The following is a 72089-nucleotide window of genomic DNA, read 5'->3' on the forward strand; positions in this document are numbered from 1 at the left end:
CGGAAACTTTCAAACTTGGCCAAATGCAGTGCAGTTATAGAATGAAGTTCCCAGTCAGACTGCGACCATGAAGCATCGTCCAGCCAATCCCAACAAAAGGCTGAAATTTTTGAAGCAGTCATTAAATGAAGCCGAAACAGATCCTTCGAAATAAAATCCAACTGTCGACGAATGTAATGGATCTGTTACGAAAAAGAGCTAGGGCAACGGGTTGCTTGACGCGAATGGCGGCAGCAAAATTAATATGATGCACAACTTTGTCAACGGTGCATCAGTATTTACTTGCTGCAGTTATACCTTGAAAATAGCAGGGTGTACTTCTGTGGAAAAATCGGCGGTTGTCGACGACGTCACGCGGCTGCATTCCCGTAACTTATTTCAACAATGTGTGAAGCGTTTAGTAAACTGAAGTACTAGATATTCAACAGACGCCTGTAAATGCACTTTAGTTTGTTTCAGGATCAGGATAGATAGGTAAATTTATAACTATTTTGATATAAAGAGATGCAAGAAGAAAAGGACGAATTTCTCACAGTAGCCTGCGACAGAAAGTGATGAATTAACTTTGGAGGGAGGGTGCGAAACTATCTTGTACATGCTGTGGGTGTATGGCTACAGGCATCTTTGTTTTGCGTCATCCATTCCTCAACAGAAAGGTTGCTACTGTAAATAGTGGCCCACTTCAGCGCCCTAATCCCATATTTCATTTGTTGTCTAAGTGCGAACAGCTAACTGTGTGCGAAAGGGAATTTGGTTCCGAAGATCATAATGTTAGCAACGACACACTAGGCTACAGCGTTAAGGGAGGCTGTCATGAGTCGGTACACTGAGAGCAAAACGTTTGTGAAACGGAATTGGGTTGCAAACACGACAATATTATCTAGGGAACGCTAACCTACATTGTTGATGCTTACTATGTGTGTATTTATACAGTGTCTGTATCTCCTCAGTACAATATCCTTCAAACACGCATGCATGTGCGAAAGAACACACAGCATTCTGACGGATACAGCTGTTATAAATTAGATGAAATAGATTCGCATTTCCGCTAATCTGGACTGACGTCAGCTGTTTGTTACAAATATAATTTGTGCCACAGCAACTCGAACCTGGATTTTCCGCTTATCGGTTGGATCGGTCCTGGAGGCATGCTCGGATAGCCGAAGTTGTTAAGGCGACGGCTCGCGATAAGCGGGAAATGTAGGTTCGAGTCCCGGTCTGACACGAATTTTAATGTGTCGCAAACCAGATCGACAGAATTAAGAGTCCGTGTTAAACAGTAACCTACAATCTATCAAAGTGAATCTTGGTTTGAACATCAAAGTGGTTTACTAATCTGGTGCTACTGGGGTTTTACGATGGTCACTCCAAAAGAAATGCACACTTTTTTTTTAATCCATCTTTTATTCTACATGTTTGAAAGTTGTACAGTGTGTAGATACATCCTTTCGGAACAATATTTTCATTTCTCCACATAATTTCCATCCCTCTCAACTATCTTACGCCATCTTGGAACCAGCGCCTGTATACCCGCACGGTAAAATTCTGGACCAACCTGTGCACAAGGGAGTCATCATCTTCAAACCTTGTTCCACGAAGAGAGTCTTTCAGTTTCCCAAAGAGATGATAGTCACATGGAGCCAGGTCAGGACTGTAAGTCGGATGTTTTAGTGTTGTCCATCCGAGTTTTGTGATCGCTTCCATGGTTTTTTGACTGCTATGTGGCCGTGCATTGTCGTGCAACAGCAAAACATCCTGCTTTTGCCGATGTGGTCGAACACGACTCAGTCGAGCTCGAAGTTTCTTCAGTGCCGTCACATATGCATCAGAATTTATGGTGGTTCCACTTGGCACGATGTCCACAAGTAAGAGTCCTTCGGAATCGAAAAACACCGTATCCATAACTTTTCAGCAGAAGGTGAGATTTTGAATTTTTTTTTCCTTGGTTGAATTTGCATGATCCCACTCCATTGATTGCCTCTTCGTCTCTGGTGAAAAATGATGGAGCCATGTTTCATCACCTGTCACAATTCTTCCAAGAAATTCATCTCCACCATTCTTGTACTGTTCCAAAAGTTCGCTGCATACCGCTTTTCTTGTTTCTTTGTGAGCCACTGTCAACATCCTGGGAACCCACCTAACACAAACCTTTTTTAACGCCAACACTTTCAGTATTCTGAAAACACTTCCTTCCCCTATCCCAGCGTAGCGTGACAATTCGTTCACTGCGATGCGTCTTTCAGCAGTCACCAATTCGTTAACTCTCTGCACATTGTCTGGATTGTTTGCAGTACGAGGTCTGCCGCTGCGAGGACAATCCTCAATATTGCCGTGCCCGCTTTCATCACGTAACCTGCTTACCCACCGACTAACTGTACTGCGATCGACAGCAGCATCTCCATACACCTTTTTCAACCTCTTGTGGATGTTCCCCACTGTCTCGTTTTCACAGCACAGGAATTCTATGACAGCACGTTGCTTCTGACGAACGTCAAGTGTAGCAGCCATCTTGAAGACATGCTGTGATGGCGCCACTCACGTGAACAGGTTGAACTAAGTTTGAAAAACAAGCGGGAAGGATGTATCTACACACTGTAAAACTTTCATTTATGCAGAATGAAAACTGTATTTTTACAAAAATATTGTGCATTTCTTTTGGAGTGACCCTCGTATGTCATTGCCTTCTTCATATGTTTCAAATCATCCAATTATAAGGGACCCATGGATTCAGGACCATCGTGCAACTCGGCATTTTCCATACATTAATAGACGTTTCGAGAAGTGAAAGAAGTAATAAATGACGCATAAACGGCCAAAGACCAGGAACTGAACGCTCAGACCAGGTCTGCTTGGCCCTTGACCAATGAACCAAAGAGTCGACGGCCGTGAATGTTGTTTTGAGAAGGTATTTAGCATTTACTCACGTTCACCAAACGCTCAGACACTTCCCGTCGATCACTTACTGATAGTTGTTTGTTCAGCTTCGTGAGCAGAAAGTAACGACAGTGTTCTCGGCAGCCCATATCGAGGACACCGACCGGCAGAAGGCTGGAGTAACGAAGTGCTCTATTATAATGATGTGGAGCAGGGCCAGGGGTGCTGTTTACGTTGGGCACATTTGAATGCCAGGAGCGCGCCACGTTAATATTCAAGCACCTCCGGCGCAGCTGACACGAGCACGGGAGGCGACCTGCACATTAATTCATCGGGTCGAGCCGTGGGCGTGCGTCACCAGCTGTGACCGTCACCTCGGGCTCGGGAGCCTTTCAGATCAGGCTTTTTTTCACGTGAAACCTCTAAGACGGGAGGAATGTGACTGAGGAAATGGAATTGTGTAACCCTCCCGCGCGGTAAGAGGCGCCGTGTCGCGGATTGTGCGGTCCCTCCCACCGGAGGTTCCAGTCCTCGCTCGGGCATGGGTGTGTGTGTTGTTCTTAGCATAAGTTAGTTTACTTAGTGTGTAAGTCTAGGTTCAAATGGCTCTGAGCACTATGAGCGAGGTCGTCGCCTAGCACTTATAACTAATTAAACCTAACTAACCTAAGGACTTCACACACATCCATACCCGAGGCAGGATTCGAACCTGAGACCGCAGCGGTCGCTCGGCCCCAGACTGTAGCGCCTAGAACCGCACGGCCACTCTGGCCGGCTGTAAGTCTAGGGACCGATGAACTCAGCAGTTTGGTCCCTTAACAACACACACACACACACACACATACACACACACACCGGAAGTACATCTTTGCCCATCTGGATGAATTTTAAACTAGTCCACTCTTGGCACAATTGTGTAAATTTCTGCACATACCTGAATCATCAAAAGAGGGAATAGTTATATGAATGGCCGGCCGCGCGACCGCTACGGTAGCAGGTTCGAATCCTGCCTCGGGCATGGATGTGTGTGATGTCCTTAGGTTAGTTAGGTTTAATTAGTTGTAAGTTCTAGCGGACTGATGACCTCAGAAGTTAAGACCCATAGTGCTCAGAACCATTAGAACTATTAGTTATATGAAAGCATGGTGTCTGTTTCTTCGGATATGTCCGAAAGAACGGACATTACACATTCGTCTAACTGATCGCCTCGATGGGCAATGAGTCCAGAAACTTCAATTTGGATGCCCATTTACGTTCGACCTCCAACGGGAATCTCAAATTAGCGAGGATGGAGGACACGGACGGGAACTGCAGATTGGTGGCGCTGGGTGGGAATGTGAGTCGGCCGAGAAGCGTGCCGAGGTAGTCCGCACATTTCCGATGAACACTGTGTCCGGGTGGCGCAGTGGTTAAGGCAGCTGCGTAGTAAGCAGGAAATCCTGGGTTCGAATCCCTGTGCAACATGCATTTTTCACTCGTCGCCGCGTATTCCGCCTTAAGTCCCAAGGCAGCTGATGTTAGTTCCTTCCCTTTCCTTTCTTCCCCTTCCATTTTCAGTTTACGTGAAGCATGTTAATTACTTAGGTACAGGGTAGGTACACATATCTCGAAATATAAACAAATTGGAAGATTGGTTTTTTCTCTGGAAGTTCTTTACACTTCAACCATAAAAGTAGACATTGACGAGATTTTGCTGTCATAAATTATGGTTCTAAAATTTTTTAAGTAATGACTATCGAAAAATTTAGTAATAGTTTTTTTAAAGAAAAAGTCTTTAATTTTCAAATTTAAGAAATAAGAATAGTCTACTTTTTAGTTAAGTATGTTTGATAGTGATGATGATGAAGTCCCATACTCCTTGACAGAGGCGTAGGGGAACGATGCGGGAGACCCGCACCGCCGTACTAGGCAAGGTCCTAGAAGGTCGTTTGCCATTGCCTTCCTCCGACCGTAATGGGGATGAATGATGATGATGATGAAGACGACACAACAACACCCAGTCATCTCGAAGCAGGTGAAAATCCCTGACACTGCCGGGAATTGAACCAGGGACCCCGTGCTCGGGAAGCGAGAACGCTACCGCGAGACCACGAGCTGCGGACAAGTATGTTTGAAGACAGTATTCAAAATTTCAGCCATCCGTCTCTAATAGTTTTAACCATTCTGTACCAGAAAATAAAAAAAAATTAAATTCGGGGCAATTAAAGTTTTGTTTCTGTACCTACCATGCATAACAATAATGCAAATCAAATGGTTCAAATGGCTATGAGCACTATGGGACTTAACATCTGAGGTAACCAGCCCCCTAGAACTTAGAACTACTTAAACCTAACTAACTTAAGGACATCACACACATCATTGTCCGAGGCAGGATTCGAACCTGTGACCGTAGCGGTCGCGCGGTTCCAGACTGAAGCGCCTAGAATCGCTCGGCTACACCGGCCGGCTTAACAATAATGCATCACAGGTACATATTCATCTTGTTTCTGGTGTTGTTCTCACTCCCTTTTCTTTTTCAGACTTCTTATTCTTGCTTCTTTGATGGTCCCCAACACTCATTTCTCTGCTACATAGCGTGTCCTGCGGTCAGTAGCAACTAAAGCTCTCTGCATATTTAGTCCACCATGCACTCCCACTAATTCCGTAACCTGAAACCTTGACTGTACCATCATTGAAACATATCAGAGCATCCGGCACGCATATTTTAAAAATATTTAATCCTACCAGAACAGCTTTTAATATCCGTTCCCATGTACCGTCGTTAAAACTCTCATTTGGGCTTTAAGTTCTACCATGTAATTGCTTCTGTAATAATCTTGTGTCACTAAAATACTAGAGACTAAAAAGTCTTAAAAGAAACAAACAAGTAATAACAAAACTCTGTTTTTAACAGAGCTGTCTGCGTGAATGTGGGCGTCGTTATGTGTGCAGAAACTTTTAAATTCCTCTAATTTTGAGCTTCCCTTGGCACACATTTCGCGAAGTAAACTTTTTCTTATTCAGAAAACTACAGAAAATTCTTAAAACAAATTTTAAAAATCGATTTTTTGAGATGTGTTCACGAACTAGTCCCCTTAAACGTTTATTAGACTACCGATATCAATTTCGTTCCCTTATGCAACTTCATTTACGGCTTCTTCATTTTATTTGTGTGGTAGTGAAGATTCAGTAAAGAAGGACAATGACACATTACATACTGCCTATTGGCTGTCTATGTATTTGAGGAGATTATGATTGTATTCCTAATCCGAGCATCTGCTTCTTTATGACGTACTGTATACGCACGATGTAGATTTTTAAATGAATGTTGCGTCACTGTTGATCTGCCGCGTTCTATGTGGTAAAATCCGTGTCTCCACTGTAATGTCTTTCTGGCGAGCCAACAACGTCCATGTCAGCATTGTATAACGCCGCGTCCCAACCAAGCAGTGTGTTTACACAGAGATTACGTAAATTTAGGTGTGGGAATGCCTTCAGTTGATACGGTCCTAATCTTGTAGATCTCTTATCTCCACAGCCTTTTAAGAATGTGTGGCTTGTCACCTTGTGTTTTTAAATTCTTATTCGAAAACGTAACTTTGGAAAAATAGTATTTTAGAACATCGGGTTATGACACACCTAAGTCACAAAGGAATTTCAGACATCGGCTGCGAGTGGGCATTAATTTAAATCAATGGGGAAAGTTGACAATTTGTGCCCAACTGGGATTCAAACCCGGGTCTTCTGCTTACTAGGCAAATGCGCTGACCACTGCGCCATCCAGAAACAGTGGTCATCGCATCTGCACGGACTGCACTGGCACGCCTCCCATCAGACCAAAATTCTCAATTTATCCACACACTACTATTGTAGTTGCCCTTGCCCATCATCCTCATTACTGGCGGCATTTATCCGATTCGCGTCAGAGTCTGCACTGAAGAAATCATAGGCCGTCCTCGCCTTAATTATATGTATGTGGTGTCTGTTCTTTTGGACATGTCCGAAAGAACAGATACCGCTTTTACGTGATACACCTAATTGGAAAGCGAACAAGACTGCGCGGCAGCGGTTGGCCTAATGATGGTACTTTATACGAAACCGCTACCCAACAGGCAAATAAAAGTAATGAAGCAAATATTTCGTTTTAATTGTGTTGGTCGCTGTTCCAACCAACAGTGTGTCGGGTATACGTAATCTGGTTATTGGTTCAGAGCTCCTGAAAAACTTAACGTTTGTATATGTTGTCTCAAATCTTAGTGCCTAAACTTACTACTTAATTTTTATTGACGCATGCGTCTCACACCTGGTAGAAGCAAGCAGTGCTCAGTGCATGTATTACATGGCGCATTCTTTAGATATCCTTGCGTACAATGAGACAGCCAGGCAGCTAGGATCTCACACGCATTGTTCATTCGAGAACTCGTACGGCATGAAATATTCATTTCCGACCGTTGGTTACTTATCTGAAAATACTCAGTTTAACATTCTCTGCTGTGCATATAATTTCAATATTAAATGTTTTTGACAACCTGTATAGGAGAGAATACGTTGCCTTGAACGAAAGGTTTAAATATTTTTGTGATCTGACAGCGCAATATCATATCCAGTAGCAAAAGGTGTTCAGCGAGTGGTGAAATAAAGATACTAGACCTGACGTACTGTATGAGTGCAAAGCGAAAATATCACGGCCTTGCACAAAGATGAAATTTTATTTTTGTTGTGCATATACATGATACGCAGTAACGTTATGCTGACAGCTTGATCGGTGTTTTTCTTTTTTCCTTTTTTTTAAATCGTCGCAGTATGCTCATTTCAAATACGCTGCCTGACAAAAAATGAAGCACTCAGAAGGGGACGAGGCAAAGAAGTGAAAATTCACAAGTGGAGAGGATGTGTGGAGTTATTTCAGTGCCTACAAAAACATTGAAGAAATTGGTAGTATTAGCCCTTTTATCAGTATGACGTTGAAACCCCACTGGCCTTGAAGGATGAAGAGTGTCGTAAAGCTTCGTATCCTCTCCTGACGCCTACCATTTAGACTGAGTTAACATGCGAGCTCGCCGTGCACATGTTCCATCAGGGAAAGATGTGGGGATCGTGCTGGCTAGAGGAGTACTTCACCATCACGCATACATTTCATAGCCACGCGTGCCATGTGTGGACGAGCTTTGTCTTTTTGAAAAATGGCACCACAATACAATTTCATGGGAGCTAAAACACGTGGACACAGGATGTGAACGACGTACTGTTGTGCCGTCAGAGTTCTCTCAATTATTACCACCTGTGACGTGAAGAAATAACACACCATAATGCCAGTGGTAACACAGTTGCGCTTCTTTGCAAAAAGCTGGAGGAATGGGACCTCTCCGCAGGTCGTCGCCGTGCTCACCAACGATGGTCATCAAGAGTAGTGCAGAACCGCGACATCATTCACCAGCAGCCCATGCCTCCAGTTCACGGCAGCAGTCTACACTAATCAGACAGAACATTATGACCACCGATGTCCTAGTTTGATTGAGGGTGGATTGCGATGGCATTTCACCTACTGCACGACTTGTGTCGGGTGTTCGAGGAGAGCCGTGGAGAGCGTCTACAACATGCGAAACCAAGGTGAAACCACTTCCAGAAGTCGTGGGATTAGGCGGCCACTCCTCATTACGGATGTCGGGGGTCGTAGGCTGAGTAGACTGGTAAATCAGGAGAGGCGGCGAACTGTGGCGGAGCTAGGACGTCAATGCTGATCGGAGTACAAGTGTGTCTGAACGCGCAGTGCACCTGACACTCCTAACGTTGGAGCCTGCGCAGCCGACGACACATGCACTTTCAACACCACGACACCGGCTACTACGACTGAAATGGGCGCGTGACCATCGGCGCTGGATGTTGGCGCCATCGCAGAGCGTTGCATGATCTGATGAATCCCGATACCTTCTTCGTCATTTCGAAGGGAGGGCGCGAATCCATCGTCTTCCAGGGGAACAGCTCTTTGACATCTGTACTGTGGGACGGAGACAAGCTGGCGGACGCTCCATTATACTCTGAGGAACATTCACGTGGACATCCATGGGTCCAGTCGAGCTCCAGAAAGGCACCATGACGGCAAAGGAGTATCGTAAACCGGTTGCAGGCCACGTACATCCCTTCATGGCGACGTTTCCGACAGCAGTTGCATTTTGCAGTAAGACAATGCGCCATGTCGCAAAGCCAAGAGTGTGATGGAGTGGTTCAAAGAACACAGTGGCGAGTTTCAATTGATGTGCTGGCCCCCAAGCTCACCGGATCTGAGCCCGATCGGACGAACACATCTGGGATGTGATTGAACGTGGCGTCGGAGGTCTTCGCCCTCCTCCCGGGAATTTACAGAAATTTTGCGTGTTCAGATGTGGTGCCGACTCTTTCCAGCGAGCTATCAAGTCCTCATTGCTCCCATGCCACGATGCATCGCTGCTCCTACACGTCTCGGAGATGGAAGTACTGGCTATTAGTTAGGTGGTCATTATGTTCTGGCTGGTCAGTGTACATGCAGCTGCTGTGTTAAAAAGGAAGCCTACGCACCGAAGGGTAATCTTCTAGCGCGGCTGCTGCTACTCTTCGACCAGGGCTGCTGGGTTTCGCAGAATGTTGCAGGGATTCGCAGAATGTTGCAGGGATTGCATTGCTTGTTCTCGGATGGAAGGCGCACTTGTAAAGGGGTACGATGTGCGTGGTACACAGTATGGCGCTTCTCTCTGTGGTGGTCAAGCGTAGTCGACCGGAACATTGACGAGGGAGTATTGTGTTCTCAGTAGAGAAAAAGAGCAGGATGTGTTGGTCGTGAGTGCTTGGCGGCTTAGAACGTCTACTAGTGGATTATTCATTGGATGTCACTTGAGTAATAAATCCATCTGTAACATTTCAACACCTCAGAACTGCCGAAGCCGGCCGCTGTGGCCGAGCGGTTTTAGGCCCTTCAGTCCGGAACCGCGCTGCTGCTACGGTTGCTGTTTCGAATCCTGCTTCGGGCATGGAAGTGTGTGATGTCCTTAGGTTAGTTAGGTTTAAGTAGTTATAAGTCTAGGGGACTGATGACCTCAGATGTTAAGTCCCATAGTGCTTAGAGCCATTTGAACCATTTGAAACTGCTGAAGTGGACTGATCGTGATGTGATTGTGGAGTATAAACGCGAAGGGACAACCACAGATAAACCAGATCAGGGAGGGATCGTGAACTGACGAAGAGGGACCCTCGAGTGTTGCGGAGGGTGGCTAGCTAGCACAGTGTATGTAGGAAGTAAAAAGAATGGGGTACAGTGGTCAGTGGTCGCGCAGCTCATCATAGCCACACATTTCTGTCAGCAATGCTAAGCAACGCTTAATGTAGTGTAAAGCGACAGTCTGGAAACTCGCGGTTTGGAGTGATGAATCACACTATACCGTATAGCAAGCCAATGGAAGGTTTTGTGTTTGGCGAAAACCTGACTAATGTTACTTACCATCGCGTGTAGTGGCAAGTGCAGTATCGAGGCGCTAGCGTTATGGTGTAGTTCCCTTATTACGCATAAGATAACGTTCCATGCGGGAGTATATGAACACGTCTTACAGCCTTGTGTAGTGCGTACAGTAGAGGAACAGTACCGAGATGATGATTGTTCGTATCGTCATGACCATGCACCCAGTCTAAACCAGCATCTATGAGGCTATGTGTTGTGGACAATAACATTCCTGAAATGGACTGGCCTGCCCAGTTCAGTGAAATGCATTTGAGATCAGCTAGGACGTTGATTTCGCTCCAGACCTCAGCAAGCAACGTCACATCCTCTTCTGGTTTCGGCCCCTGAAGAAGAATAGAGTGTCATTTCTTCACAGACATTCACTGGAAGTGTCCTCAGCAAAGCTCAAGCCGTCGTAAAGTCGAAGGGTGGACACACCTCATATTAATGTCCACTAATTGCTTTCCGAATACCTATTGGTCAGAGTATAGCGCGCCTCGCTCATCCTGCGCTGATTGTCACAACAACGATCAGACCACTGTCTGGCGACATGCCAGTCACTTTACACTCCGAGGTATTCACTACGCTGCACCGATACCGATGACGAATGATACACTAGACACACATTCGACAAACAGGTTAGTCAAACCTCATTAGTATACAGGTTTTCAGTGCTTAAGGCAAATGCTGAAATGTCTTCTTCTACGGCTTCTTCTTTCAATATGACGACTGCAGCTCTCGATACCGTATAGAATTACACATGGAATTCTGTGCCCATGAACAGTTTAATTAATGTTGTACATGTCTTTTCTCTATTTTGTGCACACAGACGTAGAAGGCTGTACAAAAATTTCATGATCTTCTTTCTTTTTGTTTTCAGGTAAGAAACTAGTTGCTTTCTCGTAGCACCAGATGAACCAACGCACGAAATGGGTAAGGAAATACAAAACGCTACATCCTAATAAGTAAAATAAACCGTCCTAATTACAAGTAAGCATGGAAGGTACTGTTCTTCATAATGTGGGCACGTAGTGCATCGGGATGCTTTATGTATTCTAAGTTGATTTTGACAACTTTTAGACTTTGATAAAACTTTTGTCTTAATTTATTTATTTATTTACCACAGGTTTGTAAAGGATGTCCAGGGCCTCTAACGCATCCCGCAAATATCGCCCGTCAGTCGTGTCATAAGGGTTCTGTTTTGAAATCAATGAAATCACATTAAGTCTTTCTGTAGATTACATGTCTTTCTTTGTTAGTTATGAGTCTACATGTTAGCTTAGCGGAAGCGTCCTTCCCGAAGCAACCTCCTCTTCAGCAATCAAGTAATGCCGCTGTATTTTTCAGTCTTTTAAGTTATCTTGTCGTTCTTGGAAACTGGTTTGTATATTCCCGTTTGAGCTACCTGATTTACAGGAAAGCTGCTTGCATCTGTTCTCTGTAGCCAAAAATTTGAGCTGTATTTTAACAATTTGCCGTGATCTTAGCCTTTGTTAACCTCCTCCGCCCTTTGGTATCGTATACCTGTACGATGCAGCATGTTTTTCTCTTTTATTTCGTTGTGCGTTGACGCTGGGGAGTTGGTTCGCAGATATCGCATGCTGCAGGTTACGCACTTGCCTTCTGTCATTTGTTTCACATTCTCAACGATTCCAGCAAGTGGCAACCGAGTTCAGTAATAGTGGATTTTGTACTGCAACGACATGTGGAAAAACAAAATTAAATTAAACTGCTTTATCAATTGTTATTACTTTGGGTGTTTTTATATCTTGTTTTAAGTCTTCGAATTAACGTGTCGCAAAATCCAGTGCTTGAAAGTGATATTGTTATTACTAACGAACAGATTTCTGCATGGTATCACCCGTGATACCCGGGGACTCTGTTACTACAATTAATTTTGTTAGCCGTATATTTTATAGGCTCACACTGAACTACGTACGCCTAAATATGATGTATTTGACGTTAAATTGTTAAAAGTTTGTGTTATGTTGCCAGAGTGCATAATTGAGGTTATATTCATACTCTTAACTGCCTGCAGGCTTGTCTGAAAATGAAATTCTGGAGCTGTGAGGTGATAGATCCAAATATCTCGGATGCATAATGCTCTGAAGATGGAAAACGATGCTGATTTAACAGCAACACCTCTAGCGGACGAGATAAAATGGACAATAAGAATAACACATCGTTTTGTGGACTTTACCGTAGCTTTTGCGTGGCTAGAATAAGACAGAATACTACACAAAATAAACGAGGAAGAAAGGATCTAATGCAATATTACGCACATAAACTTGATATTTCTCAAAATGTGATGTACAAGAGGCGTGCTGAACAAAATGAGAGCAGCTCAGAAGAGAATGATGGGCAGTAAGAGTCCAAACTTACAAGAGTACTTCAGACGATGTCACCAGTTCAATCTGCGTCATCAAACGCTTTACACTTGCCAGAGATGAGAAATTCTCGCCAGAAGTTCAGATCCAAACGCAAGTTCACAGGATGTAAGGGCCTCACCTTCATTTGTTACACAGAATGCAAGGTATTTCTATGCACCACAAGTGAACGCAACTGTTTCTTGAAGTTTCACAGTATGTAATTAAAAAACTACTGTAGTTGAAGCTGGAGCTTAAATTTAAATTTTCAAAGTAAGAACATAATGTGTCTTTGTATTTTGATCTATAGTTTGAACTGCTGAGTCGCTAGATATCAAATAAACCATCTGTAAAATTACACTCCTGGAAATTGAAATAAGAACACCGTGAATTCATTGTCCCAGGAAGGGGAAACTTTATTGACACATTCCTGGGGTCAGATACATCACATGATCACACTGACAGAACCACAGGCACATAGACACAGGCAACAGAGCATGCACAATGTCGGCACTAGTACAGTGTATATCCACCTTTCGCAGCAATGCAGGCTGCTATTCTCCCATGGAGACGATCGTAGAGATGCTGGATGTAGTCCTGTGGAACGGCTTGCCATGCCATTTCCACCTGGCGCCTCAGTTGGACCAGCGTTCGTGCTGGACGTGCAGACCGCGTGAGACGACGCTTCATCCAGTCCCAAACATGCTCAATGGGGGACAGATCCGGAGATCTTGCTGGCCAGGGTAGTTGACTTACACCTTCTAGAGCACGTTGGGTGGCACGGGATACATGCGGACGTGCATTGTCCTGTTGGAACAGCAAGTTCCCTTGCCGGTCTAGGAATGGTAGAACGATGGGTTCGATGACGGTTTGGATGTACCGTGCACTATTCAGTGTCTCCTCGACGATCACCAGTGGTGTACGGCCAGTGTAGGAGATCGCTCCCCATACCATGATGCCGGGTGTTGGCCCTGTGTGCCTCGGTCGTATGCAGTCCTGATTGTGGCGCTCACCTGCACGGTGCCAAACACGCATACGACCATCATTGGCACCAAGGCAGAAGCGACTCTCATCGCTGAAGACGACACGTCTCCATTCGTCCCTCCATTCACGCCTGTCGCGACACCACTGGAGGCGGGCTGCACGATGTTGGGGCGTGAGCGGAAGACGGCCTAACGGTGTGCGGGACCGTAGCCCAGCTTCATGGAGACGGTTGCGAATGGTCCTCGCCGATACCCCAGGAGCAACAGTGTCCCTAATTTGCTGGGAAGTGGCGGTGCGGTCCCCTACGGCACTGCGTAGGATCTTACGGTCTTGGCGTGCATCCGTGCGTCGCTGCGGTCCGGTCCTAGGTCGACGGGCACGTGCACCTTCCGCCGACCACTGGCGACAACATCGATGTACTGTGGAGACCTCACGCCCCACGTGTTGAGCAATTCGGCGGTACGTCCACCCGGCCTCCCGCATGCCCACTATACGCCCTCGCTCAAAGTCCGTCAACTGCACATACGGTTCACGTCCACGCTGTCGCGGCATGCTACCAGTGTTAAAGACTGCGATGGAGCTCCGTATGCCACGGCAAACTGGCTGACACTGACGGCGGCGGTGCACAAATGCTGCGCAGCTAGCGCCATTCGACGGCCAACACCGCGGTTCCTGGTGTGTCCGCTGTGCCGTTCGTGTGATCATTGCTTGTACAGCCCTCTCGCAGTGTCCGGAGCAAGTATGGTGGGTCTGACACAGCGGTGTCAATGTGTTCTTTTTTCCATTTCCAGGAGTGTATATTAAAAATAAAAATCAATTATGTGCTAATTTATGTATGTAGTAGCCCAGAAATAGACTTTCATTGAAATAGGAGATTATATGTGCCTTCAGGACGCAGAAGGTTAAGTCATTTTAATAATTACAAGGTAATTCCGGTTACTCCACACAGTGTGTCGAGACGTTCGCTGCTTGTACGATCTGTTCTCACCAGATTATTATTTCTGTCTTTCACAGCTCATTTCCCTAGGCATCAATTCTTCTTCAATGTTGGGTAGTCTCGAAGACTCCTATATTAGCAAATATATCTCATAAAACTCCACATACTTTTCTTGATCTCTTCCCGTCCACATCTTTCAAATCTTCAGGTGTGATATATCCACTTCTAATGCCGGCTTGTTCCTATGCCTGTTAAAAATTTAACATTTTTGTATTTGGTTAGTAATAATTTTAGTGAATGTCTTATGGAGAATGGGCTGTTAGGGTTTCGTTTTTAAATGTCTTGTCTGTGCCTTTCTTATGTAGGAGAATACGTATACCGTTATTCCAGTTCTGGGTAACTGCCTTCTTTCACAAGCTTTCTCTATGGAATTTTGGAAGTGCCTCTTGCATTAATATGCATCCGGCTTCAATCATTTATATTGAAACGTCATGATCTCCCGTCGCATTTCCTGCCTTTGTCCCTTGAAAGGCTTATATACCTCATCTAGCGTTACTTCCAGCTTCTCATTAATTTCATTAGTCTCTAGTTGTGTATCTGATTCATATGTTGAACTGGACAAAAATTAAAAAAATTTTGGAATGTTTGACAATGTTTTTGTGGCATCGGCTGTCTTAACTGGTGAAGTATGATGTTCAGTAATCATAAGTTCCTCTTTCTTTCTTCATGCTCTTTTTTTCCTGTTGGTACTCTCACCAAATTGTCCAAAGTGTTATTATGTTATCTCGCATCGTCTGTACTACTTTTACGGATAGTTTTGCTTATTCCAGCAGATTCATACATGTCCACATTATCATTTGCTTGAAACACTCGCCTTCTCTATAGTAACTGGCCCGTTTAACTTGAAATTTTAGCTTTTTAACTTCTTCATAAATGCAAAAGCTGTTGCTGTTTGCATAGCTACCTTTCTTCAGTACTTGCATTATTCGTTTCTGTCTACATAATTTAAATTTTCCAAGATACGGAACTTGTTGCTTAATTTAATCGTATATACCTGCTGATCCGCAGATAAATGCTAATAATCTGCGTCACTGACAGCTTTTTTCTAGATTTTTGTTTATTTTTACTCTGCGTCTTGCGAGTCACGTGACTACTTGAACTCGAAAGTAGTTTAGAACGGCCCGCATCCTGCGCAGTTTATGTTTGTATACAATGTAGTCAGTTTCATTTTTAATCTCTTTCCCAATTCGTTATCTTGTGGAGATATCTTGTTAAGGACAACCAAGACCATCTTCATAGAAGATCGTACAAACTTCAATACTCCAGAATGTATTCTAAGTTTGCAGCGTATATGACACTTCCTGGCAGATGAAAGCTGTGGTGCCAGACTGTACTCGAACCTGACATTTGTGCCTTTCCTGGGCAGGTGCTCTTCAGACTGGCCTATTGAGTACTATTCGCGACAGCCAGCACTTACGCTCGTATCTTCAAAATTTCGTAGGAGTAAGCAGGTGAGCCTCTGTGAAGTTTGGAGGACAGCAGCACAAGAACTGGCGGAAGCCAGGATTTGAAAACAAATAAATCATGAGGTCCGGATGGAATCGCTGTTCGATTTTACAAAGACTTCTCTACGGCATGACCCCTTACCTGGCTTGCATTTATCGTGAATCTCTCGCCCAGCACAAAATCCCAAGCGACTAGAAAAAAAAGCACAGGTGACTCCAGTACATGAGAAAGGAAAAGAACGGACCCGCAAATTTACAGACCAATATCCCTAACTTCTGTTTGCAGCAAAATCCTTGAACATTTTCTCAGTTCGAATATAATAAATTTTTTTGAGACTGAGAAGCTTATGTGTACGAATCAACATGGTTTAGAAAGCATCGCTCGTGCGAAACTAAGCTTATCCTTTTCTCGCATGATATATTGCGAACTATGGATGAAGGGCAATAGACAGATTCCATATTTCTAAATTTTCAGAAAGCGTTTGACACGGTGCCCCATTGCCTGTTAACGAAGGTACGAGCATATGGAATAAATTCGCAGATATGTGAGTGCCTCGCAGACTTCTTAAGTAATAAAACTCAGCATGTTGTCCTCGTTGGTGAGTGTTAATCAAAGACAAGGGTATCGTCAGGCGTGCCTCAGGGAAGTTTGATAGCAACGCTGTTGTTCTCTATGTACATAAATGATTTGTCGGAGAAGGTGGGCAGCAATCTGCTGTTGTTTGCTGATGATGCCGTGGTGGGTCTTAGACAGTTGGTGTGATGAATGGCAGCTAGCCCTGAATGTGGAAAAATGTAAGTTAATGCGGATGAGTAGGGAGATCAAACCTGTTACGTTCGGATACGGTATTACTAGTGTCCTCCTTGACACAGTCAATTCATTTATATACCTGGGCATAACGCTGCAAAGCGATATGAGGGGAACGAGCATGTGAGAACTGTGGTAGCGAAGGTGAGTGGTCGACGTTGGTTACTTGGGAGAATTTTAGGAAAGAATGCCAACGGCCTTGCCGCAGTGGTAATACCGGTTCCCGTCAGATCACCGAAGTTAAGCGCTGTCGAGGGGCTAGCACTTGGATGGGCGACCATCCGGTCTGCCGAGCGTTGTTGGCAAGCGGGGTGCACGCAGCCCTTTTGAGGCTACTTGATTGAGAAGTAGCGGCTCCGGTCTCGTAAACTGACATACGGCCGGGAGAGCGGTGTGCTGATCACATGCCCGTCCGTATCCTCCACATTCATTGACGGTTGGGGGCTAAGGATAACACGGTGGCCGGTCGGTACCGTTGGGCCTTCCGAGGCCTGTTCCGACGGAGTTTTTTTCTTTTCTTTCCTTTTTTTAAGGAAAGAGTGGTTCTCCTGTAAAGGAGACTTCATATCCCATATAGGACGCTGGTGCGACCTATTCTTGAGTACTGCTCGAGTGTTTGGGATCCGTACCAGGTCGAATTGAAGGGAGAATTCGAAGCAATTCAGAGGCGGGCTGCTAGATTTGTTACCGGTAGTTTTCTAATTGAGAGTGGAACAGGAAAGGAAATGACAAGTAGTGGTACAGGTGACCCTCCGCCACATACCGTACGGTGGCTTGCGCAGTATCAATGTAGATTTAGAAGCAGATCTGTGAGGGCGGGCGGCACTTGAATTGTGCTTGGAGTGTAATTCAGGAGGGCATTTACTCGCGAAAGGTGAAGGCCCAGATTAGAGTCCCAGTCCAGGTAGTAGGTTTCGAGATTGTCAGTTTATTTTGTCTGTACTGTAATAATTGCAGGTGAATCAACAGCTTGTTGCAAATCTTGTACCTTTCGGTTTGCGCGCACGCGATTTACTACACCAGCCGACCCGATTGTCTGTACTGAAAAGTGTAGCATGTGAAGAAGAGGTGGAATTTCAGAGTATCCGCCGATCTCCGTTGATAAAAACAGTCTTCTCCATTAGTAACGTAGGCGTACGTTGTATATTTTTCAACCTGTCGACAACCGACATAATAGGTTATGAAGCGACGAGTCGGCATTGGTCTTTACACGTTTCCGAGTTACTTGATGGGTTAGGCAGCCTGCGAGTGCCACGCGCTGTGCGGAGCTGCCTATATGGCAGGCTCTCTGCCTATCGATGCAGTCTGCGTTACGGAAGACTCTTCAGCTGTTCCTACAGCGACCGGGACGAAATGGCGAATAGTGATTCCGCATTTTCTAGAAGTCTCCTGCGGTAGTTATTAAAAATAACTTATTTGTTTTCATGGACGGTGAGAAATTGCATTTCGTGCTGTTGCGTATATGCGGATGGGATTACTGGAAAATTTGATGTTCTCTATCGAGCTTTGTATTGGCGCTGGGAATTAGTGAGCACTTTGCCATTGTTTTTCTATGTCAGACGTAATGTTAGGGAGCTTCACTTGTGAACCTCCCCCAAAGAGCTGAGAGAATTCCATCACATAGCCTCGGTCTTTCCTGTCATATACCTTATACCTTTCGCCCCATATCTCGTGTTAGGAGTTAAAACACAATATGTAGACTATAAAAGTAGATTATTGAAAATAATTTTTCGCTTGTTTCGGCAAATCTGCTATATTGTAATTTGTTATTGGCTCTGTGATTTTCGTGTAAACTGATTCTTCCGCTGCTTTTCGGTTGAACTACATAACTATAAACAGTATTTTGTATGGTCTCAGGATCCTGTAGAACAATATTGTGTTTTTGCTTATTTTGTATCTGTGATTTTCCTTTATATGACTCTATAAGCCCTTTATGCGACTCCACAAGTTTGTGAAATTAATGGGGCTTAACAGACTGCATTGTTTAGTTGCACCATGGTTTGTTACCACGATAGCGAACCCTGCGAAGCGTGTCAGCCACAAATCGTGTAGATATAACTGTCAACAACAGCTGCGCGGCACTGACGCGTTCACAAGTAGAGGACTGATTGTGGTGTTCCACAGAGGCGCCACACTTTTTACTTTGAAGGGTACTAAAATACTGCCCGCGCCATGAGTCCCTGCAGGACACACAGGTGTGAGCGCATTGTGTCAGCCGTGTGCGTGCCTTGCAACCGGAGATTTTAAAGTGATCTGACCTTCAAACGTATGTTACATCCAAACGGTACCAGACATTGTTCCTTATCATAACCCTATCTGCGAAGTTCCTATACAGCTCCTGGAAGTGTGTAATAGAAATTGCGGTGCAACCTCTCTAAGAGAAATGATAAAAAGCTTACATAGTGCATCAGAGAGTGAGCTCTGCTTTCACTGCATGTGTTTCGCAAATACACAGAGCTTGAAAGTAGAGAATTGGCAGATTCGAATGTCTTTCAATGCATCAACCTGTATTTAGAGGATGTGTATTCTCTAGACACAGTTTTGCTAGTAGAAACACTAAAATATCGACATAAATAGCTACTACAGCGAAAATACCTTGGTAAACACATATTTCGCTCTTCACAGGACGCTAATCAAAACCAAACTAGAATGTGAAGAAATTTTTAAACGAGTATTGATATATGGCGTTTCTTAAGCAGCACAGGCAGTAATAAACAGGAGAAGATGGCCGAATTGTGGCGGCCGAAGCTGATGATGAGAAAAACCGATTTTTTTAATGATATTACCGACAGAGACAACTAACAGACAAGTAGCATCAGAATGGATACAGCGTTGCTGAGACAACTGTAACCGTTACCATGTAGTGTGGCCTATTAAGATGGTACTCATGTGCATGCAGTGTGCAAGACTTGCCTCATCTGGTCTATATTGTAGTGTCTCACTTTCGTCGTGGGACTTCCAGTTATATCACAGAATGACACCATTCGTACTCTGAAAGTTTTTTACGACGTGAAATATCAATGAAGCATCATGCTCCATTTGCTTTAAAAGATTCAAAACGGTTGGAGCCCCAACAAAATTGCGACATCTTATGACGGGAAAACTGAAAACTCAACAATTACTCGTAACTTTTAGTTTACGGTAGAAATAGAAAATAGCTGATCTGGTGTCTGTGTCTTCATGGTACGCCTTTATCTGCTTGTAGTTCTTGAATACGGACAAATTAACACGAAAAATAGAGTTCTTCAGCCTTCAGTTCCTTTATCACGGAGCATCGTAATGCCCAAATAGAGGTAGGCTCTTTGATTATAACACAATTTTTTCGGCACAGTTTCAAGAAATTAGAATCAATAGGTGAATACTGGTGATTTTTTGTAGTATTCAACCACATATCACTTTTCGAGAAGAGCAACGAACGGTGGACGGACTAATTTTTTTTTTATTTGCCTATTTAATTTAATATGTTGATTCTTTGTACCTTGAAACTGAGAGGGACAAAATTTTTCAATATTTGTTCGATTTCTACATTTATTACAGGAAATTATAGGACAAAAAACGAACAATCGGTTATTTCGGAAACTGTTTATTTTGAGTGGTTTTAACAGTCACGGTAAACTGGCGTTAAAAAAGCTGTTTCAGCGATAATCGCCATCCCTAGCGCCGGACTCCTTCGCAAGTATTTGAAGATACAAATTCCTGGGCTCCTATATGCGTCGCTGAGGTGACGCGGCGCGTAATCTCACTGAAATCTTATTCGGCAGGGGCAGAATCGATATCGTTTTATGTTGACCCCTATATCTGCTTTCCTGAATAATTTTACATCTTTATTAGATGGTTTCCGTAAAAATGCTGCTGCCGCTACTCGTCGCCATTAGTGTGTTCATCTTTAATGACTGCGATATCGACGAGGTTGAACTCTTAGCTGACTTATTTCCAACATGCGTCACTGGCTCTCATATCTCTGTTCTTAGCTATCCGAGTAAATTATTTTAATCTGCCATTAACGGTTGAATACGAGAGCATTCTTTAGGTGCCATAAAAATGGCTTAGGTATAATGATTTTTGTTTCTTTTTGACACTTACTGACCAATAACAAAAGCATGTGTAAACGTCTGTGGAATAACATTGTGTAAATGGATGTTTGGGGTTATTGTACTGTGAGTGTTTCGTTCAAATGAATGAACTGAAGACCCTCCCCTTGTATTTTCCTCTAAAATGTACGTGATCTTATGGGACCCTAATAATTATGGTTCCTAAATTTTTTTAGGTATATGATATATTTTTGAGCTCAGTTTTTATATATTTGTATATTTTTTATCTTCCCACGTCATAAGCTTTTTATTGGGTGCCCCATGTATTTAATCAGACATTATTTGTGTGAAATGAAAGATTATCGATGCTTTACCATATCTTAACATTAAAACACCGATTGAGATCATTGCACTGTAGGATGGTCTTCGGAACAGCTGTTTTCTTCATATAACTTATTGCAATCAGTTACATTTGAAGTCGTGAACTAGTTACGCGACGAGATGTATTTACTTTTTGTTTTTGTTCATGCTTTACTTTATTACCATCACGTCTGTTTCGCCTTTGCCCGTGTATATAGTATATTGACAAATATGGACCGTCCCCTTACGTAAGTAAGAGATGGAAATTACGTATACAACGTGTGTGCATAAGGTCAAGCCAACAGCTTTGTACTTTCAAATATGGGATCTGGAATATAAATAATGGCAACCGTTTGCGTTTACCAGTATCCGACTTTTAAATGATTGTGCTTGGGAGATGTTATCACCAAGCTAATGTATTCTCATAAATTTATTGTATCATGTTCGTACCTGTCATTGGTGTTTGTATTTAGTATACCTGTGTAAAAGCCTGTAAAGTGTTTATTTAGATAATAATCTTACTCTTGGACACGACCTCTATTAAAAGTGGGATTTTGGTCCGAAACATGTTTACAGCGAGAAATGTGTTTCCAGTACGGCCTCAGGAGTACGAAGATATATCATGTAAAGAATTCCGGCTGTCACGTAAGTACTTGAAAACGAATGTAGAGTTCAAAACTTTGAGAACTTGGACGATTGTGGCATTTCATACAAATATCAGATGCGTCACTCTTCTCCACCAAACATCAGAGCTATAATTTTCGTCTTACGAAATTGTAAGTACTGTTGTTGTTCGTGCACTTTTTGCATGAAATAACAACATGACGCGCAGTATTAAATCCGTCAGCAGCAAGGTGGGCTGCAGGTCACTCACCTACGACCGCGAGAATCGTACTAAAAATTATATAGCTTCCAATAAGTGCGTTTTTTAGTGACCAGCCCACCATATGTTAGTTATTTAAATTTTTTCTAATGCAGCTGTGGTGATGCAAAAACATTGATCGTAAGTGTACATGAATTTTCTGTGATTTAAGGTAAGCATTTTTGTGTTGCTTTAATTGCATGATAATGTGGGTTTTCACTTCGAAACATAGTGCATTAATGAATATCTACCCAAGAGACCATCATATTGTGGCTGTTCGTAGTTACTATGCAGCCTTTTTAAGAACGTTTTTAGGGTTCCGTACCTCGATTGGTGAAATCGGAGATCTTGTAGGGTCACTTTGCTCTTCATCTCTGTGCCCGTCTCTCTGTCCTACTTTTAAGACTCCTTTTTCTCAGGAACATGTACTAGTATCAAGTTGAAATTTACGTCAGGTAAGAAGATCTACGGTCCCTTTGCAGTGTAAAAACTTTATGTTTCTCGCCAGTTCTATCAAAAGATAGGGCCATTTGTGTCACCTATTTCGATATTCGCAAACCCACTCCTCAAAAGCTACAGGATACTTCCCGTTAACCTAGAATCACGGAATTCGACAAGAATCAAGTTCCGCATTATAAGTAGAGGAAAAAATAGGAAAATAAATTGTTAACTGTATCACATAATCCCTTTCCCCAGGAACGGATAGAGGTCTCAAGTTGAAATATACGTCAAATATTAAGGTCTACGGTCCCTTGGGGGGGGGGGGGGGGGGTGTAAACAATTTAAACTTCTAAGTCAGTGCGGGCAAAAGGTACGACTATGTATGACACATATTTCGATACTCTAAAACTCACTCATTAAAATCTACATGAAGATGTAGGAGCTGATGGTTTTAAAATATAGCCTTCTATGGACACTTTTATACTACCTTATTTATTGTATGTTACAGCATGTTTTAAGCAATTATTGTCGCTGTCAGCGACATATTTTCTGTGCGCTTTTTGTTTCTGTTGCCGTTTTTTACTTAGCGAATATCATGTCATCTGCAAACATGTGAGCAGCTGTTAGTAAACAAAATACTAAAAGGTGAATTTCGTATGTCAGCAATATCTACTTGGGGTTGTGGTAGTGTTGTGGAAAACCAGTTATTTGGTGTGTACTGAGCTGTTACTTGGCTATTCGTGTACTCACGTTCGTTGGATGGTATGTGGCTGCTGAAAAACAAAACTTTCGCACTCTGTTTCTGATCTGGAACATCACGCCATCTTGCTGTTAGCGTGTGTCGCGATAGGTGTATCGCATGTGGCGAGAAATGCTATGAAAAACTGTAGCGCGAATTACGATGGCTTTCGTTCATTGTTAGGCCCAATACACAGGACAAACAAGCAGAAATTTCCGAACGAGGTACACAGAGCACATGCGAGCTCTAAAGAGTGACAGCACACATCAACTTTTGCAGAACATCTAATGAACAAAAACCATAACCCCACTAATATCGAAAACGATCTACACATTCTGAGAAACAGCAACAGTCTATACCGACAACTAACAAAAAAGTGGTTCAAATGGCTCTGAGCACTATGCGACTTAACTTCTGAGGTCATCAGTCGCCTAGAACTTAGAACTAATTAAACCTAACTAACCTAAGGACATCACACATATCCATGCCCGAGGCAGGATTCGAACCTGCGACCGTAGCGGTCGCTCGGTTCCAGACTGTAGCGCCTAGAACCGCACGGCCACTACGGCCGGCCGACAACTAACAATAGAAGAAAATTACTACATACAGAAGGCTATAGTCGAAGGGAAAAATGTAATAAACGAAAACACAACACTTTGTAACAACACACTCTTTACCGCTCTGACCAACGACACAGAACAGAAAGTCACACACGCAAAAGAACCACTTCCCCATCACACACAGAGACATAAACAATGAACAGAAGTCGTCGTAATTCGCGCTACAGTTTTTCATAGCCTTTCTCGCCACATGCGATACACCTCTCAGCACAGCAAGATGGCGTGATGTTCTGGATCAGAAATAGAGTGCGAAAGTTTTGTTTTTCTGTGTAAAGCAGCAGCCACATACCATCCAACGAACGTGAGTACACGAATAGCCAAGTAACAGCTCAGTACACACCAAATAGCTGGTTTTCCACAACACTACCACAACCCCAAGTATATATTGCTGACATACGAAATTCACCTTTTAGTATTTTGTTTACTAACGGCCGCTCACATGTTTGCTCAAAAATGGCTCTGAGCACTATGCGACTTAACTTCTGAGGTCATCAGTCGCCTAGAACTTAGAACTAATTAAACCTAACTAACCTAAGGACATCACACACATCCATGCCCGAGGCAGGATTCGAACCTGCGACCGTAGAGGTCGCTCGGTTCCAGACTGTAGCGCCCAGAACCGCACGGCCACTCCGGCCGGCGTCACATGTTTGCAGATGACATGATGTTCGCTAAGTAAAAAACGGCAACAGAAACAAAAAGCGCACAGAAAATATGTCGCAGACAGCGACAATAATTGCTTAAAACATGCTGTACCATACAATAAATAATGTAGTATAAAGTGTCCATAGAAGACTATATTTAAAAAAAACGAATAGTAAAAATGTAATAACGTACTACTGTGTTTGTATAACCATGCTATTTTCTGCATGTTTTAGATAAAAAAAAAACCCACTGATGATGGTGATATTTGTCGCCGAAACTAGTTTGGGAGAATAAAGAAACAAACGAATAACAAGGTGTTTTGCGTCCAGGCGGACTCAATTTTCTGATATTACTGTATTCTACATTAATTATATTTTAGTGTTGCGATTTTTTCTGCCAGTGTATTATTATTATTATTATTATTATTATTATTATTCTACATTTTGAACAGAACCCGCATAGCGCGTATCCTTCTCCGCCTGTTCGGTTTTAATATCAGTCACGGTCGCAAAACAGCGATTATTATGTACCTTTAATTTGCATTGTAGAGTTGTTTGCGGAACGCAAGTAAGGAATGAATCACGGAATCGAAATCGAAAGACCCTGTGTCAGGCAGCTAAGAGCCGGTATCCGTTACTTTGCCGTGAAAATAGTAACCAAGCAACTATGTCGTAACTAAGTAAAACTACGTTTCATTGTCGAGGCAGACGTGACGCGTGGGCCGCCACTTCCCGCGGCGCGTACGCCACCGGAAGCTGACACGTCCGCAACTTTCCAGGCAGCTTTTTAGTCAGGCCGCTGCCGCTGCCGTCATCCTCTGCCTCTCACGTGGCCTTCAGACGACGGTCAGAGCGGAAGCGTGAAACACGTCTGATTCTGCAGAAGCGGGAGCGCAGGCGAAAATGTGGGCAAAAATGACAGCTGATTACACTTCAGAGTGCTGTTTTCACACATGGGCTCCTGCCAAACGAGTGCAACATGAAGTATGACTGGTCATTTCTCTACTAAAAATTCGCTTTCATCATCATGGTAGAACGGCTCTTCGTGCATTAGTATCATTTCCCGGTACTCTTTGCCAACTGATAATTTTTACATCGTGAAGTGTCTTACCGTAATATATTCGTAACAAACATCGTATTACTACCTGGTAATGCAGTTACTTATGTGAAACATGTTGCATTATATAGGCGAGGACACACACACACACACACACACACACACACACACACACATATATATATATATATATATATATATATATATATATATATTGTTACAAATTGCAACAGCAGTAATAAATGCTCCCAAAAGTCCCTCACATCAGCACAATCAACTAAGAAAACTACAAAGCACTGGTGACTAAATGGTGTGGAGGGGGAAACATGGATGCAGCCGTGGAGCCAACAGAACATAAGACATTATTCAAGCCGGACTGGAATGGCAGTGGTGTGGGTAGGAAGAATCATGGTATTTATATACTATTTCTCATGGTTGCCCTCTTTCTTGTTGTTGTAATTTATACTTCTACTGTTTATTCTAGTTTTTGTACTTGAAAAGAGCCTACAGACAAAATCTGGATCGTATAGCAATAAAATAAAAATTATTACAGTCGTATGGTGTCAGTATGATTAAAAAAAACTGTGAACTGTGGATGGGAAGGACTATTATCCGTAAGCATTCCAAAAAGCTACAACTTCTCCGATGTTACCGTCATCATCATTTCGCGAGTAATAAGCTGCGACGTTTATGGGTAAAATTAGAGATCGTTCGTAAAAAAAAAAAAAAAATAACTTTCGCATCATCGTGAATCATTGTCATCGTTAAATGACGCAAAAATAAAATGTCTCTTACTTTGCTTGGAACGTAGGCTGTGTCTGTTTTAATAGTCAAGTCAGTTGTGCACTGCGCACCTTTTCTTAATTGTTACACCGGGCATGTGTAAATATCTTCGTGAGGCTCTTGGGCTTTCCGAACGAACCCGCGACATAAGATGCTGCTGGACCAACCCTGTATCTACCATATTTCCCATTTGGGGCCCCCCCTCCCTTCACCGTCGGTCTTTTGAGAGAGAGCGTCAAAAATAAAAAGTAAAAAAACGATTTTTCAAAAATATGTTCATTTTGTAGCGCACGTCTTACCGAAGAATCTGAAGAAATGTTATTTCGTCTTAAGATGCCAAGGTGCAGTGCCACGCCTCTTCGCACAGCATTCTTCTATCACAGCCACTCTGTTTCGCTTTGTAATGCAAGCCAGGTCACGCAAGTCTTGCAAGACTCAGCACAACCAGGAGCACCTCCGAAGATGTCCAACGTAGCTTTGGACGAAACGTCAGGGATAGAAGAGTTCCATGGACCACTGCCACACAACTCGGAAGCTTTCTCGACAATCGTTAGATCAACCTGCGCTGGATGCTAGGAGCTCTGTGAAACAAGGTTTTTTTTTCTTCAAGAATATGAATTTGGAGCTCCCTGAAATTGCTGCCCGCGTCAGATACCCCGGTTTACCGTCGCTCTCCCCCCCCTCCCCCATCTCCCCTACATCCAGGCCTTTACTGGACGACTGCACCTGGAAGACGGGAAACGTCTGTGAATCTCTGACCTCGTCGTGAGCCTTATGACAGACATCAACGTTCAGGCCGTACCTATGCCAACACACACTTTTCACCGTTATGTCCTTTAGTCCCTACTGCATTGTCTGCTGCTGGACGAAAGCAAGTTGTGACGACTGCTCAAAATGCAAAGAGTACATCCGGAAGGATATACAACGTCAACGAAGACATGTCTTCGGCTTTAGCGATAATCTTCACCAGATCATTGTATTTAAGGCATTAATTAACCCTAATTTTCAAATCCAGTAACCAAGGAAAACTTAAGGCCGCCTTTCTGCTGTGAGAATATAAATGTCATACGGGGGGCACTAGTCGCAGTATGGATTGTATATTATATATTTTCAACGTAAATACTAATAAATTGTTGGAATTTGTTTCTTAATTCAGATCTGTGTTCACGAAAATTATCATAAACTGTAATTAAAGAAATAAATTCTGTACTTCCTAGATCACTGTTTTTATCTCGACTACGTCGCAGCATCTATAAGTAGACGATCTCCTGATTGCATACAGGGTGCTGTCGTAGCGTATGCGAAAATATCATAACTGAAACACGCCGCCAGCAAGAAGCGACAATCCGTCTTAGGGTAATTCCGCATTCGACGGAATTCTTACTGCCAAAGTGGATAGCAGGAGCGGGATGGGAAAGCAGTCGGTGAACAACTGTAGACGTACGAGGTGATGTTTACGAAACATTGAGCTGCTCCATCAGAGAATTAAATTCGCAACTTGAAAATGAAAATGAAAAGAAAAGAACAGAAATACTGTTGACTTTATGTGCCAAATAGTCCACTATTTTGTAGTCTCCTTTGAAACTATTTACAACGGATTCACTGGACCACGCAGCTGCAATGTTGTTTCCTATTGGTGTCGTAATCTGTGAAACACGCAATGTAGTCAAGAATAACGACAGTTCTGGGCAACTGGACAAAAAGAAACTATACGTATGAAAGTACTTGTTTTAGAAAATAATCTTCGTATGGGGGGAAAAAACCTCAACAATGTGGAGACAGGTATCCAATTTTCACGTGAAGAATGTGTGCATTCGCGAACATACTTTCATGTATTAATCAGCTGATGTGGAAACATGGTTGATATTAAATAGCATTCTCTGATTCATTGAGGTTGAAACAGTACGCTGCTCAGTCCATAGAGAGCTGGAATGGAAAGAGAACGGCAGTCCAAATTGAAGCCTTCACTATTCAGTATGACCTTAATTCGTATCCAAGTGGGGGTTGGGTATTTCAACGGAACACATTGCTCGCGAATATCGCGTGGCACAGTCAGAGTTATGGTGTGGTACGCATTTATGACCTGTCGTTATATTGATAATGAAAATTACTAAACATTTAAGAAACATTTCGAGAGAGAGAGAGAGAGAGAGAGAGAGAGAGAGAGAGAGAGGGACAAAGTCGTTTATCTTTGATAACTAGTCACTGGTAACCTTTTTGGGACGTGTGCACTTTTACTCGTTTACAATTCTTTTGCTTCTAATTGTGTAGTGGTGTATGGATTTTAAAGAGAGTCAAAATGGAAAACTAGAAGTACTATGCTAAATAACACGAGCCTGCCCAGGACCTGAGCTGGATGTAACTCGTATTAGAACGAAGAAACAGTTTTCACGACAGGTGGTTCTGGATACACTCGCTGGTCAGTGTCCGTTATATATTATGTCCCACTTTACTAAAATGATACATCTGTCCAAATGGTTGGGCTTATTGTGGATGTATAGGTACTAAATAGATATCAGTTTAATAACTGTAATATTTTAATGAATATCGTATAAATTTCAAACTCAAGTGGGATCAGAAATTTTCGAAATTCAAAGAAAAAGGTTAGTGACTTCAAGAAAGGGAACTGGGATTAGAATGCACTCTAGGTAGTCAGACTGCCCGTTGTTACTTCCAAACGATTTCCAGCTGTGCCTCAGAAGCAGAAATGTGAAAATGGTGCAGGGAACTGTTCTGATAAATTAATTTAATTCGGCGTGCAGTTAAGGCCACTTCATGATAAAGCACGTGCCCACATCGCAAACGTCATAATGCAGTAGTTACGCCAACTCACGTCAGAGAACCGGTCCTACAGTCCTCATCTCTCCCCATGCGATTATCGTGCCTCCGACCCCTTAAAAAAAGGCCATCAGATGACGTTGCGATGGCAGATTTAGTTTTGAGTTTTATTGGTGCAGAGGGTTTTTATCGCTTTTCTAAGCGTTTGTCCTTTTTTGTGTCTCGTCTGGCCTTTGGCCTACGATTTTAGACTGGTGTTTTTAGTGCTTTTCTTAGTGGTTGGCTTTTCCTTTTTTGTTTCTATGGTCGGCCAACCACTGTCACACTCGGTGTGATTTTAATTCCTTTTTTCTGGTCTCTGTCTGTGTCTTTCTTGTCCTGTTGTGGCGTTCGCTGGGTTATTCGGTGGTTTGGTATTTAACTAATTTGTAAATGAAAATGATAATCTTATTTTATTACATTGAGTAATTACTAAATAAATTTTTCTCCCGGCTAAAGATTTGATCAAGTTGCTAAAGAACTCCAAGTTAACGTCGTGTTAAAGTGTTGTCTGTAAGTTGTGTAAGTGTCACTAAATCACAGTTCATACAACAGCTGCTCCATGGCTGACAGCTGAATTACGTCAAATGATGACTAATAGGGATGCTGCCCACAGGCGTTTCAAGGCAGATCCGAAACCCGAGCGTTTCGAAGAATATAGAAAGCTACGGAACAGAGTGAAACAATGCATTCGCAATGCTAAAATCAGGCACGCTCGCTCCCTTGTATGCAGCGATCTGACGCCCACGACTCTATGGAAGAATCTCCGTAGCTTGGGGGTCGGAAAGGCAAAATCGGAAACTACTTTTCATGTGTCAGCTAACGAATTAAATGATTTCTTCTCTGCATCTCTGAATACCAGCACAGCTGATAATTACCGTCCACAAGAATCCCCAAACAGGATAACTAACAACGATACCTTCCATCTAAAACATGTAACAACAAATACGGCAAGAAAAGCAATAATGAGAATCTCTTCTGATGCAATAGGCAACGACAGTATCGGTATAACCATGATTAAGAATGTTGCCGATATCTTAGTACCTGTCTTAACTGACATATTTAATTTTTCCCTCGTGAACGGAATATATCCCACTGCATGGAAAAGAAGCCTAATTCGACCCATCCCTAAGATCGAAAACCCGCAACTGCCTAGTGATTACCGACCAATTAGCATACTGCCTGCTGTTTCCAAAGCACTTGAATATATTGTTCATGACCAAATCACTGAACACTTGCATGAATTCAGCCTATATGACAAATTTCAATTCGGTTTCCGTAAACATCACAGCACAAACACTGCTCTAATTAAAATAACTGATGACCTGAAATATGCCATCGACAATCGAAAGGCAACAATATTGACGCTACTGGACTTCAGCAAAGCTTTTGACTCTGTTAACTTTGACATATTGCTCAGAAAAATGCAACAGCTTAATTTCTCTGATAGTGCAATGCGATGGTTTGAAAGCTACTTAAAAGACAGACAGCAATGTGTTGTCTGCGTAAATGAAAAATCTTCCTGGAAACATGTTTCCTCGGGAGTGCCACAAGGATCAGTCTTAGGACCACTTTTGTTTTCTTTATATGTAAACGATATTTCGTCGGTTCTGTCCTCCTGTAAATATCATTTCTATGCCGACGACCTCCAGCTCTACCTAAGCGTCAGACCTGAAGATGTAAACACTGCAATCGCTCAGATGAATGATGATCTGTCTTCAGTAGTGACCTGGGCGAAAAACCTGGGGCTTAAACTAAATGCAAAAAAGACGCAAGTAATCTAAATAGCCCATCAGAAATTAATAAGTTCAGATTTCCGCGAACGGCTACCTCCTATTCTGCTCGACAGTACTCCAATACCATATCAGAAAACAGTGAAGAACTTGGGTGTAACTTTGGATGAGCATCTCAACTGGGCGGAGAATACAGTCGCAGTGTGCCGAAAGACGTCTGCTTGTCTCTATGCTCTCAAAAAGTTTCGGAACATATTTCCACAGGACTTGAAACGCCAGCTCGTGCAAGCACTCGTTCTACCGAAACTCCACTATTGTGATGTGATTCAACAAGGCATGAGTAGTGAAAACAAAAGACGGCTAGAGCTAACCATGAATGCCTGTGTGCGTTACACCTGCAACATTCGCCGATACGATCATGTTAGTGCTTCATACTCCGAGCTAGGGTGGCTGCGGCCGGACAAATTGCGTGACTACCACACTCTATGTCTACTCCACCGACTCCTCGTCGCGCAAGCACCCCAGTACCTTGCTTCAGAGATTAAAAACCTGTCATGTGCCTTCCTCTTCATCTATCTCTATTAGCCACGCAATCTTCTTTTCCTTTATATTTCCTTAATTATGTTTTCATCACGTCTCTCTATTCTTCTCCTCCCTTCACCATGAGTCTCCCTCATACTCCCTGCTGCCAGCACTCCTATCTCAAATCTGTCTGTTCAATAATGTCTAATTATAACAGTACTTGTGATCTAAGAATATAAACTCTATATGTATGTATTTTTCCAGGTGTACCTTTCAAATTGTTTATTTAACTTTTTGTACTAGATGTAGTTTAACATGCCTACTAAAACATATGAATGTAAAATAAGCAGAATGCCTGGTTAGATGTAAGAGAGGGCCTGATGGCCTTAATCTTGCCAGGTTAAATAAATCAATAAATAAAATAAATAAATAAATAAAGATTCTATACAACTATGGATTATGATGGAAACAGTTATCTTCAGCAAAATGATCATTAAAACCACAGAATATCAGCCGCGCACAACACTGACGTATGTTACCTGAAACAATATTCTTCGCAACTCGTGCGTAATTAATTTCGGCTCCATACATCAGCTAGAAAAGTTTGTTATAACGATCGTGCTATGAGCACTGTTTTTATAGAACCAATCTGATTCGACTTATTTTCATTCAGATGAGTTCGGGACCACCGGTGCACATTTATTTTTACACATTTGTATTACGTTCGGCATTTATGTCTGCAGAGTTGCGTAATTTGAATTTGCCGCTGAGACAATTGTTAAGATGGCGGCAGACAAATGATAGAGACTTTCTACTGTTAGAGCAAATAAGTATTTTAAATGCTTATTAAACTTTACAGAAACTCTACTTTCGTATTGTGCACTATTTAGACTTCATCAAGCAAACATTTGATTTGTTTCTAAGGAAAACACAGACAAAAACGCGATACAACTCGCTATCATCAATGGCTGCGCTCGTTGCAGCGGAAAGAAATAATTAACACAGATAATGCTTACTGAGAGAGGAATTAAAGTTCAAATATTTATTCACTAATGTTTATAATAATAATGAATATTTTCAAGTAATAATTAACAAATAATTACAATTTCTTAACAGACCTCAGTACGATATGCGTCCGCAACTTACAAAAGCCAACCAACAAAAGGTAAAAACAAAAGAAGACAAACGCAGATCATAAAAGGAATTTACAGTTATCATTGTCTTTGTATAATACACATCGATATGTCCAATTGCTTCATAGAATATTATATAAATAATGAATATTTATAAGTTTTTTCATACGTCGAATACATAATGTTTATAACTGTCAGAGGCATAATTTCCTCTCGTCGCACTGTAGCCAAAAATTTATCACGTGGATGTTACACTGTGTCGTCTCTTGTCATCTCCATTGTTTGTTTTGATTCTTTGTGGGTGTTTCAAGTTCGTGGAAAAAGTGACCGATGGCCCTAGTAGTCTGGTCCCTTCAATCCCACAAACCAACCACCGTCAAGTGTCCTGTCGGACGAGGAAGTAGGCAGCTACGGACTTCTTCACGCAGCAGGACACGTTATTTTACCAAATAGGTATCCTCGACCTGGTGCGTCGCTGGGATGGTTGCCTCGGTTCTCACGGCGATTCTGGACTGTACGGCCTTCGAACGGAAACTCTTCGCTCCTTATAACAGTGTTATAAATTACCAGTCCTGGGCGGTGAACGGCGTACGTGAAGAACCACCATCAGTCATGATTTCAAGAACTGTTTGACACCGAACAGGAACGGGCGAACGAAATGAACTACGTCTAGGTACTTAGAAGCGGCGGAAGTTGAACGACGAACGACTGCGCACCGGAAAAAGGAACGGGTGCGAGGCGGGCCGAGAAGCTGCGGAACTGGAAGACCATTGAGTGACGGCCCGAAAAAGCACGATGCTGGCCTAAGTGCGAATGAGATCGACTTGAAGAGAACGGTGAACGGCCGTTCTTTAGATGTGGTTCCTCGGTACTTCGGTCCAGTTTACAGAACCGGTTTTTTTTTTTTTTTTTTTTTTGGATCGGTTCCTTCGCGAATAATCCATGTAGAGAGAGAGAGACAGAGAGAAAACCAACACAGACACCCACCCTCATCGCCATAATCTACAAATGGTTCAGATGGCTCTAAGCACTATGGAGTTAACATCTGAGGTAATCAATCCCCTAGACATAGAAGTAAATGAACCTAATTAAGCCGGCCGGTGTGGCCGTGCGATTCTAAGCGCGTCAGTTTGGAACCGCGTGACCGCTACGGTCGCAGGTTCGAATCCTGCCTCGGGCATGGATGTGTGTGATGTCCTTAGGTTAGTTAGGTTTAAGTAGTTCTAAGTTCTAGGGGACTGATGACCTCAGTAGTTAAGTCCCATAGTGCTCAGAGCCATTTGAACCATTTGAACCTAATTAACCTAAGGACATCACACACATCCGCATCATTTCTGGAAACCCATAATCTACTCTGTAAGAATCAACATGGATTCCGGAAACAGCGATCGTGTGAGACGCAACTCGCTTTATTTGTTCATGAGACCCAGTAAATATTAGATACAGGCTCCCAGGTAAATGCCATTTTCCTTGAACTTCCGGAAGGCGTTCGATCCAGTTCCGCACTGTCGCCTGATAAACGAAGTAAGAGCCTACGGAATATCAGGCCAACTGTGTGGCTGGATTGAAGAGTTTTTAGCAAACAGAAGAGAGCATGTTGTTCTCAATGGAGAGACGTTTACAGACGTTAAAGTAACCTCTGGCGTGCCACAGGGGAGCGTCATGGGACCATTGCTTTTCACAATATACAGTCCTGGAAATGGAAAAAAGAACACATTGACACCGGTGTGTCAGACCCACCATACTTGCTCCGGACACTGCGAGAGGGCTGTACAAGCAATGATCACACGCACGGCACAGCGGACACACCAGGAACCGCGGTGTTGGCCGTCGAATGGCGCTAGCTGCGCAGCATTTGTACACCGCCGCCGTCAGTGTCAGCCAGTTTGCCGTGGCATACGGAGCTCCATCGCAGTCTTTAACACTGGTAGCATGCCGCGACAGCGTGGACGTGAACCGTATGTGCAGTTGACGGACTTTGAGCGAGGGCGTATAGTGGGCATGCGGGAGGCCGGGTGGACGTACCGCCGAATTGCTCAACACGTGGGGCGTGAGGTCTCCACAGTACATCGATGTTGTCGCCAGTGGTCGGCGGAAGGTGCACGTGCCCGTCGACCTGGGACCGGACCGCAGCGACGCACGGATGCACGCCAAGACCGTAGGATCCTACGCAGTGCCATAGGGGACCGCACCGCCACTTCCCAGCAAATTTGGGACACTGTTGCTCCTGGGGTATCGGCGAGGACCATTCGCAACCGTCTCCATGAAGCTGGGCTACGGTCCCGCACACCGTTAGGCCGTCTTCCGCTCACGCCCCAACATCGTGCAGCCCGCCTCCAGTGGTGTCGCGACAGGCGTGAATGGAGGGACGAATGGAGACGTGTCGTCTTCAGCGATGAGAGTCGCTTCTGCCTTGGTGCCAATGATGGTCGTATGCGTGTTTGGCGCCGTGCAGGTGAGCGCCACAATCAGGACTGCATACGACCGAGGCACACAGGGCCAACACCCGGCATCATGGTGTGGGGAGCGATCTCCTACACTGGCCGTACACCACTGGTGATCGTCGAGGGGACACTGAATAGTGCACGGTACATCCAAACCGTCATCGAACCCATCGTTCTACCATTCCTAGACCGGCAAGAGAACATCCTATTCCAACAGGACAATGCACGTCCGCATGTATCCCGTGCCACCCAACGTGCTCTAGAAGGTGTAAGTCAACTACCCTGGCCAGCAAGATCTCCGGATCTGTCCCCCATTGAGCATGTTTGGGACTGGATGAAGCGTCGTCTCACGCGGTCTGCACGTCCAGCACGAACGCTGGTCCAACTGAGGCGCCAGGTGGAAATGGCATAGCAAGCCGTTCCACAGGACTACATCCAGCATCTCTGCGATCGTCTCCATGGGAGAATAGCAGCCTGCATTGCTGCGAAAGGTGGATATACACTGTACTAGTGCCGACATTGTGCATGCTCTGTTGCCTGTGTCTATGTGCCTGTGGTTCTGTCAGTGTGATCATGTGATGTATCTGACCCCAGGAATGTGTCAATAAAGTTTCCCCTTCCTGGGACAATTAATTCACGGTGTTCTTATTTCAATTTCCAGGATTGTATATAAATGACCTAGTAGATAATGTCGGAAGTTCCATGCGGCTTTTCGTGGATGATGCTGTAGTATACAGAGAAGTTTCAGCATTAGAAAATTACAGCGAAATGCAGGAAGATCTGCAGCGGATAGGGACTTGGTGCAGGGAGTGACAACTGACCCTTAAAATAGACAAATGTAATGCATTGCGAATACATAGAAAGAAGGATCCTTTATTGTATGATTATATGATAGCAGAACAAACACTGGTAGCAGTTACTTCTTTAAAATATCTGGGAGTGTGCGTGCGGAACGATTTGAAGTGGAAAGATCATATAAAATTAATTATTAGTAAGGTGGATTCGTTCAAATGCTCTGAGCACTATGGGACTCAACTTCTGAGCTCATTAGTCCCCTAGAACTTAGAACTAGTTAAACCTAGCTAACCTAAAGACATCACACACATCCATGCCCGAGGCAGGATTCGAACCTGCGACCGTAGGGGTATCGCAGTTCCAGACTGCAGCGCCTAGAACCGCGCGGCCACTTCGGCCGGCAGTAAGGTGGGTACCAGGCTGAGATTCATTGGGAGAGTCCTTAGAAAATGTAGTCCATCAACAAAGAAGGTGGCTTTCAAAACACTCGTTCGACCTATACTTCAGTATTGCTCATCAGTGGGGATCCGTACCAGATCGGGTTGACGGAGGAGATAGAGAAGATCCCAAGAAGAGCGGCGCGTTTCGTCACAGGGTTATTTGGTAAGCGTGATAGGGTTACGGAGATGTTTAGCAAACTCAAGTGGCAGACTCTGCAAGAGAGCCGCTCTGCATCGCGGTGTAGCTTGGTGTCCAGGTTTCTAGAGGGTGCGTTTCTGGATGAGGTATCGAATATATTGCTTCCCCCTACTTATATCTCCGGATGACATCACGAATGTAAAATTAGAAAGATTCCAGCGTGCACGGAGGCTTTCCGGCAGTCGTTCTTCCCGCGAACCGTACGCGACTGGAACAGGTAAGGGAGGTAATGACAATGGGACGTAAAGTGCCCTCCGCCACACACCGTTGGGTGGAGTATAAATGTATATGTAGATGCCCGAGGCTGGATACGATCCTGCGACCGTAACAGCCGCGTGGTTCCGGACTGAAGCGCCTAGAACCGCTCGGCCACAGCGACCGGCGCCGCAAGTCACCGAAGTGGCGTCAACTCGAAAGACTTGGACCAAGCGAACGGTCTACCCGACGGGAGGCGCTAGCCACACGGCATTTCCATTTCCATTTCTGTAGCAAGGGAGATTGTGTGTAAGAATTACGTGGTATCGGCACACAACTAGCACTGGTTAAGTAGCCGAGCACAATGCAGGTTTTCGAGGAAAGTAGCGTGAGCGCCGGCAGATGCAAGTGGCTGGTATTGTCAGGTAGGCAGAGGTCCGTGCACGTGATTAGGCGCAGGAAGTGCGTGCTGAGTGGGCCAGGTGGCGCGCAGCTGCCGTGGACGCCCCCACACCGCCCGCGCCCCACACCTGCGCTGGTGCTCTGCGCGTCTCAAAAGGGGCCCCCCATACCTATGCCTACGGGCGCGCACTCGCCTGAAGCTGCGCTTGCTTCAGCTCTTCCGTAAAGTCCCACTTCTACATCTCAACTCCTCAAGCCACCGCACGGTCCGTGACAGAGCATTCGGATAATAGTGTAATAGTCAACCAGTTTTACACTATTATTCGAATGCTCTGTCACGGACCGCGCGGTGGCTTGCGGAGTTCAGATGTAGAAGTGAGATTTGACGGAAGAGCTGATGATAGTGTAATAGTCAACCAGTAGTCCGCAACTCGTGGTCTTGCGGTAGCGTTCTCGCTTCCCGCGCACGGGTTCCCGGGATCGACTCCCGGCGGGGTCAGGGATTTTCCCTGCCTTGAGATGATTGGGTGTTGTATCGTCTACATCGTCATCATCGTCATCATCATCATCATCATCATCATCATTCATCCCCATTACGGTCGGAGGAAGGCAATGGCAAACCACCTCCGCTAGGACCTTGCCTAGTCATCGGAGTATGGGACCTTATCATCAGTCAACCAGTATCATCATCTTATTCCGTCCGTTCCTATACCATTCGCAGAATGTACACGGGCAGGTACATTTCCGTGTGACTTCCCTCTCTCCCCCCACCCTCCCTCCCCATCGTGCATTACATGAAATACAGGCTGTTGGACTAATAATTATAGTATACCGCAATTAAAAACGCAAATAATCCTAATAAACTCAAGTCCAGAAAGCAATGGTTGCCCATGTAGGACATACTACGATCGACTACATGAACATCGGAGACCAAAATGCCCATATGAACTTGACGCAGGCCTGTTCACCGATCCGTGAGCGATTAATGGCAGGACAGGAGCAGGAGATAGCAGGAGCAGTCGGAACACTGCGGCTCAGCACGAGAAACCGTAGTCAGCGAGTCAGTTCTGTGGCCTCTAGTGTCAGTTCTAAGGAGGTACAGCGCTTCACGGGGGCGGATTTATTTCATAAGACTGTCACGTAGCCGCGCGGTAAGAGGCGCCATGTCACTGATTGAGCGGCCTCTCCCGCCGGAGGTTCGAGTCCTCCTTCAGGCATGAGTGTGTGTGATGTCCTTAGCGTAAGTTAGTTTAAGTTAGTTTTAATTAGTGTGCAAGTTTAGGGGCCGATGACCTCAGTAGTTTGGTCCCTTAGGAATTGACACACATTTGAACTGTCACGTTGGTTAAAAAATGAATTGGAACTTGTTGTTGTTGTTGTTGTTTTGTTGTTGTTGTTGTTGTTGTTGTTGTGGTGGTAGTGGTGGTCTTCAGTCCAGAGACTGGTTTGCTGCAGCTCTCCATGCTACTCTATCCTGTGCAAGCTTCTTCATCTCCCAGTACCTATTGCAACCTACATCCTTCTGAATCTGCTTAGTGTATTCATCTCTTGGCCTCCCTCTACGATTTTTAAGCTCCACACTGCCCTCCAATACTAAATTGGTGATCCCTTGATGCGTCAGAATATGCCCTACCAACCAATCCCTTCTTCTAGTCAAGTTGAGCCACAAATTTCTCTTCTCCCCAATTCTATTCAATACCTCCTCATTAGTTATGTGATCGACCCATCTAATCTTCAGCATTCTTCTGTAGGACCACTTAGATTTCTTTTAATTGATGCGGCAGCTGAGTATGAAACATTGTATTTCTTACGAGTGATGGAGCCTTATGATGAATGTCGTTATCCGACGAAGTTAAAATTAACATCAAATTACACTTTGTGACTACTGTAGTCACACGTTAAAAACAATCAGTACTACTTACTTTGCTTTCCATTAAAGCTTCAATGTCTGATACTACTTTCTGAGCACTACTAATTCGAAGAAAAGCTTTTAAGTTGAAGTCTGTCAGTGAGCTTCTGTGGGTAGCTTTCTTGCTTTTCAGAATGGAAAAAAGTAACTCTCACAAATATGTAGGTCCCCAACACTTACATAATCGTAGCTGCATACTTGTGAAATAGTAAAATTTATGTTGATGAAATTTTTTATACGCATCTGCAAGATTTATTTTTATTAGGAAACCTATCATGCAGTTACCTGTCACACTTCAGGCCTTTAAGTCCTGACTGTAGCGAAGCACCCTGTACTTTTATGTTATAAGTTTATATTCATGTGTGTCACTTGTGCTGTGAAGTTCCTGACCCGTAAAACTGGTTTCACCACTTTTAAAAGAGCTACTCTCCACTTTAAGTACTGCGCTGTTAAGTATATACGCTTGAGTTGAAGGCTACTACCAACTCAACACATGGTAATGATGACAGTTCTCCTCTTTCGCTACACAACAGCGCCTGACAGTCCATTTCACGCAGGCGGTGAGCGAGCGTGAGTGCTCCTGCTCTCCTAGCCGTCTGTTCAAACAGGCTGTCGACAAACACATTACAACAAGGGTTCTGCACTGAAGCGCCAAAGGAACTGGTATAGGCATGCGTACTCAAATACAGCGATATGTAAACAGGCAGAATACGGCGCTGCCGTCGGCAAAGCGTCTGGCGCAGTTATTAGATCGGTTACTGCTGCTACAGTGCTAGGTTATCAAGATTTAAGTTAGTTTGAACGTGCTGTTATAGTCGGTGCACGAGCTATGGGACACAGCTTCTCCGAGGTAGCGATGAAGTGCGGGTTTTCCCGTACGACCATTTCACGAGTGTACTGTGAATCCGGTAAAACATCAAATCTCCGACTTCGGTGCGGCCAGAAGAAGATCCTGCAAGAACGGGACCAACGACGACTGAAAAGAATCGTTCAACGTGATAGAAATGTAACCCTTCCGCAAATTGCTGCAGATTTCAATGCTGGACGAACCATTCAACGGAACATCATCGATTTGGGTTTTCGGAGCCGAAGGCCCACTCGTAGACCCTTGACGACTGTACGACACAATGCTTTACGCCTCGCCTGGGCCGGTCAATACCGGTATTGGAGTGTTGATGACTGGAAATATGTTGCCTGGTCGATCGAGTCTCGTTTCAAATTGTATCGAGCGGATGGACGTGTACTGGTATGGAGACAACCTCATGAATCCATGGACCCTGCGTGGACTGCTCGAGTTGGGGTGAATGCTCTGTAATGGTGTGGGGCGTGTGCAGTTGGAGTGATACGGGCCCCCTGATACATCTAGATACGACTCTGATAGGTGACACGTACGTAAACATCCTGTCTGATCACCTGCATCAAAAAAATGGTTCAAATGGCTCTGAGCACTATGGGAGGTCATCAGTCCCCTAGAACTTAGAAGTACTTAAACCTAACTAACCTAAGGACATCACACACATCCATGCCCGAGGCATGCGAGCGGTCTCGCGGTTCCAGACTGTAGCGCCTAGAACCGCACGGCCACTCCGGCCGTCCTCAGCTGCATCCATTCATGCCCATTGTGCATTCCGGACGTAGGAAATTCCGCAACCCACACATCCAAAATTGCTACAGAGTGGCTCCAGCAACACTCCTCTGAGATTAAACATTTCTGCTCGCTTCCAATCTCCCCAGACATGATCGTTATTGAGAATATCTGTGATGTCTTGCAACATGCTATTCAGAAGAGATGTCCACTCCCTCGTACTCTTACAGATTTATGGACAGCCCTGCAGGTTTCATGGTGTCAGTTTCCTCTAACTCTACTTCAGACATTAATCGAGGCCATGTCACGTCGTGCTGCAGCAATTGTGCGTTCTCGCGGGCGTTCTACAGTATATTTAGGCAGGTGTAGCAGTTTCTTTGGCTCTTCAGTTTACATCACCACCTTTTATGTGGCGGCAGGCATCAGCGCGGCTCCTCGATGCCCGTACACGTTGCAGATTTCCAGGTGCCTTCCATATGCATTTTCGGCGATAGGAAGAGAAGAGGGCGGGGAGGGGCGCCTCAGTAACTGCCGCCCACAGAGCACCAGTTCTTTTCCCCTATTTATTGGATTTCGGGACGTACCCATACTGGTATCTCAACAGTGGAATGTCATTTCTGACGATACAAAGGTAAAGAGCACATCACCCCCGTCCCCGAGTGAAGAATATATCCGACAGCTTAGAATCGAATCTGGGTCCAACGCTCTGACCGTCCGCATCTCGTGGTCGTGCGGTAGCGTTCTCGCTTCCCACGCCCGGGTTCCCGGGTTCGATTCCCGGCGGGGTCAGGGATTTTCTCTGCCTCGTGATGACTGGGTGTTGTCCTTAGGTTAGTTAGGTTTAAGTAGTTCTAAGTTCTAGGGGACTGATGACCATAGATGTTAAGTCCCATAGCGCTCAGAGCCATTTTTTGAACGCTCTGACCGCGCAGCTACCGAGGCGGACAAAGTATCAGATTGGATGGAGGGCGAAGGATATACAAGCCTCATATCGAAAAAAAAGTCAAGCAGGTTTCCGGAATAACGATTCCACCATAGACCACATAATGCGCTTCTGCAGTGGAGTAACAAGGGTCGTCAGTATATTAGACTGTACCTCCGCTCTTATTCTGGACATCGAAAGGGCTTTTGATGAAGTGTGGCATGAGGGTACTCAGAATGGGTATACCACCTAATCTGGCGACACGTTTATCAAATATACTCGACAGTCGACTCTCTAGAGTGTTTCTAAACATAGCAGGCGTACTACAAGGAAGATACGTCTCTCTGCTGTTGTACACCCTATACACGTCCGTCATACCACATCTAAGAAGACTGCTACGGTCGCAGGTTCGAATCCTGCCTCGGGCATGGGTGTGTGTGATGTCCTTAGGTTAGTTAGGTTTAAGTAGTTCTAAGTTCTAGGGGACTTATGACCTAAGATGTTGAGTCCCATAGTGCTCAGAGCCATTTGAACCATTTGAACATCTAAGAAATGGAATAAACAACTAGAACTATTGCTTTTTACTGGCACCATTCATAAACGACAAATGACATTAATCAACAGACGCAACACAACATCGACAGACTAGGACAGTGCTTCGCGTTGCGGAAAATGAAACCTAACTCTGCAAAAATCCAACTAATAATCTTCGACGACGGCAAAGCAACACACACAGCGTAACAATTGCATCGTTAGGTTTCTGTTTTTCTATGGAGACAGACGGAGAAAGCCGATGATGCAGCTAAATATCTAGGACTAACATTAGACAAACTTCTCCCTTGGAACCAGCATACAATGGACGTTAAAACCAAAGTTATAGTCAAGTTAACCCGGCCGAGGGTATTTAGAGACAGAACAAACGTAGCTAAAAAGACACCACAATATATACACATATACATCCTTCGTTTGTCCCTTAACGGAGTATGTCGTTCGAGTCTGGATGGCAAATAAAGTCGCTAAAACTAATAGCGACAGAAAGAATAATTCATAGAAGATCCAATAGAATGTATCTTCGAACCGCAAATAACACGGTCAACCAAAACACCGACTTAGAACCAATAAGCGGTAAACAACAGAATAACCAAAAAAAACTGACTCAGAACCAATGAGCAAGAGAAGGATACAATAATGGCAATAATAGACCCCCAATAGTTTCAACGAATAGCTAAGACTAAATTTGTAGAGGAAAACACAGTGAATTCAGATATCTACAGACAAAATACCATTATCCTCCAAAAATTATCAAAACCTGTATCAAAATCACGAACACAACTTCAGCAGCAACAACAACAACAATAAAAACCACTCACTTAGACGAAGAAAACAAGAGCAACGAGACAAGAATAACTAAAGAAGCCAGAAAAGGTCACAAAAAATTGGATATTTAGGGAGATTTCCCTCAGCACTAGGGCAAATGCAAGGGTCAAACAATTCTCCCACGCAGAGATCGAAGATCAATATTGGAATAGAAGCACAAGAAATAGGATACCCCCATGAAATAAATAAAATGTGCCCTAACAGAATAAAATAAGTAAAATAAAAGCCACTAACGAACATTACGTTATGTGCCTGCCCAGTACAGCTGATGATGACAACGTGGTCACTTGCTGTAATATTGCGCTCCTTGGACAATCTACATCTACATCTACATCTACATTCATACTCCGCAAGCCACCCAACGGTGTGTGGCGGAGGGCACTTTACGTGCCACTGTCATTACCTCCCTTTCCTGTTCCAGTCGCGTATGGTTCGCGGGAAGAACGACTGTCTGAAAGCCTCCGTGCGCGCTCTAATCTCTCTAATTTTACATTCGTGATCTCCTCGGGAGGTATAAGTAGGGGGAAGCAATATACTCGATACCTCATCCAGAAACGCACCCTCTCGAAACCTGGCGAGCAAGCTACACCGCGATGCAGAGCGCCTCTCTTCCAGAGTCTGCCACTTGAGTTTGCTAAACATCTCCGTAACGCTATCACGGTTACCAAATAACCCTGTGACGAAACGCGCCGCTCTTCTTTGGATCTTCTCTATCTCCTCCGTCAACCAGATCTGGTACGGATCCCACACTGATGAGCAATACTCAAGTATAGGTCGAACGAGTGTTTTGTAAGCCACCTCCTTTGTTGATGGACTACATTTTCTAAGCACTCTCCCAATGAATCTCAACCTGGCACCCGCCTTACCAACAATTAATTTTATATGATCATTCCACTTCAAATCGTTCCGCACGCATACTCCCAGATATTTTACAGAAGTAACTGCTACCAGTGTTTGTTCCGCTATCATATAATCATACAATAAAGGATCCTTCTTTCTATGTATTCGCAATACATTACATTTGTCTATGTTAAGGGACAGTTGCCACTCCCTACACCAAGTGCCTATCCGCTGCAGATCTTCCTGCATTTCGCTACAATTTTCTAATGCTGCAACTTCTCTGTATACTACAGCATCATCCGCGAAAAGCCGCATGGAACTTCCGACACTATCTACTAGGTCATTTATATATATTGTGAAAAGCAATGGTCCCATAACACTCCCCTGTGGCACGCCAGAGGTTATTTTAACGTCTGTAGATGTCTCTCCATTGATAACAACATGCTGTGTTCTGTTTGCTAAAAACTCTTCAATCCAGCCACACAGCTGGTCTGATATTCCGTAGGCTCTTACTTTGTTTATCAGGCGACAGTGCGGAACTGTATCGAACGCCTTCCGGAAGTCAAGAAAAATAGCATCTACCTGGGAGCCTGTATCTAATATTTTCTGGGTCTCATGAACAAATAACGCGAGTTGGGTCTCACACGATCGCTGTTTCCGGAATCCATGTTGATTCCTACATAGTAGATTCTGGGTTTCCAAAAACACCATGATACTCGAGCAAAAAACATGTTCTAAAATTCTACAACAGATCGACGTCAGAGATATAGGTCTATAGTTTTGCGCATCTGCTCGACGACCCTTCTTGAAGACTGGGACTACCTGTGCTCTTTTCCAATCATTTGGAACCCTCCGTTCCTCTAGAGACTTGCGGTACACGGCTGTTAGAAGGGGGGCAAGTTCTTTCGCGTACTCTGTGTAGAATCGAATTGGTATCCCGTCAGGTCCAGTGGACTTTCCTCTGTTGAGTGATTTCAGTTGCTTTTCTATTCCTTGGACACTTATTTCGATGTCAGCCATTTTTTCGTTTGTGCGAGGATTTAGAGAAGGAACTGCAGTGCGGTCTTCCTCTGTGAAACAGCTTTGGAAAAAGGTGTTTAGTATTTCAGCTTTACGCGTGTCGTCCTCTGTTTCAATGCCATCATCATCCCGGAGTGTCTGGATATGCTGTTTCGAGCCACTTACTGATTTAACGTAAGACCAGAACTTCCTAGGATTTTCTGTCAAGTCTGTACATAGAATTTTACTTTCGAATTCACTGAACGCTTCTCGCATAGCCCTCCTTACGCTAACTTTGACATCGCTTAGCTTCTGTTTGTCTGAGAGGTTTTGGCTGCGTTTAAACTTGGAGTGAAGCTCTCTTTGCTTTCGCAGTAGTTTCCTAACTTTGTTGTTGTACCACGGTGGGTTTTTCCCGTCCCTCACAGTTTTACTCGGCACGTACCTGTCTAAAACGCATTTTACGATTGCCTTGAACTTTTTCCATAAACACTCAACATTGTCAGTGTCGGAACAGAAATTTTCGTTTTGATCTGTTAGGTAGTCTGAAATCTGCCTTCTATTACTCTTGCTAAACAGATAAATCTTCCTCCCTTTTTTTATATTCCTATTAACTTCCATATTCAGGGATGCTACAACGGCCTTATGATCAATGACGTCCTGCTGTTCACCCGTGAACGATTTCGTCAACAATGCAGTTGATTAGTTCAGCATACTTAAAGCCGTATGTAATGTCATTAGAAGCTGAAGGGATGAAAGAGGATAAGACTGAAATGGCCATGAAAGTGAGTGTTAAGAAAGAACACACTTTCAGCAGAGGACTCTGTAAACAAAGGAGAGGAAAAAATGATGGGGAAGGAAGGGTTGATGAAAATAAGTTGCAACAGGTATTTGGAAGTGATAGCTATTGTGATATAAGGCGGACAATTTGCTGTCTTTTCAAGTTTTCAAGAACTGTAATTTCTGTATAACACACAAGCATTCATCGCCACTTTCATCTGGCGAGAGGTCTCATACAGAAGTCCTTGCAGAATACGATCATCATATTCAAGTATGAGGGTATTAGTAATACTGTAATTCACTGATCACCTAGAATTATTCCCAAGTTGTGGACTAGAATACTCCCAAATTCTTCGCAGAAGAAAGAAGAGTTATTTATGCGCCGTTTAGAATTCAGGGTGGAGAAGATTTTGTGAAGTTACGGTTAGTAGTGACTAAGAGAGGTCGCATTTCTGATGGCTAAAGTTTCAAATCTATGCTCTACGTCTGCTCTGTTAAACCAAGTAAATCAGCATTTATATGCTGTGGATGGCTTTGCACTCATTTGTTGGGTGTAGATGTACTTATTTCTACTGCCTTTCGTTTTCTGTCTGCTTTATTATGATAGTGGCGTTTATGGTTTACTGTAAAAATAGCTTGGCACCAAATTTTCGGTGCCTTTCAGGAATTTCCAAGTCATTTACCTTTTATATCTCCACTTACCTCACGCCTCTAATATCTCAAAATATAACGGTGTCTGAAATAAAATTTTCGTTAAGTTTTAATATTCAGAAGAGCGAGTAGCGTGTTGCGTTGTTAGTATTTACGGCGTTATCATCTACGGAGATATCGCAGCAAATACGAGTTTTTTTTTTAGGAAAGATGATTTTTTAAATGTTATCAAAGATTTCGAAAAGACAAGCATTACGCTTAACATGTGATAATTCTCCAATGAGACTCGCAAAAGTAGCTAGGAATTCTGTAAAATGAAGTAACAATGGAGCTGGCGAAAGGCGATTTCATCTCCACTGCTAAGTAACTTGACATAAAGTAAATATCCAAAGACGGCAGGAATAGAACATACCAGCTGCTAATGCTGTATCGAAACACTTTTGATTATGCATATGTAGCAGCGGCCGTATGATAATTACCACATAAGAGAAGAGAATCCACGTAATTCTTTTGTCCTGTGATGGAGTGTGTTACCAAGAAAACCGACAAGGTATGCTACCCCGTCACTGTTTCACTGTGAAGAATTTGAAAAAGAATCCAGGAGCAAATGGCATATATAACTAGGCATAGAGTCCGCCTCGATAGTTCAGTGGTCGGAATGCCATGCAAAGGGGCCTGGGTTCGATTTCCGGCTGGGTCGGAGATTTCTCCGCTCAGGGTCTGGGTCTTGTCTCCTCATCATATCATCCCCATCGACGTGCAAGTCGCCGATGTGGCGTGAACTAAAAATACTTGCATCAGGCGACCGGTCTACCCGACGGGAGGCCCTCGCCACTCGACATTTCATTTCACTGGACATAGAACAAATAAAAAAGGATAATTGAATGTAGTCAAATTAAATCAGGTGTTGCTGAGGGAATTATATTAGGAAACGAGACACTAAAAGTAATAGATGGATTTTCCTATTTAGGCAGGAAAATAACTGACAACGGCCGAAGAAGAGAGGGTACAAAGAGTAGCCTGGTAACAGTGAGAAAAGCATTTCTGAAGAAGAAATTTGTTACATCCAGTATTGGCGTAAGTGTAAGTATGTCTTTTTTGAAGGTATTTGTCTGGCGTGTAGCCATGTATGGAAGTGAAACTTGGACGACAAACAGTTTAGACAAGGAAAGAATAGAGAATTTAGAAGTATGGTGCTGCAGAAGTATGATGAAGATCGCGTAATTAATGAGAGGTACTGATTAGGATTGGGGAGATAAGAAATTTGTGATACAACTGACTAAAAAAGGGATCGATTGGTATTGCACATTCGGAGACATCAAGGGATTAGGCTAGTATCTGAGGGAAGTGTAAGCGGTAAAAGAACACCAAGAGATGAATAAAGTAAGCAGACTCAGAAAGACAGAGTGTGCAGTAGTTGTTCAGAGATAAAGGGGCTTCCAACGGGATATAACACAATGGAGAGCTGCATTAAATCATTCTTCGGACTAGAGACCAGAACAAAAACAACAACAATTACGAAAATAAAATTTGTCTGCAAAAAGAGAGCGAGGGATCCTAGCAAGTCCTTCATAAACTCCCAAATCAGTCCCCAAATTGTTGCCAGGCAAGGCACAGATCAGTAAATTTATAAAAGACGTACAGCTTGTATCGGCGTCAATTACGTATAAGCTACGTCTGCATACTCTTGCAACATTTGTCCCTGTACAGTCTGGCGGTTGGGATGTCATCAGTCATATCATTTGACGCCATTTGTATCTCGTCATTAATGGGTTTCTCCCCGCCTGCGACGTCTGAATGTAACGACGCCAAAGTAACTGTTACCGGCATCGGTCGGAATCCAACGAAATGGGTGTTGATGTAGCACTGGAGGTAAAAATCTTCGTATGCCGGCAACGTTCGCCAGTAGATTAAATTCCGGGCTATCTCTTCGAAACTTTTTATATTAAGCGTTAACAAGCACTTTATCATAGTAAAGAGTTTTTGTAAATTTTTATGAACATATTGTAGTTGCTGCCGTTCAAGTGTTATATTTTGTCGAAAATGTTGAATTAGATATATGAATTTGAGATTGTTAGAGATTGTACATCATTAAACAGCTATTTTCTCGAACGACGGTACACTACAAACAGAGATCTTTAATTTCTGATGAAAGCGACCTCCATAGGATGTGTATATTCTAACAATACCATCGTCTGATAGTTACTGAATAAAAGGAACTTTACTTTCATTTATGCCTTGGGTATACCAGCATTCCGTTTTTTCTAACACCCTTGTTTATAACATGTAAGTAATTGACCTCTCTTCCGAAATTCTTAGCGTTTATGCAGACTCTGCCTTACGTGTCCTCAAACGTTCAAAAAGGATTCTCATATAATCTAAAACGCTTCGTCAACAGCGAAGACACTGTTCTCTATTTTTAGGTAGCTGGCCGTGAGTGCCATACGGGCGAACAGAGGCCACTTTTGTATGCTGGGACACAGCGCTCTTGCAAAAAGTGTTGCACAGATTGTCCTGGGTTTCGCGAAAGTGGTCTTTCATGGGAGAGGCACTAAGCGTGCGATATCATCTGCACATTACTCATCCCTTTCGCTGATCCTCGTACCAATGGAAGTATAACTGATGGCTTCAGAAGGATACAAACACGAAAGGACTCTGTTATTTTTGTAAATGTCAGTGAATATTGAACCATATTGTCCCAAGTTAAGGGATATCACAAGATCACTGCATAGTCTTTCAATACCTTTAGTACGAAACATCAACTGAGGAATTCTCAACTCGTTTTTTTTATAAAGGCGGAGGCAAATGGAAGGTAGCAAATGTGAAAAGTAGAAAAGCAGAAAAAGGACGGGCGCGATTATGTAACGAGGACAGCGTGTTTACGCAGCAATCGTTGTTAATACTAGTTGTTGGTATCTGTAGCAACGCTTTTTTCACATTTTTAAAGCTGTTTCGCTGTGTTACTTCTTGTGCTTCTACCAGAAATAAACAGCAAGCTTATACCAGAAATAGACAGCAATTATGTTAGATGATACAGTCCTAAACATATACAGATTTTTGATTCTAATAAATATCATTTCCTTTTGAACGCAGCTTATTTTTGATGCTTCTGAAAGATTAAGTTATAGTTCGAACAGCGAAATACCTTTACCATGTTATTGACAGATACGACTGTGACGATACGAGGCAGATCCAAAGAGAAAAGATAATCATCAATCTGTTACCAACTTTTCAAATATACTGTTCAAATTGTAGTAGGCTAATGAACGCACCTTCTGTGGTTGGTAGATGTGACGTCACTCAGTGGATGCCGGAAGGGCTCGGAGGCCTACAGTTTGTATATATGTGAGAGAGGAGGCTGGGGAGGGGTGGGGGGGGGGGGTGTTGAGAGTAATATATACTTTGCCTAAGCATCGTACTGCAAAATATGAGGGTAGAATCAGCGAAACTTTACTTGATCTGTTACAACAGTTCATTATCTTGTATTTGAGATTTGCCACTTTATCTTTTTAAGACTGTGGCACGGCGTCATACGACCAACAGGAAATACTTTTCTTACAACTTTCCACTTGCAGCTGATGAGTACGGAAAAACAGTAACATAGAGGCCGTAGCATTGCCCTCGAACAAACTTGGTGTCCGTAGATAGCAGAGATCAATATCTGTGTACGAAGTAATGCAGTTTGGCAGTGGTGGTGCGGCTTCTACAGCATGTGTGCGACATTATATCGTGCTACCCCTGGTCAGAAGTGAGGAAAACAAAATCAGTTTCCGTGTACTTGATCGCCCGAAGTCAATCCGATCAAACATGTATGGGACATAATCGAGAGGTCAGTTCGATTACAAAATGCTGCACCGGCAAGACTTCAGTAATTGTGGACGGCTATAGAGTCAAAAATGGTTCAATATTTCTGCAGGTGACTTCCAACGACTTGTTGAGTCCATGCGACTTCGAGTTGCTGCAAATGCCGGGTATAAGGAGGTCTTCTGACACGATGTTAGGAGGTATCCCATGTGTTTTGTTAAGTCAGTGTAATGCAGTAGTCATGGTGGTCCTGGAAATCGTTGCTTCGAGTTGCCTGCCAACACCTTCCTCGCAACTAAACTACAACTTCGACAGACAAAATGGCAGCAGGGAAATTTAGCATTTCGTAATAACGGTGCGAGATGCGTATCGTGCATCAGAACGTGAAGAATGGAACGTTTAATCCTAAAATTGATTTAGCAGCAGGACGATAAAAAGCCAGAACACTGGACTGATGCGAGCGGCCGGATTTATAGGAACATTGATCAGCTGGCGGGCAGTGGCAGAGCGGCAGCGTTTTGCCGGGCCTGGCCGGGCTGGGGCGGCGCGTATTTCACGGCCTCCTCGCTGAGGAATAGCGGGCAGGCAATCAGGAAGGCGACACTGACAAACGACTGGCGCGGTCCCCGCGCGGCGCGCCTCTCTGCTTCCGGGTGTCAGCGCGGCTCGGGCAGCCGTGCCACAGGCCCGTCCACACCGGCTGTGATTGGCCGGCGGCGCGTTTTTTGCCCCTGGGAGTCCGCTAAGGCGCGACTGACAGCCGCATCGTTTATAAACAAGCGCGGCAGAGCCTGTTGTAAGCACCCTCTCCTGTTCGGCTGCTGAATGCAGAGTATATGACATATACTTTTTTGATAATTTGTATTTATATCTTGTAGGAACATGCGAGGGAAAACTGACCCTACGATTTATCTTAGAAGTTAGGTTAACGAAAGGCAAACCTACGTTTATAGCATTTGTAGACTTAGAGGAAGTAAGAATAAAATACAGGCAGCGAAAGAACTTGAGAGCCTTAAAACAGAAGCAGTGTTGAGAAGGAAGTGAGACAGTGTTGTAGCCTATCTCCGATGTTATTTGATTTGTGCATTGAGCAAGGAAAAAAATGGAGTAGCAATTAAATTTCGGGGAAAAGAAATAAAAGCCTTTAGGTTTGCCGATGACATTGTACTTCTGTCAAAACAGCAAAAGACTTGGAAGAGCAGTTGAACGAAATGGACAGTGTCTTAAAACGATGACGTAAGATGAACATAAAATGTTCAAATGTGTATGAAATCTTATGGGACTTAACTGCTAAGGTCATCAGTCCCTAAGCTTACACACTATTTAACCTAAATTGTCCTAAGGACAAACACACACACCCATTGCCGATGGAGGACTCGAACCTCCGCCGGGACCAGCCGTACAGTCCATGACTGCAGCGCCTTAAACCGCTCGGCTAATCCCGCGCGGCAGATGAACATCAACAAAAGCTATACAAGGATAATGGAATGTTGTCGAATTAAATCAGTTGATGCTGAGGCATTGGGTTAGAAAATGAGACACAGTAGTAGATAGGTTTTGCTATTTGCGCAGGAAAATAATTGATGATGGCCGAAGTAGGGAGAATATAAAAGGTAGACTTGCAATGGCAAGAAAAGCGTTTCTAAAGAAGAGATATTTGTTAACATCGAATATAGAGGTAGGCGCTTTTTTTCCATCGGTCTTCCGACTGGTTTGATGCGTCCCGCCACGAATTTCTCTTCTGTGCTAACCTCCTCATCTCAGAATAGCACTTGCAACCTACGTCCTCAGTTATTGCTCGATGTATTCCAATCTCTGTCTTCCTCTACAGTTTTTGCCCTCTACAGCTGCCTCTAGTACCATGGAAGTCATCCCCTCATGTCTTTAAGAGATGTCCTATTATCCAGCCCCCTCTCCTTATCAGTGTTTTCCACAGTTTCCTTTCCTCTCCGATTCTGCGCAGAACCTCATCGTTCCTTACCTTATCAGTCCACCTAATTTTCAACATTCGTCTGTAGCACCACATCTCAAATGCCTCGATTCTCTTCTTTCCGGTTTTCCCACAGTCCATGTTTCACTACCATACAATGCCGTGCGGTGCTCCAGACGCACATTCTCAGAAATTTCTTCCTCAAACTAAGGCCGATATTTGATATTAGTAGACTTCCCTTGGCCAGGAATGTCCTTTTTGCCATTGCCATTGCCCTCCTTCCTCCGTCTGTCATTGGTTATTTTACTGCCTAGGCAGCAGAATTCCTTAACCTCATCTACTTCGTGACCATCAATCCTGATGTTTTCTCGCTGTTCTCATTTCTACTAGTTCTCATTACCTTCGCCTTTCTTCGATTTACTCTCAAACCATACTGTGTACTCATTAGACCATTCCGTTCAGCAGATCATTTAATTCTTCTTCACTTTCACTCAGGATAGCAATGTCATCAGCGAATCGTTCATTGATATCCTTTCACCTTGAATTTTAATTCCACTCCTGAAACTTTCTTTTACTTCCATCATTGCTTCCTCGATGTACCGATTGAAGAGTAGGGGCGAAAGGCTACATCCTTGTCTTACACCCTTTTTAATACGAGCACTTCGTTCTTGATCGTCCACTCTTATTACTCGCTCTTGTCTGTTATACATACTGTATATGACCCCTCTCTCCTATGGCTTACCCCTACTTTTTTCATAATTTCGAACGCTTTTTCCAAGTCGACAAATCCTATGAACGTGTCTTGATTTTTCTTTAGTCTTGCTTCCATTATTAACCGCAACGTCAGAATTTCCTCTCTCGTGCCTTTACCTTTCCTAAAGCCAAACTGATCGTCATCTAGCTCATCCTCAATTTTCTTTTCCATTCCTCTTAATTCTTGTAAGCAACTTGGCTGCTTGAGCTGTTAAGATGATTGTGCGGTTAATTCTCGCACTTGTCAGCTCCTTCCATTTTCAGGATTGTTTGGATGATGCTTTTCCGAAAGTCAGATGGTATGTCGCCAGACTCGTACCAACGTGAATAGATGTTTTGGTGCCACTTCCCCCAATGATTTTAGAAATTCTGATGGAAAATTATGTATCCCTCCTGTCTTATTTGATGCTAAGTCCTCCAAAGCTCTTTTAAATTCTGATTCTAATACTGGATCCCCTATCTCTTGTAAATCGATTCCTTTCTTCTATCACATCAAATCTTCCCACTCATAGAGGCTTTCAGTGTATTCTTTCCACCTATCCGCTCTCTCCGCTGCATTTAACAGTGGAATTCCCGTTGCACTCTTAATGTTATCACCCTTGCTTTTAATGTCACCGAAGGTTGTTTTGACTTTCCTATATGCTGAGTCTGTCCTTCCGACAGTCATTTCTTTTTCGATGTCTTCACATTTTTCCTGCAGCCATTTCGTCGAAGCTTCCCTGCACTTCCTATTTATTTCATTCCTCAGCATCTTGTATTTCTGTATTCCAGAGTTTCCTGGAACATTTTTGTACTTCCTCCTTTCATCGATCAATTGAAGTATTTCTTCTGTTACTCATGGTTTTTTCGCAGTTATCTTATGTGTACCCATGTTTTCCTTCGTAACTTCTGTAATGGCCCTTTTTAGAGATGTACATTCCTCTTCAACTGTACTGCCTACTGAGATATTCTTTTTTGCTGTATCTATAGCCTTAGAGAACTTCATTCCTTAGTACCTCTGTATCCCATTTCTTTGCGTATTGATTCTTTCTGACTAATGTCTTAAACTTCAGCCTACTTTTCATCACTATTATATTGTGATCTGAGTCTATATCTGATCCTGGGTACACCTTGCAATCCAGTATCTGATTTCGGAATCTCTGTCTGGCCATAATGTAATCTAACTGAAATCTTCCCGTATCACCCGGCCTTTTCCAAGTATACCTCCTCCTCTTGTGACTTTTGAACATAGTATTCGCTATTACTAGCTGAAACGTGTCACAGAACTCAATTAGTCTTTCTCCTCTCTCCTTCCTTGTCCCAAGCCCATATTCTCCTGTAACCTTTTCTTCTACTCCTTCCCCTACAAGTACATTTCAATCCCCCATCACTATTAGATTTTCATCCCCCTTTAAATACTGTATTACCCTTTCAATATCCTCATACACTTTCTCTACTTCTTCATCTTCAGCTTGCGACGTCGGCATGTATACCTGACTATCGTTGTCGGTGTTCGTTTTGCTGTCGATTCTGATAAGAACAACCGTGTCACTGAGCTGTTCACGGTCACATACTCTCTTCCCTACCTTCCAATTCGTAACCAATTATACTCGTACCATTTTCTGCTGCTGTTGATATTACCTTATAGTCATCTGACCAGAAATCCTTGTCTTCTTTCCAATTCATTCCACTGACACCTCCTATATGTAGATTGAGCCTTTGCATTTCCGTTTTCAGGTTTTCTAGTTTCCCTGGGACGTTCAAGCTTCTGACATTCCACGCCCCGGCTCGTAGAACGTTATCCTTTCGTTGATTATTCAATTTTTTCTCATGGTAACCTCCCCCTTGGCAGTCCCCTCCCAGAGATACGGATGGGGGACTACTCCGGAATCTTTTGCCAATGGAGAGATCATCGTGACACTTCAATTACTGGCCACATGTCGTGTGGATACACGTTACGTGTCTTTAATGGAGTGGTTTCCATTGCGCTCTGCGTTCTCATGCCGTTGATCTTTGCTGATTCTTCCGCCTTTAGGGGCATTTTCCCATCCCTAGGACAAGAGAGTGCCCTGAACCTCTGTAAGTTGCAGTAGTTTTTCGAAGAGGAAGAGCCTTGCACAGCGTAGAGTAGCATGGACAGTCGCTTCAAACCAGTCTGGACAACAACGGTAGCGACATTGATATCTTAGGAATTTTACTTAGTTAATTCAGAATTTGAAGTTTGTGCAACAGAAATGTTATTATGCATTTACATCTATGCTCCTTCGGTGTGTAGCGGAGGGTACTTCTGGTACCACTGTTATTTGCCCCCTTCTCTGTTTCGCGAATGACCATTGTTGATGAACCTCCGTTATGAGCTGTCATTACTCTGATTTTTTCGTCGTGGTCGTTTCGCGAGACATACATGGGGGAAACAAATGTGTTGCCCATTTCTGCTTCGAACGTACTCTCTCGAAATTTCAACAGTAGCTTTCCCCGTGGTACGAAAGGCTTATTTTGTAGCGACTCCCAGAGGAGGTTTTGGAGGATGCCTCCACCCCCGTAGCGCTCTCATGTTTACTGAACGTAACCATGACGAAACGTAACGCTCTTTGTTGGATCTTCTCTATTTTTTTCTGTTAATTCTACGTGATCAGGAGCCCAGACTGATGAACAGTACTCGAGAATTGATCGAACAAGTGTTTTGTAAGTCACTTGTTTCGTACATAATTTCCTTTAGATTCTTCCAATGCGTATCTTGGTACGGTCTTCCCTACGACTTGTCTTATCCGATCAAGAAAATCATAATGTGGAAGGTCGGTACGGACGTTTGCTCGTTGGTATTTTACTGTTGTTACTGTCTCCAGCGATTGTTCACCGATAGTGTAATCGGGCAGTAATGGATCTTTTCACTTTTTTGTGTGGAGTATGTTACCTTTATGTACGTTCAGGGTGAACTGCCAGTACCCGCACAAACCACTGATCCTATGCTGCTCTTTCTCCATTTCGCTACGGTCTTTTAGTGTTGTTTTCTTTCTGTAGACAAGAGGATCGTCTGCGAAGAGCCCCATACAGCTTCCAATGTTATCTACTACATCATTATATGCATCGTAAACAGTAATCGCCCTGTAATACATCTTTGGGATACTCCAGAAACAACGTTTACACCTGTCGATTTCATCTCATTAAGAATAACGTATTGAGTTTTGGCTCCTACAAAGTCCTGGATATAGTCACAGATATGATCTATACTCCATAAGCTCGTATTTTCTTTGACATAGTTATGGCATAAAAGTTCCGCAGACATCTGTCCAGATGGGATGTGTGCCTACTAGTTTTTAATTCGTCTGTCTTGTCTGGTTACAACCTTGTACCGCTTGCTGTGGACTTCTAATGCTCGAACCGAAACTGTGTAGGTGGATGACGCCTACCTGCACCTGTAATTCGGGACGCATCCTACCAACGTACTGAAGCGTTACTCCTAGCCGGTTGGTGTAGTGATCCATCTCATTGGCTCCGTTAGAATTTGGAAGTTACTGCTGTAAGGGAGTTGATCAATAGCTCAAGTTGCATATCTGCGTAAATAAAAAAAATGGTAACATACTGATACTGAAAGCAATAACAAAAGCATTCTGGAATGTGGAATAAGCTGCAGATGATTATCTTTATGAGGCGTCGATAGAGATACATTGCTGTACTTTCAGATGCAGATTATGACTAACTGACATACCAGCGAAAATTTTGAATTCACTGAAATGATGGCTTCTTTTAAAAGAGTTGTCATTCTTAAGTTTTCATTTTATCATTCGCTATTCTGCGGTCTGTGGACGTGCCACATGGTGTTATCGCTGTACATTCTGCCTGGTCTCATATCGTACGCTCGCTTGTTTGCTCTTGTGGCAGGACATCCAAGAGGTCAGAGGTTAGCAAAGCACACCGTGGTGGTAGACATTGTGCACAATTATAAATACCTTGTAATTCGAAACAAAACATCTATATCGAAAACTGTCGAAAAAAATGAATAGATATTTTTCGTAATTATGTTTGTTAACGTTCCTGTTATTTATAGGATTCACTTACGTTACGCCAAAAAAATATATAAATAAAAATTAGGCAGTGAACTCTGCTACAGCACTCATAAATTATGTTTTTCAAATGGCGAACCAATATTCTATACTGATTTTCACAACGTAAAATACTCAACATGTTGTGATAGCAGTGTGTTAATCTGATACAGCCTTTTAGGCGCAAGCCTGCGGAATGAACACTTGTTTTGTAGATTTCAGTCTCGACGTACTATTACATAAGTATCGATGTGGCGACTTGCTGCTGTACGCTCTATGCGACTTTATAGTGCGTATAGGAACAGCGCGGATTTCGTGACTTATTTCAACTGCATCCACAATGTAAGACATGGAGAGAAGGAAATTACTCAGGGTTTTTAGATTGCCAAGATGAAAGACAATAATGGAGCCCGACTAGTGTGTTTCCCAGTGAAGGAGGAATTAAGAAACTGGCATAACCCGTGAACGTCGGTATAAGCAGGCCGGCTTTTATAACTACACTGTGACGTGCAAATATTAGTGTCTGAGTTCCGCGTGTAATCTCGTGATAGAACTGCTTGTAGAACCTGATTTTGCTTATGTAACGTCGGTGGCTTAGAAACCAGAAGTAATTAACTGCTTACGGAAAGGAGAGTTTTTATTTGTTTGATTAAAACTGCGGTGACAAAACGGTTAGGAGATAAAGGAACAGAAGACACGAAAATATAAAGAAACAGAAGCAGCACTATTTGTTTTCGTTCTTCTCCCGGCGTTAACTCGCATTACGTACAGTCTAAGAGGGAATAGCGGAATCCATTGGAATAGTTTACGCAGACGGGACACGGCATGCCGTCCCAGTTGTGCCTCTGATATGTCTCCGAATAGTTACACACAGTCGATTTACTGGAGTACGGCCGGTACTAGGCAATAGTTCAACTTTCATTATGTTACCCGAGAATCAGAAGAGCATTAAGTTACTGCAGGTTTCTGTCAGCCCTCCGTTTGTTATGCATTATCTTATTTCGATTCGTACAGTTGAGACTGTTGCTATAGATTTTCTGACTTGGTTAAATCCACTTTAGGAATTAAATCTCCCCAGTTACATTAAAGGGAAATTTAATTTTATGCTTATCAGAGAAACGGATAAGATATACATCTGCGTCCAATCCAAAGAAAAGATTACTCTGTACTACGTTCGCAAATAGCGATTCGGCCAACCGTGGAATTTAACGGTTTATTCCGTTCGGGAACTACAGTTGCACAGTTGCTGAAATCTTAAAGTTGGACATGTGATTAAAGTTTGTATGGCGTACCTACTACTTATTCACAATACTTAGGCGGTATCCTGTTATTAAATATTGTTGGACCGTATTGTGACAAATGTACGGATTGTAGGCAGAATTGTTGAATACATTTATTGATAAAAAATTGAGTTGTCTTAACATTATTACCGTTGCGGTCTCTTGGGTAGGAATCATGTAAACTATAACTTGAATCGTTTTTTGTGATTTTCTTAAACCCTTCTTGAAAAAGGTGTATCATTCTGTGTACATTCATTTTGCTAAAGATCACGCGACGATAGGTGTAATTATACCTTTATACTATAGAGATGACAACTTCAACTCTATTTACAGTTTTTCATGTTATTTGCTATCAGTTTCGGTGTTACGTTTGAGGCCACGCTATGATACCAGGTGATCATGTGGATAACGCGTAATCTCATTATACAGCTCATAAAGGATAAGAAAATCGATGTACGTTTTGCTGAACTTTCTGTCTTGCTTATAGTGTGAAAGGCGGCAGCACATCAACCGAAAATACTGTAATGTAACGCCGATTGCAGTTAAGTAAGACTTGTAAATACAACAGAAGGAGTCGTCCCTGCTACAGAAAAATACGGAGGTTTGATTAAAATACGGAAGTAGCGCATGCTTGGACATAAATGCAGGCGCTAGCCCAGCCTGTAGGTTGCGCCGTTGTCTGATTACGAACGGTACCCGTACCCTGTCCTCAATACGTTTAAAATGTCACTCGTGGTCATGATAGTGTCTTGCGTATTTGTGAGTGCGTTTTTCGGAGATACGTAACTCCGAACGTGGGCTAATTTTTGGCCGTTTTGTGGTGGGTGCTTCCGTAAGCAAGATAGCCGAAGTGTTTGGTGTTTCAAAAGGTACCGTATCGATGAATTAAACCGCATACAGGGAAAGCGGAAAAACGTCATCCGCTACGTCACAACCCGGACGAAAGCGTGCGTTGAGTTATAATGAGAGACGGTCATTGAATAGGACTGTGACGAAAAATAAGACAGCTGGAAACGCCACTGCAGAACTAATTGTCGCTCTGGCAACCCCTGCCAGCACCGAAAAATGAACCTCCATAATTGCAGAGCGAGCTGGAATTCCGAAACCACTCACCAGTGATGCAAATGCCTTTAAAACCATAAGGACGTAAAACCTGGACCGTGGAGAAATGGAGGAAAGTCATTCTGTCGGATAAATTTTGTTTCATACTGGCTTAAGTTTACGTTCCGAAACTGAAACATGGCGGGGGTTCGATGATGATTTAGGCAGTCATATAGTGGTTGCGGAGTGGAGCGCTGGGATGTTTTATTCAGATTCTTTTTTTTTATTAGTTTTTCCCGATTAAACTCAAACTTATTGCGATCCGATGTCCACCCGACAGAATTGTGGGGCAGGTGCAAGAAAGGAAGATACGCCCATCTCGATGAGCATAAAGTCAGCAGTGACGACGGCACGTGCCCCTCATGTGCTGAGAGTACCCGATCAGTGTGAAGCGGACGTGTTGGAACGCACGTCTGTATAACTGAAGTCGTGTCAGACTAACACCTCTGGCGCCCGCCGGATTGGCCGCGCGGTCTAACGCACGGCTTTCCGGGCGGGAAGGAGCGCCTGGTCTCCTGCACGAATCCGCCCGGCGGATTTGTGTCGAGGTCTGGTGAACCGGCCAGTCTGTGGATGGTTTTTAGGCGGTTTTCCATCTGCCTCGGCGAATGCGGGTTGGTTCCCCTTATTCCGCCTCAGTTACACTATGTCGGCGATTGTTGCGCAAACAAGTTCTCCACGTACGCGTACCACTCTACCACGCAAACATATGGGTTACACTCGTCTGGTGTGAGACGTTTCCTGGGGGATCCACCGGGGTTCGGTGTGGGGCGGCGGAGGGGCGAAATGGACTGCGGTAGTCGTCGTGGGGTTGTGGACCACTGCGGCTGCGGCGGGAACGGAGCCTCTCCGTCGTTTCTAGGTCCCCGGTTAACATACAATACATACAATACAACACCACTGGCTGAACACATTCAAAAAGGTCATGGGATAAATACATCCCGTCGAACAATATTCAACTTGAGGAAACACCCTAAAAGATCGTTCAATGATGCCTTCAGAATCTCAGCCGGCCGAAGTGGCCGTGCGGTTAAAGGCGCTGCAGTCTGGAACCGCAAGACCGCTACGGTCGCAGGTTCGAATCCTGCCTCGGGCATGGATGTTTGTGATGTCCTTAGGTTAGTTAGGTTTAACTAGTTCTAAGTTCTAGGGGACTAATGACCTCAGCAGTTGAGTCCCATAGTGCTCAGAGCCATTCAGAATCTCAGGCGTCATAAAATATGAAATGGGAAATGCATTACCATTATAAAAACACATTGGCCACAATATAAATCACATACATAGACACTTGATGTACCCAGTTAGTTCAAAAATTGTCTTTACGTTAATAAACAGTAGCAGCACTCTTAAGCTAAACCAATTCTACTTAACTAGAGCGTTCAATAATGTCACCGTACACGATGCCAGCAGAAATCTATTATAATATAATACTATAGTATGGTAAGCCTCTCATTCCAAGTGGCACTAGTCCTAGCTCAGTCTAGGTTTCCAGATGGCAGCAAAAGGTAAACATCTTTATCACTAAAGAGGCACTGGCCTGAGAACTGGCATTATACCACAAGCATAAGGCTGTATTGCTAATAAAAGTCAGCGACCTAAACTAATTCATCACTAACAGACTTCAAATGTTCACAGTATGATCTTGCTGTGAGAGCTCAGGAAAGCCATGAAGACAGCACACAACTTGACAACGAAAGCGCGTCCGCTGTTATACACACACACACACACACACACACACACACACACACACACACACACACACACACACACCACTAGGATACAACGTAATGAAATAGGGGATGTGCACACAGCAAGCGGAACTAATTTTAGGTAAAGTTCACATAAGGCAGGCTACATACACGTCATTACCTACAACCAGGCAAGACAACGTGAAACTCAAAGCAAACTAATCGACACACGGTAAACAACACAAAAAGAAACACGACAACGTAACTAGGCGCACACACATTCAAAAATGGTTCAAATGGCTCTGAGCACTATGGGACTTAACATCTGAGGTCATCAGTCCCTTAGAACTTAGAACTACTTAAACCTAACTAACCTAAGGGCATCACACACATCCATGCCCGAGGCAGAATTCGAACCTGCGACGGTAGCAATCGCGCGGATCCATACTGAAGCGCCTAGAACCGCTCGGCCACCCCGGCCGGCACACACATTCGCTGAATAAGCCATCACCAAGAGCGACACTTTAATACCACACGGACAGCGGAATTTAACTCCCTCGCCAAGTGTACGTAGGTTAGCAAGCCATGTGACAGCCGAAGGAACAATCCAGGAGCATACCGCACAATAGCTAACTCGGTGCAATTTTCGTAGCACATCATCAAGCTGACCAGAGCAAAGCAGTGCTTCATTCCACTAAGATTTCACAATCAAAACATTCTAAGGACAGCTGATCGTACACAGCATAGGGAAATAAGTACAGAGGTACAAACCACCAGACGTTTCACAAGCCCAGCCAACGTCATTGTTGCAGTAACAACCGCATGTCACTGAGAACACCTCTCAAAGCGAACCAAAAGCAAGTTTCCAAGACACGGTGCGTGAACCAACCGGAATACACACGTTGACTGGCGGACAAATAGTGACCGACTCTAACCTTGCACTCAGTTCGCCTACGAAACGAACGTCTCTGCCCTAATCCATAACTACACGATATTACGGAAACACAAGAGAGCCAAAACAAATTCCGAATCCGTGGTACACAAACACTACAGCCGATACTATGTGGCCACTTTAACCGACGCTCAATCAGTTCGCCACTTACTAACTAAAGAAGCAAAATATGAGGAGAATAGGCCTCTTCAGAGCGCTTCGACTCTTACAGGAACACTTATCAGTATGCAACTAGACTCCGCTGTCTATAACGGCGCGATCGAAAACCTGTCACAACGGCTTGTACATCTGTGACTGCACGCCTCCGCTACACAACGAGGAAAAGTAACACATAACCGCTACAGGCGACCCATACTACTGGCTAGTTCCGAACTACACTACTCGGTGTCACGAAGGAGAGGACATCGTCTGTGACCGCTGCACACCACAGGTCGCTTGAACAGCCTCCACAGGATTTCAGAATCGGTAGAGGGCAGGACCGCCTGGTTCAAAAATGGCTCTGAGTACTATGGGACTTAACATCTGAGGTCATCAGTCCCCTAGAACTTGGAGCTACTTAAACCTCACTAACCTAAGTACATCACACACGTCTTGCCCGAGACAGGATTCGAACCTGCGACCGTAGCCTTCGCGCGGATCCAGACTGAAGCGCCTAGAACCGCTCGGCCACACCGGCCAGATCACCTGGTTCAGCATTACTGCTAACAATTATGTGACCATTATAGATGATCAGCTTCATACCATGGAGCAATGTTTGTTCCCCAGAGGTGACGCTGTGTGCGATGACGGCAGGGCCTCTGTTGACGCAGCACGCATCGTGCAGGACTGGCTCTCAAAGGACGAGGATGAGTTTTCACACCTCCCCTGACCGCCGCAGTCATCAGTTCCCAGTATTACTGAACCTTTGTGGTCGACTTTGAAAAAGGGCTTGTGATCCACCACCACCATCATCGTTTCCTGAAGTTGCCGCAGTTTTGGAGATAGAGTGGTATAGAATGCAAGAAACTCGTACTGGACCTGTGTTTATCCTTTCCGAGATGACTAAGTTGCTTTGAATGCCAACGGGTTTCCTACAACGCATTAGGCGCGGTAACGTAGTCTGTTTTTGGTGTTTTCATAGTTTTGTCCAACTCCTGTATATCATACAGTTGTCGCCGCAAAGAGGCTGAGCTGAAGTATACTGTCATGTTCTTCATCGAGCGTTGAATAATTCGGACTGCTTGAAAAGTATTTTCGTCTTGGCAGCCGTATCATTGGCGCCTCCTGACAGGTTAGAGCGAGTGCTGCTCGTAGATTCGAACCTGAGTCCTTTCCTTTCGTAAGCAGTGTTTCTACCAGCTGAAGGCTGTAACTGAGTCGTGCCTAGGTAGCTCAGTCGGTAAGAGGAAAACACAAGAACAGGGCTCCTTGCCACGGTTCGCGCTGTGGCCGAGCGGTTCTAGGCGCTTCACTCCGAAACCGCGCTGCTGCAACGGTCGCAGGTTCGAATCCTGCCTCCGGCATGAATGTGTGTGATGTCCTTAGGTTAGTTAGGTTTAAGCAGTTCTAAGTCTAGGGGACTGATGACCTCAGATGTTAGGTCTCATAGTACTGAGATCCATTTGAACTATTTATTCCACCATCGCTAGAACAGAGACCCAGTCTTCGACCGGCGTATGGCTGTGATCTTCCTCGAAGCTCCAAAACAGCGCACATCCCTATGCAGAGTGCAAAATACATTTTGCGAAATGTGTTCTTGTGCGCGGTAAGATGCAGGTGTGTGCAACGTAAATAGTGACAGTCATTCTGTTCCCCTACAAAATTAACAAAAGAACCAATAAAACTCCGCCATATCTCAGCCTGATTCACGAACAGATCCGCCTCCGCGTCTGACAGTTCGGACAATGGCGACCGTAGTTCTTCATGTCAACTGGGGTCTGTGTTTAGTGCTTCATTCGTCGTATTCTCACGCTGGAGAGCATTGTCTTTGGTAATAAAGCTTTTGAACGCTGGAACTCTGCCTTGAAAAGTGAGGAATGAACTTACTGTCGGGTTGTTACCGTCGTGTGCGAGGCGAAGGGCAGTCCTGTGCCTTAGTACACCGAAGTGCCTAGCGTTTAGATTCGTGGATTCCGATCGTTCTTAACCGATGCATCATACCGCTGCCTTTTATATGCTGTCATAAACTTGAGTCCTGAGCCCCTTGATCTATCGAACAACTCGGTAACATTTACAGCTGAGTGTGAGGGGCGGTAAACGTCGACTCGTAGAGCTTACAAAGCCCCCTCAGCCTGGCCGTAAAGAAGAGGAGACGGAGTGCTTCTGGCGCGTCTCCGTATCAGGCGCACTCTGCTGATGTATGGCTTCCTGCTCCGTCGAGAGCACCGGCTGCTTGCGTTACTTCTGCACTGCCGCTGGCAGCTCTTGTAATTCATTTGATGCATTAACGGACAGGCACTCTTTACTTTAGGGCACGTGGACTCGCTAGCACGTTAGACACTGATGTGAAGAGTGTAATGTAAATTTTAAATTTTCTGCTTTTGTTAGAGGAGTCATCCCGAAGAATCGTAGAGGGGAAATTACTATACCACACGGTGACTGTCTCTAAAAGATGTCATTTTCGATGGTTGGTTGAAACCTACCTTTCCTCTTGTTTCACTTCTGTGAAAGTACCTGCTTTGTAGGAAGTTTGTTAACAGTAGATCAACCACGAAAGCTTTGTTCTTATCAAACTGTTATCGTTGATATTATGGCCTTTAGATGCACATGAAGCTCGGCGGTTAGTTTCATGTTAGTTATATTATTGAAGATAACAATCGTCCTTAGTTTCTCTTCTAATACTATGTTTAGCATATGGCGTTGTCAGGTGAACACTGTACGCTGCGATGAGACGATACAAGAGGTTCTTCAGTGACCTATGGGAAATTTGTGATTCTTGACAACAGTGTAACGGGGACCGAGAAATTGCTCTCGTTGTAAGTCAGCGCAGACCACGAGAGCAGAACGATTTCCTTCTCTACATCGCAAGCTACCTTACGGTGTGTGGCGGATTGTACTTCTGGTACCACCATACCTTCCCCTCTTCCTTTTGCATTCGCTAATTGTGTACGGGAAAAATGTGTGTCTGCTAGCCTCTGCGTGAGGTCTTAGAAGGAATCCCTCCAGTGGCAGCTTGTAAAAAGCTAATGATGTCTATGGCATTCGACGCCCCCACATGTCTACCACGCTACCACAATATTGGATGCTGATGGCTAGGGGGGGGGGGGGGGCAACTGGAGGGACCCAACTGTGGGCACAGCATGAGCATACGGAGCGTTTGAATAGCGTAGCCTACGGGTAACTCACAACAGTGCTACAGTGTTAGTGGTACTGATATAAAGCAGAGCAATGGCAACGATAAACGAAGCAAATATTGCATTATATCTGCAACAACAGTTACCGAAGTTGACATTTCGTCAGAAGGAATCCAAGGACTTTCGCAGAGTGAGAAAGAAGTGACATGAAATATTATCATTTCTCCAAGATGTGTCAGTGGAATGTGTCGTGTTGTATAGTCTCGACTGTGTGGACAATGTACATGAGGAGTAAAGAGACGGCGATACGTGCTTAACAAGTGAAAGCGATACTGAAGTAGGTGTCAGGCCATGTAGTTCGTCATCCTTGTTGGACAGATAGCCACTAGTCCCACCTCCAGTGAAACGTAGTAAAGGACAATCGTTGTACTAAACATAATCACGTACATGGAAGACCATCCTTAGCGTAGTAAACAAACAGTTGTGAACAGATTTCGAATAACCCGTAGCAAGATGACCTACCAGTCCATAACAAAAAAATTGCTCTGAGCACTATGGAAATTAACGTCTAAGGTCATCAGTCCCCTAGAACTTAGAACTACTTAAACCTAACTAACCTAAGGACATCACACACATCCATGCCCGAGGCAGGATTCGAACCTGCGACCGTAGCAGTCGCGCGGTTCCTGACTGAGCGCCTAGAACCGTTAGACCACCGCGGCCGGCTGGGGACTGTTTACGTCACAGTATGCAAGAGTGGGAAAATGCGTGTATGAGAAACTAGAACTATGGTAGAAGCACTGCTTTTGGCCACTAGCTGGTCAAAATAACTTGCCTTTGCTTGATTCCTGCTCTGCGTATAAAAATCATTCTCCCTTAGAGCAATCTATCACTCGTGAAAAGTGCGTGACATTGCAATTCATACCGCCTGGAACTACTGGACAAATTCAGCCTCTATAGGATTTCCTTCCTTGCCTGTAAAACATATCGCACTAACTGCAGCTACGCCTTGAAGGGTAACCAGTTTGACGATAAGCTCCACTACAGACTGTTTCGCATTCTGTTGGATGCCGTCACATTGCATCAGTTCTCATCACCGCGTTACACCAACATGATTTAAGAGTGGACACCTGACTGGACGTCTGGCACGGTTTGTAACCTAAAACAAGTTCGTCTTCGATCTTGAAGGTGCGAACGTTTGTGATTTCTGGGGCGCCATTTTTCATTCGGTGTTCATTGTGCAAGTTAATGGTTTGTTTTGAACGTTTCTTGAATGTCGACGATGTCCATTTTGTGAAGTGTAATAAGTACCTCCCATAGAAGATTGGTTTATGCTCCTCCCTGACACTAATTTCCTGTCGCCGTCCTGATGCACGTGGCGAGTCACTAGCAGCTAATATTTTTCCTGTGATAATTGTTAACTCAGCACTTTCAAATGAGCCTTACTAAAGATTTAGCTTGTGACCTTGGACTCAAGAGGTTTTTTGTTAGTTCTCAAAGTTCATCGTCGTCATCTGGCGACATGTATTTGCATGACTCTTCTTGAAGCGTAGGCCCTACGCTTTCGACATTTTGACAGTATATTACTCCGTGAAACCAACGTCTGTTAATCAATCGCCGGTCGTTGTGGCCGAGTGGTTCTAGGCGCTTCAGTCCGGAACCGCGCCGCTGCTACGGTCGCAGGTTCGAATCCTGGCTCGGGCATGGATGTGTGTGATGTCCGTAGGTTAGTTAGGTTTAAGTAGTTCTAAGTTTAGGGGACTGATGACCTCAGATGTTAAGTCCCATAGTGCTTAGAGCCATTTGAACCATTTTCTTATTCAATCATCCTTATTCCTCTCTAAGTCGCCCCTGACAGTTACTTCTTGGCGTTTTACCGTTGTAACTATTGTCCGTGATTTCGACAAATCCTTCTGGAGATATGAGGTGCCAGATGGTGTACACGAAGTTCAAAATGGTTCAAATGGCTCTGAGCACTATGGGACTCAACTGCTGAGGTCATTAGTCCCCTAGAACTTAGAACTAGTTAAACCTAACTAACCTAAGGACAACACAAACATCCATGCCCGAGGCAGGATTCGAACCTGCGACCGTAGCGGTCTTGCGGTTCCAGACTGCAGCGCCTTTAACCGCACGGCCACTTCGGCCGGCGTACACGAAGTCATCCAGTTTCCACACACTAGAGCCAGTGGTTTGTAGGCGCGGAAGTAACGCCGGATAGCGTCCAAGATGTATTCCACCGTGTTCACATCAAGCGAATTTCGTTGTCAAGGTACGTATGTGCTATCCAGACCATTGTAGTTCGACTCTGATCTTGCGGCGAGGACTGTTTTCCTGCTGGAGGATACATACCATCACCGTCGGGGAAGACATCAAGCACGAAGAGATGGATGTGATCCTCAGTAATGTTTACGTGGTCCACAGTTGCCATGGTACCATAGATTACTACCACTGCTCCCATGGAAGGGCGCGTCATTGGCCCCCAGATCATGATACTGCCGCAATCTGCTACCGTACGTGTCTGTTCGCATTTACATTGTGTTGGGTGACGGCGAAGACGGACACGACCACCGACCTGGTATGACAAGAAACGTGATTCATTCGAGCAGGCGACACGTTTCACCGCCAGACTATCCCGTGTCCATTGGAGTCGTGTTAACTATCTCGAGATAGGGATACATAGCAGTCATCTGCTGTGAAGCAACATGTTCAACAATGTGCGCTGGTGTGCTTCCAGTCAAGTGTGACTTCAGATGCGCCGCAGGTCACCGCTTTACAGAGACGGGCCGCCGACCTCCACGTTTTGGGACGAGAAGTGGAAGTCGATCACCTAATCATCTACTCAGAGTTTCATCTTCCTCCAGCCATTTTCCACATATGCTCAGGAAAGCACTGCCTGAAAAGCCGACCTGCTTCGCCGTTTCGGACGTTTCCAGGTGACTTCCATAACAATCGCCCCTTTTCAGAGTCGCTTTGATCAGTCAGTTTCCCGATTTACAGCCACTATCTTCGCTGTAAATGCTTCCCCATTCGTCTCTGCTGCACTTATATACTTGCCTTACCGCGCTACTAAGCGGCGTTCAGTTTCGCGGTGGGCAGCGTGCGTCTGTGCGCGCCGGCACCGTTACCCTCGTTACGGTGGTACTCACTGCTGCACGACTATATGGCTTGCTGGCAATCCCCGCACGACTGTATAACTTTCTGGAAATCTCCAGAGGACGAATCAAATATCCAAGCGCGACATGCAAGATGCTTTTAACTTGAAGGCCTTCGGATACATGGCGTTCCACAGGCTCGTGTGACAGGCTGCCGCCTGCATGTTCTTTGCGCTCTCTTGCTGCTTTTGCGTTGCTCCGAGGGTAACGGCCGCAGTAATCTGCGAGTCCGCGGAAGCTGCTGAGGCCTATCTGCCGGCGTGGGAGGACATCCGGTCCCTAGTGATGCCTACCAGCCGCCGCCAGCACCACACGGCTTGTGTGCTTCAGCCAACGCTCTGCTGTGTTCGTACACGCATACACCAGCGCTAATTGAAAATGCAGGATAAGGAGGATACACATGACTGACATGATTTTGTACAACATTAATGATAATACGCGGGTTAATAGAATTACACAATTTTATAAGACCAGCGTCTTTCGGAATTCAATATGAAGTCCCTACGTGCAGCAAACAGAGCCTCTGAAAGTTGTGTGAAATCAGAGAGTCCCTGGATACGTTCCCGCAGAATCTTCCTCCACACAGTTGGTATGCGTTCACAAACGAGCCACAGTGATTGCTGCAGTTTCAAGTTGCCAGCAAACAGTATCCCAGACTTGCTGGACTGGTGACATCTGAAGCGAATGTGGAGGCCTGGAAAGGCTTCGAAAGTGGCTTTCACGTGCCTCAGCACATGTGGCAGGGCATGTTTGAACCATTCGCCTTTATGACAGCTTGAGCCCTACTGAGGACACTTTCAAAAAGGTGTCTGAATGTCTGTGGAGAAGTGGCAGCCCATTCTTCTTCAGGAACTGAAACGAGAGAGGGTAGTGATGTTGGACGCTGGGATCAAGAGCTAAGTCTATCTCATCCCAAAAGCGTTCCGTTGGGTTCAGGTCGGGACTCTGTATGACAGAATGCTTCCTCATGCTGATATAACCAATCGTCGTCTCCGAATAGTTCATCGGCTCTATACAGTACACAACGCTGTAAAATATGTTCATATCGTAAAGCATTTAACGTTTTCTCAAGCGCAAGAAGGGGACCACGTCCTAACCACCATAGACACACCATACCGTAAAAGTATTCCTCCGAACTTCGTTATTGGCTCTACATATTGTGTAAGTAATGTTGTCCAGGCAGTCGCCAAACCAGAACATTTCCATCGCGCTGCCACAGGGTATCCAAATCACTCTTTTCCAGTCATCCACTGGCCAGTAGCTCGTTCTTTACTCCACCTCTAGCAACACATTGTGTTGATTACATAAATGTGTGGCTCGACCATTTTATCTTATTACTTGTAACTCCACAAGCAGAGTCATTCTTTTAGCAAGGCTGCTGGTAGCACGCTGGAGTTCACGAGTGACTCCTTCCGGCGATTTCGTGCTGTTATTTCCAGCCACCCTCCACCAATGCTCGACGGTCCCTTTGCTTCATTTCGTGGGGTCTGCCTGGTCGTGGAGTCGCTGCAGTTGTTCCTTCGCATTTGCACTTCACAAAGACATCACCAACTGCTTGCGGGAGAGTCCGTATTTTGGACTCTGAAACTTTCCTGATGTAGTGGTTGCTGTTCAGATTGCCTTAAAGAAGAAGTAAGCGAAATCGTATTTTGTACGCAAACCATCACAGTTACCGTCCACTCCGCTGCTTCAACAGTGTAGGCTGTAGCGTCACCACGGTAGAGTTTCATGCGAATGCGGCCTTCACGGTGAGACACGCTGAAGCGGAGCTCGTCCAAGAACGCTCTATTTTGCCCCTCAGCACAACAACGGCGATAATATATCCCATTCAGAGGATTTTGTGCATTATTGGATAATGGGTCTGCGTGCCTCCAGTCCAGCCCAGAGAAGTCATGTCTACAACCGTTCGGTGCTTGTATCTCGAGACAGCAATGTGAGGCAAATATACAGTCAAGTACTGCAAAACGCAGAATACAGCAACCACCTACATGTACTGGATGTCCCCAGGGCCTGATCGCGGAGTTCCCTTTTTCTTTCTTTTACTCTCGTTGTACCCTGGGGTTATGAAATCAACTTTTTTTACAGCTAACTGTCGCCTCTTTGTAATACCATTTAGCTGACAACTGTAAAATTGTTTCTGAACGTATGGTGTTTTTCAAACACATTTGGCTTTTTTCTGGCTTCTTCACAATAGGAAAGCATCAAAGTCCATGTTAATCATTTGCTTTGAACTGAGATTTCGAAACACGCTTTAATATCCCACGAAAATGTGTCATTAGATCGAATTAAAAAGCACAACAGAGCAAACTAAAGCTGTGTTGGTGTGTGTTCCGGGCACGTCACCATACACATACCCAAGACCAAAAAACATAACTATGAGATACAAACTGTTGGGAGCAATACTGGCAACCTTGTTGCAGCGTAACTTTCATCAGAAGAGTATCTCAACTTCACGATAATGGAGGAAGCTTGTTTAAGCAAAGCAGACCTGTATTTATACGGGACGAATCAGAAATCATACACTCCATAGCTCTGCTATTCACGATGTGCCACGAACTGAACTGAGGAGAGGAACAGCGAATTTTTGTTCAGTACAGCAGTTTTTGTGTAAGAAATAATGTAATGTTACAGTGCAGATATTGTGAGGTACTTTTAGCGTGAGAAAAGAGCTTGCGAAGGAAACTGACTTGCTTTAAAAATGGGCTACTGTTTTATATGTGAGTCATAGAAATAAAATCTCAAGTTGTTGTATCTGCGCAAGGCACACTTCTACAAATTTTTATTCTTTTGTGTTTTCAAAAATGTTAACTTTTTGAGTAGGTATACATTCTCTCTTCGGCTATTAGTGCCATTAAAATGAAGCGTCTTACAAGCAGTTACGATATGAGGCAAAATCCTGTGGAGCAACTATTTTCTGGAGCTGTTTCAAACTGAACTACATACGTGATATAAGTAAGTGAGAAAATTATTTTTCAAAACCTGATTCCAAAGTTAAAAAAAAACCATAAAAATAATATCGACATAGATTACATTTGGCTTGCTTGCCGACAAAATTTGATCAAATTGTACTTCATACATCTGGTGTTATTTAACAATGTCTGTCTTACTGTATTTTCGCATACGTCCCTACCTCCCTCCCCCCTCCCCTCCGCCGCCCCTAAATATGCACTGCAGTAAAATACACATCAGCCACGATAGTTTACTTTTTGTTTCAGGCCTTGTAACTACTGAGTAGGCTATTCGAAATGCCGTGACAAGTACCTTACACCCAGAAGTTCCGTAAAGAGTAGATCAGAGAGGATCAATTTAGAGACTGGCTGAAGTTGTGAGTAACGCAACAAAGGATTACTGCAAACTGTGTCGGTGTGAACTCGTAGCGACAATATTTTATCGGAGCCATGCTAAAACAAAGGAGCTTGGCACTGCTATAAAGGCGTTATCATGTCGCGAAACGGAACTATAACACTAGCACATTGTTAAGAATGAGTAAACAAGCCATGCTGAGGGAACTCTTGCACTACTTGTGTGCGCACGTATTGCTGTGATAGCATCTAATCGCCTTGGTGAAGTCTGCCATTCACAAGTTCTTGTACGAACATGGCACAACATATTCGTATGCACTGTACTGAATGTAGTGCTGTTATGAAGAACATCCTGGCAAGTCACTTCAGCGAGGATCTCTGCAAACATATAGGTGAGAGGCCTTTCAGTTTGCTTGTGTTGGCGACTCCGCAGCCATTAGCTCAAACAAATATTCTGGGGTAATTATTCGGTACTACAGTGAGAACTATGGAAAGATTTTTCAATTTTTATGTAACATTCTGATCTTGAAAAAGGCAATGCAGCTGCTGTTGTGTTTTGGATTAAACACAGTCTTGACTTGTGTAATCACCTATCACTTGGAATAGATAACGCTAGTGTTTATGTATGC

This window comes from Schistocerca nitens, chromosome 5, assembly GCF_023898315.1.
Source record: "Schistocerca nitens isolate TAMUIC-IGC-003100 chromosome 5, iqSchNite1.1, whole genome shotgun sequence".
In the NCBI taxonomy this organism is placed as follows: Eukaryota; Metazoa; Arthropoda; class Insecta; order Orthoptera; family Acrididae; genus Schistocerca; species Schistocerca nitens.